Here is a 55,199-nt window from a genome sequence, read left to right on the forward strand (position 1 = left end):
AGACCACAATATTTCAGAAAAGAGTAAGATTTTTCCAACCTTGCCAGCTGCAACCAGTCATTATAACCTTTAATATTATCAATAAATTTGGCAGTTTTAACCCCATCTGTCCAAGTGGAATTTAGGTCAGCTTTCCAAAATCTACTAGTAAAAACCATCATTTCTCAAGTTACTTTTTAAACTGTGGACAAAATATCCAAACCTAAAAATTAGGCAGAAGCCACAACTGAATGAGAGTAAGAGGCCAGTGATTATGGTTAATTTCACCAGTTTCTATGACTGTTGATTAATTTGCCCTTAACTATGGCCTATGATAATGGTTCCCAAAATTTTGTAGGCTGGCACTCCCTTGGCTCCCCAATGAATTTCTAGCACCCCCATCACAAACACACATGGAAACAAAGCCTTTTGATATTTGTTATGCTGCTATTTGAAACTAGTAAAAGTAAAAAAAAGTCACAAGTAAAACCCTATTTAGTAAACCAATATATTTTTCAGCAGATTAAACTGTTTCAGCAACATAGAACAGTAAATAAATTATGAAAAATTACACTAGAATCCCAGGAGAGGTTCAGAACACCCTGATCTTGGTAGAAAAACCAATTACTGTGAGCCCTGTGCTGCACATGTTGTATATAAATCATCAAACAAATGTTCTAACTTCTGACTTAGACATTGGACTGCCACTCCCTACAACCCCCAGATCTTTCCCACCATCCCCAAGGGGGCAGTACTGCCCACTTGGGGGATCACTGGCCTATGGTTTTTAGAAATCACCTGTAAAACTATCTTGTTCAACTACTACTTTCAGAAATTTTTGTAATATATTTCAGATTGATAAATAGACTTTTTCATATTTCCCACTGAAAAGATTAGGCAAGGTCCATAAAAACAGATGAAATAATCTGTGACCACAAGCATTTTTGTCTGATATATCAGTAGCTTCTGCCTTATTTTCCAGTTGCTCATGTGGATTTAGCTCAAAAAGGAATATTTTATTATTTAATAGCTTTGGTTGTTTTCATTTACAGTAAATATGGTCATTATTTGTCTAATGCTATGCTAATAAATTAATTCTTTTTAGTTGATTTGGATTATTGTGTTCTTGTCTAATTTTAGGTATTGAATGACTCTTTATGTACTTTATTACATCATGTGTATTTGACTTGAGTTAACAGACCATCTTGTTTAAGAGATCTTTATTCATGGCTATTTGATTGTTCTCCTGTTTCAAGATGCAGAGCATAAATTTCAATTTTTCCCATTCTTTACACTATTTAGTGTGGTAAATTTAAAATATGTAGATACATGCAATTTTTGCTAACATGAATAGAAATATTGTGAAATTTAAATTTGTGAAGCTAGTACAAGAGAGTGTATTAGCCAGTAGATACGGCTTCTTTGTTCTTTTATGAAAAATGTAAAAAGGGCTAATTTTGGTGTCTGAAGAATAATCACATGATTTATGATTGAAAAACTGTGAGGTAATATAGCCTCACACGCAAACCTAGAGATGTGTCTAGGCATTTTGCTTGGAAATTTTGTGTTACAATGTATGGTAACTTTCCTGATTAGCATTGAAACACATTTAAATTTATCACCTATCTTGAAGGTATTACCCTTGCTGGCTTCTAAAAATATAACTGTTTACTTAAATTTCACAGATTTTGCTGTGTTAATATTTTTGTGTTAGATAAATTCAAAAACAGATTGTAATAACTGAATATTTTATGTTTAGTTAGTGTTGGTAATCTACCACCACATGCAATCATGTCCCGTAATATATTTGAGTGCCGGGTTTTGCTGCGCCAACTCCCTGCAGCTGCCGTGGGGAGGGGCTGGTGTGCCATGCCAAGCCTCGCTCAAGTGTGTGCTGATGCTGGCAGTGTGAAGTGTGAAGGTAAGCCTTGAATTTAGCTTGATCATGCACTTATAGTTCATTGGAAAGTGTAACCAGAAACACTACTATGAAGTTGAAATAGTTATTAGTGCATGCCAACTTCACAAGATTTTTGCTGTGAGAATAAGACGTAACACAAGGGCTAAAGAGTCGCATTTCTTTACATTTGAGTGAGGGGAAATAAACACAAGGGAAACTTTCCAGATGATCTATAAGTGGTGTACTAGATTCTTTATACAAGGTGCACAATTTATTCATTCAAGGTAGATACATATTATTCTTTCATCAACGTTCAAAATCCCCAGGTGACCAAATTACAACCTCGGAGGTGCAAGCGTCGACAAGTGGTGAAATTGCATGTGATGTTAAGTTGAAACCCAGAAAAGTCAGACAGTAAGAACAAAAATGCAAAAAGCCAGTCATAGCTACTGAGGGTAAAAGCTCCAATACACTGCTGAGAAAATCAAATGATATGGGTGCAAGCACACCAAGTAGCAGAAAAATTAGATGGCAAACGATATGGGTACAAGTCATGATCCAATTACTCTAGATCGCCGAAGGTATTACCCCAATGGCACAAGAGGCACAAACCATATGGGTACAAGTCGCACCAGGATGCTAACAAATATAATCAAGCGCAGAGGGTATTAGCCTCATAACACAAGAGGTGCGTTTGGTGCAGGTACGAGTTGCACCAGACTAACTCTGTCAGTTGGTTAGGCTTTTGAGATATTTCCAGAACCAGCACAAAATTTTAGTAGCCTAGATCTGGCTCTCTGAATAGGAGTCAAAGTGCCTGGACCCTAACCCCAGTCACACTGATCACTCAAAATTTGTCTACAAGGTATAACTAAACTAAAATAACCTTACAACAATAACTCATTTACAATTGACATGAAACAGGCTATTAACATCATCTATGTGCAAAAACTGATAATATAATATATTACAATAGAGTATAACCATATTTTAATCCTTTAACCGCATATATAGTTGATATATGATGGAATAACTCTCAAAGAAAACTAACTAGCAAGCACATGAGTCAAGAACTGTGTAGCACTTTGCCTGGATGAATGAAATATTGACTAAAATCATCATAAATTTGCAACAAGAAGTATTATCTCATTATAGAATCACTGTAATAAAAAGTTTAACCTTTTGGCAACATGATTACATGTTATAATTGACATTTCAAAGAATAATTAGAGATTTGGGGTAACACGTGCATGGAGAATGTAAATAAATTTGTGCCTTGTAAATGGCTTTTCATGGCTGAGATATGGAATTCGTGGCTTGGTGTAATGGATCAGACTAAGGATCACGGCTCAAAGAAATGGAATCACGACTGGCAAATCCATAAAACCATGGCTCAAAAAATTCAGTCGCGGCTTGCCAAGTAGATATATTCCATGTCTGCTGCTGACAGTTCAGGGCTGGAAAAGTCCTATTTTTGTCTGAAATATCATGGCTCTAACATCATATAATGTCAGTGGGTATGAAATCTTGTGGCTCGAATGTCATAAATTTTTGTTTGATTGAAAAATCGTGGTTTGCACTTTGCAAACGTGTCATTTCATAAAATTGTAACTTCTGCAATCTGCATTGCTTTACCATTCTTGCCAAAATATCTTGCAGAAAAAACATAAACATCATAATGTAAACAAATCAACTAAACATTTTGATGAAGATTGCACATTGTTGCGATTTAGGGTAACACGTGCATACACTTTGTAAATAAATTTGCGCCTCATAAATGGCTTTTCATGGCCAAGATATGGAATTCATGGCTCAAAAAAATTGAATCATGGCTGTCAAATCCATAAAACCATGGCTCGAAAAATTCAGTTGCGGCTTGCCAAGTAGATATATTCCATGCCTGCGCTGACTTAGAGCTTAAGCCATATTTTTTGTGCTTTGCAAATAAATAGTGCCTGAAATTGAAATTTTCTCTTTCAGGTTCAGAGGTGTCTTTTCAGTAGTGTCATTAGGCTTGTTTCAAGTTCCAAACTATTAATTTAATGGGAGGTTGAGAATTTCTAAAATATTCTTTAGCCCCCTGCAAATCTGCAAAAGTGGCAAACCACAGATTTTTCGGAATCTGTTCATTTTTAATTTTGTCATCTACTCAAAATGTACACCAATTACTAATAATATGTAGTATTTATTTTTGATTGAATAAATAACTGTTGTTGGGTTCATGAACCTGTCATTTTACAAATTTTTTAGCTTCTGCAGTTCATTATCATGCTCCTGCCCTGGATTAGAATTTTCCTACTTGTTTCTGACATCTTGCTGCTCCAACTTAACAAAATTTTAATACATTTGTAATCTTACAGCCCGAGCTTGTATTTTTGTTAAAAATTAGATAAGGGGTAATTCATCTGGGTGATCTGGCAGAAATCTCCTGGTTCCGGAGATGGCGGGAAAGCTCTAGTTGCGGCCCTAAAGGTAGATGTTTTTCACGCTTGCTCCTGCCAAAATATCATGCATAATAAGTGAAACCAAAAATTTTTGTTGATGATAGGCATTGATTGAATACAGGATTGGAATTTTCCTACTTGTTTCTGAAATCATGCAGCTCTAATGTGACATATTTTGAATAAATTTGTAATCTAGTGGCCCAATCTTGTATTTTTGTGAACAATTAGATGGGAGGTAATTCATCTGGTGAGTGGTGAAAATCTCATTTTCCCGGAAATGGCAGGAAAGCTCTATTGCCGCCCTAAACTATAGATAAATGTTTTCCATGCTTGATGGCATAGTTGTGGACTTGTGGTAACTTCAGACTGCATATATATAGCTGCTCTATTTCTTTAATGAAAGCATAACCAATATATTATCAAGTATTCAATCACCTATAAAGTGAAGAGTCCAGGATAGAATTCTAAAAATTATTGTTAATATATTTTTTTCTGTCCACCACTGACATTTTTTGAATCCAAAAATTTTAGTTGAGATTGAAAGGGTAAAAATAGAAGGGATTAAAGTTGCATTTACAAGAATCAAGAAAGAGGGTTGCAACTGTTTAAAACTTCAATTAGATTAAATATTATTTCATTAGCAATTTGTTTCCATGTCAAACACATCAAATAACCATTATTGAGTTAATAACAAATTATGCCACCGATAAAAGTTTAACATGATGCACACCATGTAGCTATAAGTGATTTGAAAGGGTAAAAATAGAAGGGATTAAAGTTGCATAAGGATTAATAAATTACTTACCAGCTAGAGGCAACCACTAGCTTGTTCGGTTGCCAAAAGCAACTGAATTAAATTATTAAGTATTTATATTTAAGTATATTTATTTTGATAATTTTAATTAAAATTTTGATAAATATTTACCTATATAAATTTAAAATTAATTAAAAATTGTAATTGAAAATTTAATTTCATTTGATTAAATTATTTAAAACACCTTATGGTACATGCCTAAGTGCTCCATGATTTACTTATTAATGCAATAATTGCTGCTTCTAAACAACAAACATTTTCTAAAAGACACAAGGCAGTAGAAAACTTGCAATTGGAGATAAACTCATTCAGAATCTGAAGTGAAGTTATATAGATAATATAAACAAAATAGGGCAAGAACATGAAAAAATTCATATCTGGACGTGTATCAATAGATGTTTAAATTTTGAAACAACTTTCCATCATTAAATCTCAGTGTGGAATGTGAATCAAATCTATTTATTGTGAAATCAAACTTGACATTACCAAAACAAGGTCTTGGCAATGGCGCCTTGTCATATGTTTACATGACTGCACAATGTGCCCTATGCTGTGAAAGATTTTCAGTCTATCCCATCATTTCTTGTGATAGCAAAAATTTTGTTGGTATTGGTGAAATCGTGAGAATTTTCTGCAAAAGTTGACATAATTCTTTCATCTTGGAACATATTCATTGCAAAATTTTGTCACTCACAGATAAACGACTTGTGAATGTAATTAGGCAAGATTTTGCCAACCCAGTATTGGATTCAGAACCAACTGCAATATTGGAACCATGGCAGTTTCCAATTAGCTCAGTGTATCAATTGTCACTGTGGTGAAGGGTGTAATGTGGTAGGCTTTCTGATCCATTTTCTTATATAAATGTGAGAATATATTACCCATCCAGAATTCCACACTGGTGAAGACTAAGGTTCATGTTGATGTTTGTAGATTAAATTTAGAGATTTGGGATAACATGTGCATTTTAATATGCATAAATGAGTTGGAGGCTCCTATATGAGTTTGGAGCTTTTCATGGCCTGCATAGTGCAAATGATATTTATGGCTCAAAAAATAAAAGCCCTGCTTGCAAATTTATAAAATTATGGCACAAATTATGCTGTCGTGCACCAGAATCTAGAGTTTGGGAACATGTGGTCACTGAGATTTGAAAAGGACAAAAATTTAATAGAGAATGTTCAAAGACGTGCAACAAGGATAATTCCAGGATTGAAGGACAAGTCCTATGAAGAAAGATAAAAAATTATGAATCTTCCAAGCCTCAGTTATTGATGTCTGCGTGGGGACATCATTGAAGTATACAAATATACTCATGGTTTACACAAGGTCTCTGAAGGATTACTAGAATTTGAAACAAGAACCAACACCAGGGGCCATGGCTATAAATTTAAAAAACTGCACTGCAACTTCTCCATGCGCCAACATTTCTTCTTGCTTCGAATCACCGACATGTGGAACAGCCTCCATGATGATATCGTTGACACTCCGAGTATGACCGCGTTCAAGAACAGACTAGATAAAGCAATGGAAATATATATGTTCAGATTTGAAATGCCTAGCACCATATTGAACCCGGTGTAAGTCAAGTAGCTATTTCAAACTTTTGACAGTTGTGAAAAGATCCGGGCAAATGACATGATTTTAGATCTTCTGTGATCAAGGCACGAAAAGGAAAAGAATTGGCGACAGGCCAAATCAGGCCTACAGTGCTATGCCGAGATCACAATGTTATGTTATGTTAAAAATCCAGTTGCTTCACAGTGAGTAGGCATTTTCCTCACTAGTGCATCCAAAAAGAATTCTATGCTCATTTATTAAAATTATTATATGAAAGAAATGCTGACATATTCATTATAATGTCACTCACTCAGCTGACTGAATGTAGTGGGAAACTAAACCATTCAGGGCACTAAAATAGGAAAAAAAGTACATGTCAGTTAATAATCTTTGAAAAGTACATGTAAAATGATTGTTTTTACCTATGATTTTTGAAAAATTATGCTCAATAACAATATTGCAGATTTCCCTGAATATAAGTATAAATAAGTATTTCATAAAACTGATCTACACTCAGTCTGGAAAATATCCACTCTGTGCCACAATTTGAAGTGAAGCCATGAATTCACAGATATTTATGCCAGGAGTCTCTTTTCCAGGCTGTGGGAAGCCATTTTTAAGTAGAAAACTCAAGTGCCAACTCCCAAATTAACGCAGTGTTGATCTATTTATGCGATGGTGGTGGTATCACTCTATTCATTCAATGGCAGTGGTATTGAATACTATTGATCCATTTATGCAGTGCTGGCAGTATTGATCATTTAATGTGGTGGTGGCAGCATTGATCCATTCACACAATGGTAGTGGTTGATGATTGTCAATTAAATGTTTTGGGTGCGGGATATTTTGTCTGGAGCATGATACCGAATCAGGGAAGTTCAATATGCTGTGAAATAACACTTTAGGAGACCACAATATTTCTGATCAAACCAAGATACCATCAAATGGGGTAATAAGGGATGGGCGGGGTAATAAGGGACAGTCCTCTGACATTTTGTAAAAATGTTGTAGCAGCTAAGCTAATCAAAATATTGCAAAACTAAAAATATTGGCATAAAGTTCAACGTTTTTACTATCTACGTAGCATAAAGCAAGTTGAGAAATTATACATTTATTACCTATAAAAAATCCCTGAAAAAAGTGTGAAAAGTGAGATTTTGGAAAAGTACCTCTGCTAAGGCCTGCAGCAGAAAAAAAAATTGGTCATATTGAAAAAATTTTACTTACATAGAAGTTGCACACTGTTGTTTGCTTTAAAACATGATTGATAGAATTTGTGTATCTCATCGAAAAAATGGTGGCCATTTCCGCAAAATGGGGTAATAAGCAACACCCCCAGGGGTAAAAATCGCATTTACAGTAGAACCTTTGTTAGCAAATGCTCCAGTTAATGAAAAAATCAATTAACAACAAAGAATATTGATTACATTTACCTCGCTCAGTGAAAAAAATTTATTTCAACCAAAATTAATGCATCAGTCCTCATAAAATTGTGCATAGGATGTCATAGATAAAATTGAGCACTGGGCAACAAAGATTGAAAAGTAATTAACATAAACTATGATTTATTTCTTCAAAAAATATGATGGTTGTCACTAAAATATTCCTTCCTGTTTCAAGTATGTTTTGTACAATCTTTTTTGTTATAGTGGAATCACTTGTCTCAATTAAAATTGTGCAAAATTACAAGCCATCCTGCAAGCTTACAGATCCAGAAGAAATGCTACATGGCTACTGGTATGAAGCTTGCAGTGGACAAGGTCGTTTTCAATGCTCAATGGCCTTTCTGTGGATACGGGAATATCACATCAATAATACGGTAATGTATCGATAAGGTAATATCATATCAATAAAGAAAAAACAAGTAAAAATCACAGAAAATGTCATTTATTCTACATGTACATCATCTACAAAGGAAGAGGAGGACTTCAGAGTACTGTTAGTAATGAATGAGTACACTCTGTATGCTTCAAATGTTTTAAAATTGAGTTTTATTTTAACACGTTGACTATGATTGCTTCATCTTGTACTATTATTTCATTTTTAGTACTTTTTTTAAGCAGGGTTGCCAGACGGTCATTTTTTCCAGACAAATTCCGTGATTTAGTTTTTCTCAATTGCGTTGGCCGGCTAAAATTTATGATAGGGGTACTTCCTAATTAAATTTTAAATACTGCAAAAAGAAAATAAATGGAATTTTATAGCGGAACCTACAAATAAACTAGTATACATTGAATTATTGGCCTTTTTTTGGCCTTTTTTGTTCTCGAATTTGGCCGATTTTAGGCAACCTGAATTATGTACCACTACCTCCTGGAGAAATACAATTCGTGGTACGCATATGTACCAATACGTGGTCAGCGTGTTAAGTGTCCCTTACTACCCCATTTCCAGGAAAATTCAGGAGGCTTTTATATTGCGTCCAGCACCTTACAAATAGCATATGGATTTTTTTGGAGATGCCATACAATAGCCCTTGCAAATACCTTAAAAATGAGCCCAAACTCGTTTATGAAATGTTTCATGGTAAGAAGTTACCATCAAACGTGGTAATAAGGGACGGTTTTGAGCGTTTTTCCTTGATAACTTCTTACAATGAAACATTTCACAAATGAGTTTGGGCTCATTTTAAAAGCATTTGCAAGGGCTATTGTATGGCATCTCTGAAAAATTCTAAATGCTATTTGTAAGGTGCCAGACACAAAATAAAAGCCTCCTGAACCAACCCTGGGAATGGGGTAATAAGGGACACTTGAAATAAAACTCAATTTCAAAATGTTTCAAGTATGCAGAGTGTACTCATCCATTACCAACAGTACTCTAAAGTCTTCCTCTTCCTTTGTAGATGATGTTGACAGTATATGTAGAATAGATGACATTTTCTGTGATTTTTACTTGTTTTTCCTCTATTGATATGATATTAACAGATCCATGGACATGCCATTGAGCATTGACAACAACCTTGTCCACTGCAAGCTTCATATCAGCAGCCATATAGCATTTATTCTGTAGGTAAGCTTACAGGATGGCTTGTAATTTGCATCATTTTATTGGGTTAAGTGAATTCACTTTACCAACAGAAGAATGTAAAACACACCTTAAACACAAAGGAATATTTTAGTGACAACCATCATATTTTCTGAGAAAAAATCATAGTTTAGGATAATTACTTCTCATTCTATGTTGCCCAGTGAATAATTCTATCTATGAAATTCTATGCACAGTTTGGTAATGACCGATGATGCAGTAATTTTTTGTCAAGTGAAATTTTTTCGCTGAGTGAGGTAAATCTAATCAAAATAATTTGTTGTTAATATATTTTTTTAATTGGAGCCTTTGCTAACCAAGGCTCTACTGTAAATGCATTTTTAGGGGTGTCCCTTATTACCTCGGGGAGGGGGGTGTCCCTTATTACCCCATCATGCGGAAATGGCCGCCATTTTTTTCTGGAATGAGATACGCTAATTCCGTCAATCACATTTTTAAGCCAACACCTGTGTGCAACTTTTATGTAGGTAAAATTTTTTAATACAGTGAATATTTTTTTGCTACACACCTTAGCAGAGGTACTATTCCAAAATATCATTTTTTACACTTTTTTTTCAAGGATTTTTTAGAGGTAGTAAGTGTATGATTTATTGATTTGCTTTATGCTGAACAGATAGAAAACATGTTGAACTTTAAGCCACTATTTTTTGTTTTGCAATATCTTAATTAGTTTAGCTGCCACAACATTTCTACAAAATGTCAGAGGGCTGTCCCTTATTACCCCGCCCATCCCTTATCAGCCCATTTGATGGTATTAAAAAAAATGCTCAAAATCATCCCTCATTACCCCGTAAGATGTACACAACTTTTGAGCTGCAAGATTTTATACTTATTGAAATTCTGTGATATTAAGACCACAATATTTCAGAAAAGAGTAAGATTTTTCCAACCTTGCCAGCTGCAACCAGTCATTATAACCTTTAATATTATCAATAAATTTGGCAGTCTTAACCCCATGTGTCCAAGCTGGAATTTAGGTCAGCTTTCCAAAATCTACTAGTAAAAACCATCATTTCTCATGTTACTTTTTAAACTGTGGACAAAATATCCAAACCTAAAAATTAGGCAGAAGCCACAACTGAATTAGAGTAAGAGACCAGTGATTATGGTTAATTTCACCAGTTTCTATGACTGTTGATTAATTTGCCCTTAACTATGGCCTATGAGAATGGTTCCCAAAATTTTGCAGGCTGGCACTCCCTTGGCTCCCCAATGAATTTCTAGCACCCCCGTCACAAACACACATGGAAACAACAAAGCCTTTTGATATTTGTTATGCTGCAATTTGAAACTAGTAAAAGTAAAAAAAAGTCACTAGTAAAACCCATCTTAGTAAACCAATATATTTTTCAGCAGATTAAACTGTTTCAGCAAAATAGAACAGTAAATAAATTATGAAAAATTACACTAGAATCCCAGGAATTGTGAAGCTAGTACAAGAGAGTGTATTAGCCAGTAGATATGGCTTCTTTGTTCCTTTATGAAAAATGTTAAAAGGGCTAATTTTGGTGTCTGAGGAATAATCACGTGATTTATGATTAAAAAATATAATCCAGTACTCACTGCAGTTGGTGACAGAGAACGCATTTTCTCGTCAACAGAAACCTGAAGTCATGGACGGACAGACAGACATACGGACAGACATGGCGGACACAATAGCTCCTTTTTTCCATAAATGAGAAAATGCGCTAAAAATTGCATGGTAATATAGCCTCACACAAACCTAGAGATGTGTCTAGGTATTTTGCTTGGAAATTTTGTGTTACAATGTATGGTAACTTTCCTGATTAGCGTTGAAACCTGCTAAAATTTATCTTGTATCTTTAAGGCTTTTCCCTTGATGGCTTCTAAAATTATAACTGTTTAATTAACTTTCACAGATCTTGTTGTGTTGTTATTTTTGTGACAGATAAATTCAAAAACAGATTGTAATAACTGAAGATTTTATGTTTAGTTAGTGTTGGCAATCTACCATCACATGCAATCATGTCCCATAATATATTTGAGTGCCGAGTTTTGCTGCACCAACTCCCTGCAGCTGCCGTGGGGAGGGGCTGGTGTGCCATGCCAAGCCTCGCTCAAGTGTGTGCTGATGCTGGCAGTGTGAAGTGTGAAGGTAAGCCTTGAATTTAGCTTGATCATGCACTTATAGTTCATTGGAAAGTGTAACCAGAAACACTACTACGAAGTTGAAATAGTTATGAGTGCATGCCAACTTCACAAGATTTTTGTTGTGAGAATAACACATAACGCAAGGGCTAGAGAGTTGCATTTCTTTGCATTCAAGTGGGGAGGAATAAAGACAAGGGAAACTTTCCTGATGATCTATAAGTGGTGTACTAGATTCTTTATACAAGGTGCACAATTTATTCATTCAATGTAGATACATATTATTCTGCATCAACAGTTCAAAACCCCCAGGTGACCAAATTACAACCTCAGAGGTGCAAGCGTTGACAAGTGGTGAAATTGCATGTGATGTTAAGTTGAAACCCAGAAAAGTCAGACAGTAAGTACACAAATGTAAAAAGCCAGTCATAGCTACTGAGGGCAAAAGCTCCAATACACTGCTGAGTAAAGCAAATGATATGGGTACAAGCACACCAAGTAGCAGAAGAATTAGATGGCAAATGATATGGGTACAAGTCACGATCCAATTACTCTAGATCGCCGAAAGTATTACCCCAACGGCACAAGAGGCACAAACCATACGGGTACAAGCCACACCAGGATACTGACAAATATAATCAAGCACAGAGGGTATTAGCCCCACAACATGAGAGGTGCGTTTGGTGCAGGTAGGAGTTGCACCAGACCAACTCTGTCAGTTGGGTTAGGCTTTTGAGATATGTCCACAACTAGTGCAGAATCTTAGTAGCCCAGATCTGGCTCTCTGAATAGGAGTCAAAGTGCTTGGACCCTAACCCCAGTCACACTGATCACTCAAAATTTGTCTACAAGGTATAACTCAAGTAAAATAACCATATCACTCAAAATTTGTCTACAAGGTATAACTCAAGTAAAATAACCATACAACAATAACTCATTTACAATTTACACAAAACAGACTATTAACATCACCTATGTGCAAAAACTGATAATATAATATATTATAATAGAGAAGAACCATATTTTAATCCTTCAGCCATATATTGAGAGGTGAAAGTTGATATATGAATGAATAACTCTCAAATAAAACTAACTAGCAAGCACATGAGTCAAGAACTGTGTAGCACTTTGCCTGGATGAATGAAATATTGACTAAAAGCATCATAAATGTGCAACAAGAAGTATTATCTCATTATAGAATCACTGTAATAAAAAGTTTAACCTTTTGGCAACATGATTACATGTTATAATTGACATTTCATAGAACATATAGCTCACAGATGTGCAGCTTAGTCACGCAAAGATGTCAATGTAGCTGTACTTGCCTAATGATGGTACTGTAAATAGACAGCTTTATTTACATACAAAGCAGTAAATCATTATGATTATCTCAATAAAAGCAAAGTCCACTGATGAAATAATTGAAGAAAGTTTGTCAAAAAATAATCAATAAATCAAAGATCAAGACATTGAGCAATGTAATCAATCACAATTTACAGATAATATATAATAGAAATGAATCTGCACATGGCCAGGGTTAGCAGACAATAATAACATAATGCTATCAATAATAATGTCACATTGAAATGAGATTCCATGTTCTAGTCTGTATATAATGAATATATTCAACAACCATTATTTATTTGTATCTAATACTCATCTAGGCAAAAGAACATCATATGTGTTTACTCAGAATGGTACTAGAAAAATATCACAGTATATGTATTCCATCACACATGGTTGCTTTCAAATTTGAGATATTATAATTTGTAGAGAGGTTCATAAAAATTTTGATTTTAATATTAATTTTAATATTAATTTAATATTGATTTTTTAATATTCACCAATTATTTATTTGGAAAGTGAATGCAAATTTTTTACATGAATAAAACATTTTATCCTGTGCAACATTTTACACTTTGTTTTCTATTTCCTTTGTGCAGTTTTGGATGCTGGGGCTGCCTCTTCAGCCCCTGCAGTTCCACCTGAGAACATCAAGGAGGAGTTAGTGGAAAGGATGGAGCTAGTTTGCGTGAAAGAAGAATCATTTCATTATGATGAAAAGGTATACTTGTCAACTGGCATGTTAAAACCAGAACTCATTATAATCATCTGCAAAATTTTACAAAAGATTGGATGAAAAATGTGTATATTTAAGATATATTTAAAGGATGTAGAGAAAATGTATTAACCAAAATGAATCTTGAAAAAGGTTTAAACATAATAATAATAGGTAATTAGCAATTAAATAATTAGTAGCTTTGAAATCAATCTACAACATTTTTTTTTGTATTTTGTGGTCAATATATCCAAGATAGCTGAATTTCCTATGAAGGTAGATATTATTTTCCCTTGTAGGGACAAACACATGAGCCTCCCAGCCCTGGGTGTGGGTACCTGCCAGTCCCTCCTCCCCCGCTGTGTGTGCCCTGCAAGAGGGAAGCGCCAAGTGAGGCTCATGAGGCTCCCCACGCCCCCCAACAACCCTCAGCCATGGCAGGGGTGACAGAAAAACAGGTGGGGAGGGTTTGCCAGGAGGAGAATGTTCATCTTGTGATGTGTTTTAAGTGTTATATTAATTATTGCATTGAGTGAACTCCACATGAAGGGGAAGAACATAATTAATTATTGAAAATTTATTATTAGATCTCTTTGTAGTTCAAAAATTGAATTATGTTTAAATTGCATCACTAAGTATAAGTCATGAAGATTCTATGTGTTGTACAAAAGCATTATAGAGCACAGCAACTTTGTGATGTGATGGTTTCACATAGTTTTTATGAAAAACTTCATAGTCAAATGGGGTAAGACGAGATTGCAACCTTCAGGGGGTAAGAAAGAACCAGCCCTTGATGTGCATACTAATTGCACTGAATTTAATGTGAGGGAAGAATCTGTTAAGCAACTATTTATTCTAGTCATTTCAGTGTTTGTTGCAACACTATGCTGCAAATAATGAATTTTTGACAAAAAAATATATATTTCAAGAAAGGTCAGAAAATATTTAATTTTTTATGGGAAATGAGCTTTGGCTAATACCAAAATATTTTTGGCCAGTTTTGTGGATGTAGGTAGGTAACTTTCAGTAAGAAACAACTTTTAAGTGGTACTAGGCATTCCTGTTTGTTAACATCATTGCCTGATTTACATTCTAAAATGGAGTAAAAAATGACTGGATATTGGGTAAGATTGGACTGCCAAATGATCCTATTTTACTCCACAAATGGCCCTATATTGCCCCATAGTTAATCAAAAAGTAGAAATCTTTGAATAATAAAAAATTTAAATGATAGTATTATTCAACTTGAATATGCATGAAAATTTTGGATGAAATTTTCATCTCTACCTTAAAATAACAATTTCACTCATTAGCTTGTTCTAATGTAAGAGAATATATTTGTGACTGTTCTGATGTAAATTGCCTGAAGGGCATGCTGCAATTGGATATTAGTATGCTGCACAGCTAAGTGCAAGATTTGCTTGTGGAAAATTAATATATATTTGTGACTGCTTTCAAAAATAACTGCTCTGGACAAGACTGGGTTTACAATTTCCTGAAAAGACATGAGAAATTTTTGAAGAAACTGACCATAAATGGAGTTAACAGGGAAAATCATGGCATCTGACTCGCAAATTATTAGTATTTTTTTTCATTTCATTGCTGAGTGGAAATATTATTTGAGGTTTTGTGGATTGCCATATGAAATGCATTCAAGTTTTAATGTCTCCACTTATTTTCTCTTGATTGGAATTAGATAGAAAAATGCGGTTTGTTTAAAACGAATTAGCACACTTTGCATATGTGAGCTTGAGATGGCAGCACAGTAGGGCAAAGAGAACCCCCAAGGAAGGCAGCATGGGTTTGGTGTTTTTGATACTTCAAAATTGTGATGCTTTTATTACATGACCAGGGTTTAAGTATTTATTTTCTGCATTTTCTTGGTGTGACACAAATTCAAATTCACCACCAGTCAAGGGAGACAAATGATGGTGTCAAGGACATACCAAATGTGCATTTGTGGATCGACTTGTCGAATAAAGGCAGAATATCATGTGAAAACAAACCAGGAAAACCTCGGCTTCACACAAGCTGGTCTGTTGACAGGATTGAGCAATTGGAGAAAGTTGTTATGCAATATTGTGGATTGACTGTTGAATAGATTGCCACCAGAGTTGAAGACAATCTCAATCGAAGTAATCTGTAAAGATTGCCTCCTGCTAAAAATGTTCTGCCTAGTACCTACAGGTGGGTGCCATGAATGCTGAGGAATGACCACAAAGCTGCTTGCATTGCACGATGCCAAGCAGTGTTGATGCAGTATGATGGCAAATGGCGCACTAACATGATGCAAGCAGCTTTGGATTAATTCCCCATGCACTGTATTCACCTAACATTGCTCCTAGAGACCTTTGGGCTGTTACCAACTTAAAAACATCTCTGGGGCTGCGTATTCATCAGCTGGGCAGCTTTTACATTAGCAATTTTGCAGTGGTCACAGCAGACTTTAAAAGAGGAGTTAGCAAGTCATAGAATGTGGATATCATCACTTTAATAAACATGTGAGTGGCTGCTGAGCTATTACATGGAGACATGACACAAGTTTCATAGGTTTTGGGTGAGTAGTGAGAGAAAAATTGAAGGCATTATAACTTGAATGCACTATGCAAAACCGGTTATCATATTCAAATAGGTGAAGCAAGATTTCTTCCAGACTCATTGAATACCAAAACAATAGGAAGAAAGAGAGTTAGAACTGAGAACGACACATGACTCAAACAGAGAAAATACAATGTGTCGACAGCAGTCTATGCAAATGGAATAGCACTTGATCCCCTTAATGCTTTAAAAGGTAATGGCAAGTTGCTAACTTTTTAAGGCACTATAAATGATATCAGACAGGTCAGTTATCACACCTGGGCATTATTTGTGATTATTTTCAAGTTGACTGGAGCCTCATTGGTTTTCTATGAGTTTAAGCGCAGTTCACTTGACCAGTGTTCAGGTAACGATGTCTCCAGTCGGCCAGTACATGTGAGGTAGACAATTAAGACCATGATCACAAGGTACTGCTCTTGTTTTGCTAGGCCACTCCACCAAAGCTTTGCATTCAATGGGAAACAAATGCTAGCCACTTGGATTATATATATCAAACACAGCTGCTCACTCAATGTTCTTCAACTGATTCAAGCTGGATGAGGAGCTGTTTCTTTAAAGATTTTTTGCTAAAATTTGTAGAAACCAACATTGGAATAATTATGCAACACTCTTCTCACTCTCGGGTGGCAGTTCTCCAGGTCCAGGAAAGATCTGCTGGTGTAGCACAAAAATGTAAGCTTGTATGTCTAAGTGGTTTCTGATAAAGTGTCAACAACATATGATAACAATACACGTAGCCAAAAATAGAGAGTAAAACGCATTGCTGCAAGAAAATAACAGACAAAAGGAAAGAGACATACAGAAAGACAACTATGACTCTGATACTTTGTCTTAATCATCAATTAAAATGAACATGATCAATAAATTAGACAACTGGAAGACCTCCAGCCTAATTAGATGTGGAGAAGTGGAAGGAATCATGAATAATGTTACTAATGATAAAATGGCTGATGATCAGATTATATGATTAATGTTGAAATAATTGAAATATTTATAGCAGTGCTCTACTATTAACCAAAACCAACTTACTTCTATGACAAGTTTACAAAAGTTCCCTCCAATGACAAATACTCCCTAGTGTTAAATATTCAAGTGGACTTCCAGCACTACAAAACTATAAAAGCTGGTTGTTTCAACAACTAATTTGTTTCTATATTGATAATATTGAATACCGGTACCATCGTTTGACTAGAATCCTTGGAACACTAAAATTACCAGCCAGACCTGTTTTACCCTAGCCTGGTCCTGTCTTTCCCCGGCCTGGTCCTGTCTTACCTCATCCTGGTCCTGTCTTTCCCCGGCCTAGTCCTGTCTTACCCCAGCCTAGTCCTATCTTACCCCGGCCTGGTCTTGTCTTACCCCAGCCTAGTCCTGTCTTACCCCGGCCTAGTCCTGTCTTACCCCAACCTGGTCCTGTCTTACCTCATCCCAGTCATGTTTTAACCCCAATTTTTTTTGCTCTGTACAGAAAATTATTTTAAAAATGTCTGAGTTTAGGTCAGCAAGCCCAGTGCCCTAACACACCTCACTGTTCAGGTCTTTTCAGTCATTCATGGTAGGCGCCACAGGTTCGTTAGTGATTTTGGTGTTGTCTTCCCCATGTGACTATACAGTATATATGTTAGCTTTAATACCCTAGTGATTTATAATCCCATATGAAATCTCATTATATTAAGAATGCATTCACCAGGTCTATATTGCAGGAAATAATACGTATAATTATGGCTCAATTTTGCTTTCAATTATTTTGATACCTGTTCATATGTATGGTGCTGTACAGATAGATCTCATGAATTTAAAATATATTTTTATAGGTTTATAGCCATTATTTATAGTCATGTACTTTAGTGAGTTTGGTCAGCTATGTGCTCCTCAGAAGGATGTTCCCAGTGAGGCTGTCTTGGGCATTGGTGCATCAGGAGTGTGGGATGCTGGTATGCATATTTTGTATGATTATTTGTTTTCATACACTTTATTCCTCTTGTTTCTACGTAATTCCATGTTACGTAATTATTTTTTATTGCTGTCTATTTTGTTGAGTTTGATTTATTTTAGCAATTGTGCATAGTTATCTTTATTCCTTATATTAATTGTATTTTGTAGGGGCTGTAGATGAAGATGGTCTCAAAAGAATTTTTCCATCTACATTATTTTTGATTTTGTTTTTCTTATTTCAAACTTTGGAAATTAATATTATATGAAAATTTTAATTCAAAGCATACTGGATAATTGCAGTAATTATCTGGCTTAAAGAGACTTTTCTTGGTGTGAGCAGCAAAGCAGTAGCAAGTCCTCCATGGCGGAGGGAGCTGCATTGGCGGCTGGTGGCGGTGGCCACGTCTCTGCATCATCCAGCTCCAAGCAGCTCACCCAGAAGCTGCATATTCCTGATAAGCATGACCGCAAGAGAACATTTCACTGTGCTGATTGCGATTATGTTTGCATTAAAAAATGTAACATTAAGTATCATGTTCTTGCTCATCATTCAGAAAGACCTGTCAAGTGCTCAGAGTGTCAATTTACATGTGTTGATGGCTGGCGACTGAAATCACACAGACTTTCGGTGCATTCAATGGTGAAACCTTTGCACTGTTCTCACTGTAGATATGAATGCGTAACAAAATATTCCTTAGATATGCACATTCTAGCAAAGCACACTGCTGAGAAACCTTTTAAGTGCTCTCAGTGTAATTACTCATGCATCAGGCTAATTGACTTGAACCGTCATGTTCTTTCAAAACATGCATTGGAGAAACCTTTTAAATGTTCCCAGTGCAAATATTCTGCTGCCGATCAAACTTACCTGAAGCTACATATTCGTTTAAAGCATTCTGATGAGAGGCCTTTCAACTGCTCTGAGTGTGGAAGTGCTTTCATTAGACAATCTCATTTGCTTAGACATATGCGTACTAAGCATGCTACTGAAAAACCCTTCCGCTGTCCTGAGTGTCAATACACTTGTGCTGAAAAATCTATCCTGAATTCTCATATTCGTTTCCAGCATTCAACAGAAAAAAATTTTTGCTGTACTGAGTGTAACTATGCTTGCACTACAAGTTCACGTTTAAGGTTGCATAGACTTTACAAACACTCGACTAAGAAACCCTACAACTGCTCCCAGTGTGATTACGCTTGCGTCACAAGAGGAGCTATGAATGACCACGTTCTTGGCAAACACAGCAAAGAGAAATCTTTCCGCTGTTCAGAGTGTGATCATGCCTACGCCACAAAGAAGCGTTTGAAGAGGCATATTCTCAGCAAACATTCATCAGGCAAAAATTTTCACTGCTCTGAATGTAGCTTTTCATGCATCTCGCAAGAAAATTTAAATTTGCATATTTGTTGCAAACATTCAGAGAAAAATTTCCAATGTCCCAAATGTGAGTATGCTTGCGCTAAGCAATATGATTTAAATGGACACATTTGTGCTAGGCATTCAACAGTGAAACCTTTTCACTGCTCTGAATGTGAATATTCTAGCACCATCCAACTTCAGCTGAATAAGCATAAAATATCTGTCCATGGAGCTAAGAAGCCTTATCAGTGCTCCGAGTGTGAATATGCTTGCATTACAAAACGTATGCTATACTTACACTCTCTCCGTAAACATTCTTCGGAGAAACGTTTCCACTGTACCAAGTGTAAATATTCTTGTGTCATCAAGCAGACCCTCGACAGCCATGTTCTCCGCAAACATTCAACTGATAGACCATATCACTGCTCACAGTGTGAATATACTTGCCTTACAAACCATGAGCTACAGCGACATATTCTTTCTAGGCACACAGCAGAGAAGCCACTCAAGTGCAATGAATGTGACTTTGCCTGCGTTACAAAACAAGGTTTAAAGACGCATCAACTTGCTAAGCATTCAACCGAAAGGCCTTACAAATGCTCCAAGTGTGGATATGCTTTCCTCACAAAATATAGTCTGAATTATCATATGATTGCCAAGCATTCTACAGAGAAACCTTTCTGCTGCCCTCACTGTGATTTTTCCTTCGTCACAAAACGATATTTGGATCGACATATTTCGACGAAGCATTCAGCTTTGAACCCATCTCTGGGCAAAGTGTCACATTCTCTTCCATCTCCTGGCTTAGATTTGAATTTGCCTCCTTCCTCTGGCATTGAGTCTACATTGCCTCCTTCCCCTGACTTGGAGTCAAATTTGCTTTGTTCTTCAGGCGCAGAGTATAATATGCCTTCTTCTGACTTGGAGTCAAATTTGCTTTGTTCTTCAGGCATAGAGACTAAATTACCTTCTTCTCCTGACTTGGAGTCAAATTTGCTTTGTTCTTCTGGCGCAGAGTATAATATGCCTTCTTTTGACTTGGAGTCAAATTTGCTTTGTTCTTCAGGCATAGAGTCTAATTTGCCTTCTTTTCCTGATTTGGAGTCAAATTTGCTTCACCCGTTAGATACAGAGTCTAAATTCTTTTCTTCTCCTGGCTTGAAGTCAAATTTGCTTCGTTCTTCAGATGCAGAGTTCAATTTGCCTGATTCTCCTGACTTGAAGTCAAATTTACTTCATTCTTCAGACGCAGAGTCTAATTTGCCTCTTTCCCCGGACTTGGAGTCAAATTTGCTTCATTTTCAAGGCGCAGAGTCTAATTTGCCTTCTTCTCCTGACTTGGAGTCAAGTTTGCTTTCAACCTGGCTAAGAGTTAAATTTTCATCGTTTACCTGACTTGCAGTCAAGTTTCTCCCCTCCTCCTCGCTTAGAATGAAATTTTTAAATGGTTTTTCTGTTGGTTGCATCTGGTACCTGCAGACGTTGCTCGTTTTCTGCGGCTCAACGATAACCAGCCGATATCCTGAGACGTGTTCTCCAGCAGCCATGACTCAAATTAACAGCCATTGATGAAAGTTACAGGAAATTTTGCAATAGGATGACAGGTCGTTGATATTGCAATTACAATTGGGATATTTTCCCTTACAATAAAACTGATTTCCAAGTTGTTGTCTCTTGAATTTGGAGGTTACATTCGTGAAGCGTTTTTATAAACATGCGTCATTTTCCTGCACGCTTTATCGTTCCAACTCATTTTCTCAAGAGAACATTGGCACAACTCATGCAAATTGGACCTTTTTAGCGCATTTTCTAATTTATGGAAAAAAGGGTCTATTGTGCTCATCATGTCCGTCCATCTGTCCATCCGTGACTTCACGTTTTCGACGACGAGAAAATGTGCTCTGTCACTCACTGCAGTGAGTACTTAGTTATATTTTTCCAACATGCCAAGTGTGCGCGTCCAGAAATTTAACTCCAGAATTTTACCCTGTCTGGGCCTTTAACAAACTTTCTTTGCTGGGGACAACGGAGACAAACTTTTGCGGGGTCTTCCCCGAGTGAAAACTCAAGATTTCTATTTGCATCAAACCAGAAATTACCAGTTATTATCTCGATGTTATAATAACTTTCTTTCAGTGTCAATTATTTTGCTTATTTTATTGATGATACTTATTGGACAAACTTTTTCATACATACAATTGTGTACAAAGCAAATGCTGTGTTTCTTAGATGAATGTTGATAAGAAGTTGTTTCCTGTTGTCTTATCTTTTTCTGATGTATTGATCTTAATATGGCATTTATTATGGGCATTATCAGTTATTTTGCCTTTTTATTGATTATACCTATTAAACAAACTTTCTCCTACAAACAATTGTGTACAAAACAAATGCTGTGTTTGTTAGATGAACATTGATAAGAAGTTATTTCCTGTTGTCTTTTATCTTTTTTTGATATATTGATCTTAATACAGCATTTATTAAGGGCACCTATCAAGCAATACAAAAATGTCTGACAAAATACAGTCTGCCATGATGGAAAAATAGTCTGTTTTATGCTGTATTTGCAAATGTTATGGATTAACCTTCAGCTACTTGCATCGTTGCCGGTTGTTATCTCTCACTGTTGCGTATAATACGACACCAAGGTTTGGCTGCATGCGGTGCTGCTTGATATGCTGGAGCCACAAAACGATGCAGGCTTTGTGTTCTATGCAGTTCTTGGTGCATTGGTACTAAAATATTGTGCTATTATTTATGGACGTGAGAGGTCGGAGATGGTGCAGTTTATACATGTCCAATCGTCTATTGCAACAACAAATTAATGTATTATTTTCTGGGGACAGAGTTCTTTGATGTGGTCTTAGACAGTCTATGTGGACTGAAAGACACTGTAGCACTAGTGAATTCTTATTGTATTACAGACTTATAACAAAGCTGGGTGACTGTAAGCAAAGCTTTAGCTCCAGCCAGCAACGTGTTGCTTGAGAGGCTGGGTGGTGACTGACCATCAGTGCTGAAGGCATTGCAAAGAACCGCAAATGTGATGTCACTGAAGTTGACATGCAATCAATGTAGCAGCTGAGAGAGATGACGCAATTATGTTTGTCGGTATCATACATACTAATAGATCTGTTATGGACTTGATTGTTGAGCTTCTTGTTTCTATCTTTCTGCCAAAGTTTAGCTGAGACTCCTCATAAGAGACTGAAATGTTATTTGCTTGTGTTAAAGATGCTGAACCATAAGGCCTGCAAGCCTGATCTTGCTCCGCAAAGGCCATTGTATTTTAGCCAATAATTATATTTCATTGACAATCTTTCTGCCGAAGTTTAGCGGAGACTCCTCATAAGAGGCTGAAATGTTATCTGCTTGTGTTAAAGATGCTGAACCATAAGGCCTGCGGGCCTGATCTTGCTCCGCAAAGGCCATTGTATTTTAGCCAATAATTATATTTCATTGATACAGGATGGCTCTTATCCTCCTTACAACGTTGATATTTTTTGTCATTGTTTTCAGTTTTTTGTCCATATTTTCAGTTTCCTAGTATGAATAGACACAAAGCAGGAAAATTTAACTAATTTTAGGTGAAGAAAATTGTTTTCTGATGTTATTTGCGTTTGAATTTTTGTTTTCAAACTGTGAAGCAATGACTGCAAATAGACCACACAATGTCAAAATAGTGTACATATTATGATATAATATGATATATTGGTACTGGCCTTGAAGGTTACACCATATCCAACCTGTTGCCGATTATAGGCATAGTAAAATTTTCACAGCTAACTGAGGCTCGAACCTTCAACTTGGTGCTAAATTTAGGTGTTCTTAATCAATCAGCCATGCCGCTGCGAACGATCAGTTTTGAATCTTGTAAATTCTATTAAAAGCTGCTATTCTTCTACTCTAGGGACTAGTATGCTCATTGCAGGCATAGTATACAAGTTAGAACTCTGCATTAGTAATGTAGTTTTGTTCAGAACTCTACCTTTAAGTTGGTTTCCAGAGCTAGTAAGTAAGTGATAGCTCATATATTTCATGATTGGGTTTCATATCGTATCATTTTTTAGCTTTAATATTGCAAAAGCTTCCATTGATGAGTTTTTTCTGCATTATTATGTCTGGTGGACCTGCCATTATTGTACAACTTCACAATTATTATTCTATTTTTGTACTACTCAAAATTACTACATCTAAAATTCAGGTTTCTTGCATGCCATTAAAATCCTACTAGCTTATTGATGTAAGACTACTACCAGCCAATATCATTTTCTTCAAATTATTATATTATTCGTAGATTATCAATCCTCGTGTTTGGCAAAAATATGTTGCAATTTCAAGCATAGCCAAGACACCATGTTCAATGAGTTGCTTCAATGCATGCTCATTTTAGTAATGTTTGACTTCATTTGTAGCTATTATAATTGTCAATTTAATTGTTTATATTAATTAAATTGTATCATTGTATGGAAACCCTTAATTTGCTTATGGTATTCAAAATGGTTGAAAAAGATTGGTAAATTTGACAGTATTGGCACATATTTATCTATATTTACCATGCATATTGGTATACTTGGTAGTATTGTTACATATTTACCTATATTTACCACGCATATTGGTAAATTTGGTAGTATTGAAGCGCCGTTTAGAGCACAGGCCCTGCAGGGACCGAAGTGAAGATTTTTTTCATATTGAATTAATTGACAAGTTAATAATAAAGTACTTATTATAAAATTGTGTGTTTTATTCTCCACGTGTACTTGTTCCAGGCAGTGACTTATTTACTAAAATGCAATAAGGTTGATGCTTGAAGGTAACTGAACACTGTACATAAATTAATAAATTACCGGTTCCGAATCGGGGAACTAATTTCCAAGGGGGCATCCAAATTGCACCCCACTTGTGCGCTGTAAGTCGGACCAAGAAACGCTGAGAGACGTGCTGTAAGTCGGACTAAGAGACATGCTGTAAGTCGGACTAAGAGACGTGCTGTAAGTCGGACTAAGAGACATGCTGTAAGTCGGACTAAGAGACATGCTGTAAGTCGGACTAAGACACGTGCTGTAAGTATGACCAAATGACGTGCTGTAAGACGGACTAAGAGACATGCTGTAAGTCGGACTAAGACACGTGTTGTAAGTCGAACTAAAAGATATGCTGTAAGTCGGACTAAGACACGTGCTGTAAGATGGACTAAGAGACGTGCTGTAAGTCGGGCTAAGACGTGCGGTAAGTTGGACTAAGAGACGTGCTGTAAGTCGCACTAAGAGACGTGCTGTAAGTCGGACTGAGAGACGTGCTTTAAGTCGGACTAAGAGACGTGCTGTAAATCGAATTAAGAGACTTGATGTAAGTCGGATGAAGAGTCGTGCTGTAAGTCGCACTAAGAGACGTGCTGTAAGTCGGACTGAGAGACGTGCTGTAAATCGGATTAAGAGACGTGCTGTGAATCGGATTAAGAGACGTGCTGTAAGTCGGATGAAGAGTTGTGCTGTAAGTCGCTTTAAGAGACGTGCTGTAAGTCGGATTAAGAGATGTGCTGTAAGTCGGATTAAGAGACGTGCTGTAAGTCGGATTAAGAGATGTGCTGTAAGTCGGATTAAGAGATGTGCTGTAAGTCAGATTATGAGTCGTGCTGTAAGTCGGATTAGGAGACGTACTGTAAGTCGGATTAAGAGATGTGCTGTAAGTCGGATGAAGAGTTGTGCTGTAAGTCGCTTTAAGAGACGTGTTGTAAGTCGGATTAAGAGATGTGAGTCGGATTTAAGAGACGTGCTGTAAGTCGGATTAAGAGATGTACTGTAAGTCGGATTAGGAGACGTGCTGTGAATCGGATTAAGAGACGTGCTGTAAGTCGGATATGAGTCGTGCTGTAAGTCGGATTAAGAGATGTGCTGTAAATCGGGTTAAGAGTCGAGCTGTAAGTCGGATTAAGAGACATACTGTAAGTCGGATTAAGAGATGTGCTGTAAATCGGGTTAAGAGTCGAGCTGTAAGTCGGATTAAGAGACATACTGCAAGTCGGATTAAGAGACGTGCTGTAAGTTAGACTAAGAGACGGGCTGTGTGTCGGACTGAGAGACATGCTGTAAGTCGCACTAAGAGACGTGCTGTAGGTCGGACTAAGAGACGTGCTGTAAGTCGGACTGAGAGACGTGCAGTAAGTCGGGTCGGACTAAGTGACGTGCAGTAAGTCGGACTAAGAGACGTGCACTAAGTCGGACTTAGAGACGTGCAGTAAGTCGGACTAAGCGATGTGCTGTAAGTCGGACTAAGTGAAGTGCGGTAAGTCGGACTAAGCGAAGTGCTGTAAGTCGGACTAAGTGAAGTGCAGTAAGTCGGACTAAGAGACGTGTGAATAATTATGATTGACTCACACAATCGGACAAATAAATAAAGAATAGTCAGCTGATATATATATTCAGATTGATTTAACGTGCAACTGGCGTTGATCGGGCCAGTGGTATGAGAAGCCGAATTTGATAATTCATATCCTGTAGTATAGAAATCTTTGAGGAACGGGCGGTTCAATGAAGCGATATTGAATGTAGAATTTCAAGTTCCTTAATGGTGTTGCCCCGACGGGTCCCAGATACTGAAATGAAAATTAAACTACTTACTAAATAATTAATAGATCAGAAACTAGCTATGTAGCAAACAATTCCAAATTATGAATCAATAATCAACAAATAACTAAATTGACAAACCTAAGATTTTGGTGCATCTCAGTGCTTAATGCATTTAGTAAGAGGCAAATCAGAAATATAGACTAAATCAGTTAAAGGAAGGTACTCCAGACGGAAAAATAGAAAAGGACAGTTTGAGATTTTGACGTTGGAAAATTGAAGATAAAGATGATGAATCGTGGGTCACAGCAAAGGAAACTAGTCACTCTGCCAATATCAGAGACCACGACCACGCAGACGTCGATAACTGAGGCTTGGAAGCTTCATAATCTTTAATCTTTACTCATAGGACTTGCCTTTCAAGCCAGGAACTATTCTTGTTGCGCGTCTGTCCTTTTCAAATTTCGGTGACCATACGACGTTTCCAAACTCTAGGTGCGGGCGCACGACAGCAACAAACAACTGCTTCATCGTTTCTGCATCTAGGAACTCGAAAGAGCGTCTGATCAGACGGACTAAGCGAAAGTGCTGTAAGACGGACTAAGAGACGTGCAGTAAGTCGGACTAAGAGACGTGCTGCAAGTCGGACTAAGCGACGTGCTGTAAGTCGGACAGAGACGTGCAGCAAGTCGGACTTAGCGACGTTCTATAAGTCAGTGCAAGAGACGAGCCGTAAGTCGGACTAAGAGATGTGCTTAAAGTCGGACTAAGAGACGGGCTGAAAGTCGGATTAAGAGAGGTGCTGTAAGTCGGAGCAAGAGACGTGCTGTAAGTCAGACTAAGAGACGTGCTGTAAGTCGGACTAAGAGACGTGCTGTAAGTTAGACTTAGAGACGTGCTGTAAGTTAGACTAAGAGACGTGCTGTTAGTCGGAATAAAAGCCATGCTGTAAGTCGTACTAAGAGCCGAGCTGTACATGGGGAGAAGAGACGTGCTGTAGGTCGTACTAGGAGCCGAGCTGTAAGCAGGACGAAGAGACGTGCTGTAGGTCGGACTGTGAGACGTGCTGTAAGTTAGACTAAAAGACGTGCTGGAAGTCGGATTAAGAGACGTCCTGCAGGGCTTAGTCGGGCTAAGAGGCTCCCTGTAGGACTTAGTCGGACTAAGAGACGTGCTGTACGTCGGACTAAGAGACGTGCTGTACGTCGAACTAAGAGACGTGCAGCGAGTCGGGCTAGGAAACGTGCTGTAAGTTGGCTTAAGATACGTGCTCCAGGTTGGATTAAAAGATATAGACTATTTATCACTAATTTAAACTGCCTTGAGGTTAATTTTGACTTCATTATTAGTAAAATGTCTTTTTTCCATTAGTCAAGACCTTTAGAAGGCACACAACAAACGCTATCACATGCGTTCATCTTTCACGCCAAAGTGACGGATTTTTACGAGACTTTTTGTAAATTCTATGTGGCACGTTTAAATTTTGTAAATTCTATGTAAATATATGACTAATAGTTGTTATTCACAATACCTGCACGTCAGATAGATGTGGCAGAATCGGTGAATTTTTTGCACTATATTTTAATCCATATATAAATTATTCACATTCAAAAATACAAACTGATATAAGTAATACGAATCGCTGTACTTCTTTTAGAATTCCGGATTCACAGGATGATTCTCCGCAGAATTCGATTGATCCATAGTTCGCCACATTTGACGTCTTGCTTTGTGTATACTATTGCTACCTGCTTGCTGTTGATGGTGCACACTAACTATTGTACTTGTAGGTAAATGGACATGTAGAAGTTCCTTCAATAACTGTTTAATTGCCATTTATCTTACACGTATTTATCATTCTTGTAGATAGGTAAATGTGAAGACTGAGGAACAATAGTTCGACACTTCCGAATTTCAAATAAACAGAAATCCCAATTAAGTATCAGACTCTCATTTTTCTCAACTCTAATTAAGTCTCTGACTCTCATTCTTATTTCTTACAGTTACAGATGTCACAGTCACTACACCTGTGACCTAGTTTATACTTTATACTTCCAACAGTCCAACGTGACAAATGTTTAGTACAATTGGAATCTTGCAGCCCAATCATAATTGTGCCCTTTTGTAAACAATTAGATAGGGGTAATTATTGTTGCGGAAATCTCGCGGTTCTAAAAATAGCGGGAAACTGGGAAAGTGCTAGTCATGGCCATAAAGAAAGATATTTTCCACCCTTGAATAGTCTCATACCAGTAATTAATAGTTATCATTTAAAAAACATAGGTAATCTAGGAATTTTTGTTTATATTTTTATCCTGACCTCCTTAACTTCAGTTACTTCACTAGAAAAAAAGCAGAAACTATCCAAAAATGAGATGGAAGTGCATGTGTTCAGGATTGGAATTTTTCTATTTGTTTCTGAAATCTCGCGGCTTCAACATGACGAATTTTCAATACATTTGGAATCTCGCGGCTCGATATCGCACTTTTGTTAACATGTGGATAGGAGGTAATTCATCTGACGGAAATCTCGCGGTTTCAGAAATGGCGGGAAACCTCTAGTTGCGGCCCTAAAGGCAGATGTTTTCAATGCTTGCATGATGTGTTAGCAGTCAATTTCATCCATTTGTAAAGCCCTTGCCAATTTCATCCATTTCAATTTAATCCATTTGTAAAGCCCTTGCCAAACAACTGCCAGGCAGTTGTTTTATCATTTTTCATGACACTTTCTTTATTGTTATTTTTTGTGGCAGTTGTTTTATTGTTATTTTTCATGCCAGTTGTTTTATTTTTTGCAGAAGTCTTTTCATTGTTATTTTTGTGGCAGTTGTTTTATTGTTACTTTGTCATTACATTCATAGTTGGTATATATGGGTTCTCTATTTTTTATCTGTATAAAGTTTGAAAATTTCCTGCTGTTACATTTTTCAACTTTATTTCCTGCTTTAACATTTCATGTGGCAGCAATCCTACTATGAGATCCCAATTGAAAATTCTGCTTCCCTGACAAACATACTAAATTTTCATACATGCCCAGAATTGAGCTTCAGTACAAATACAGATTATTAAGAAATGTCTATATCTGCTGTAGAGGGTCTTAAGTCTCCTGAAATTGACTTTAATCCTTCCACAAAGTGAAAAATCTGAAGCATGCAGGGGCCAGCAGGACCCTTATGACCTAGTTCGGAAAAGTCATGATTTTTTTCTGCAATATTGTGATTGTACTATAATATAATTTCAGTACGGTAGGTATGAAAGTTTGTGGCTGTAATTTATGGTACTTAATACTTTAGATTAAGTGCATACAAAAAAAGGGTGTTTATTTTTAATTATATGTTTTTTGGGGGCGTAGATAAAGAATCTGAAATCCGTTTTTGGCGGTTGGCATTGGAAAACCAATTTTTTTCCCCAAGGCTCTAATTCGTTGAAAAAAATCAGTCAAAAATTGGCAAAATCGGCGAAAATACCTAACCTAACCTAACCTAACCTAACCGTGGTTGCAACTTGCAATGTCGTGGTTGCCGGCAATGTCATGGTTGCAAGAGTATATGGGTCACCGAGGCTAAGTTAAAAATGCTATAAATCCATGAATATTGGGGCCCATGGTGGCAAACCAGTGATTTTTTAGAATCAGTTCATTTTTAATTTTCTCATTTACCCAAGATTTTAACAGATTTCTTATGTATGACAATTCTGGTATCCAAGATACTTTACTGGTCTACTTATAGGACTCAAAAATGAACTTTGGGAAGAGTCTAAAAAACTCTCTGCTTTGCCACTATGTTGGGGCCAAGATTTAACTTGCATTTTTTCTTAGAAAATATCTACAAATCAGCATATATAAAAATTGGTTTTCCGATGCCAACTGCCAAAAACGGATTTCAGATTCTTCATATACACCCCAAAAAACATATAATTAAACAAAAAACACCCTTTTTTGGATGCACTTAATCTAAAGTAATACCTAATTTATAAATGTACTTTTGTTTGGTTAAATAAATTGCAGTTCACAAACGTGTCATTTCACAAAATTTTCAACTTTCCCTTCTCAGTACCATGCCCCTGCCAAAATATCCTGCATAATGAGTTAACCGAAAACATTTTGTCAGTGATCGCATATTTGCAGTCACATCAAACTACATTATAACTGCATTTATTATTAAACAAAAATTTTAATAATACATTATCACATGCAGAGCTGGGCAGCACTACTTTGAAATGTAGTGGCCGCTACCTCTGCCGCTACATGCTCTAAATGTAACAGGCGCTTCCGTCATCGCTACACCCATTAGATTGTAGCGCCGCCACCGCTACTGCTATTAAAAATGTAGCATGCTACTGCCCATCTCTGGTAACAACTAACATGTTGACACTAGTAACAGGCTGAGGTTGACAACATTATACTGAAATCTTTTGTACAGTTTTATTCTGTAATTTGCCGTCAACCAGGGCTACTCGGGATGATTTCGAAAGTTTTTCATTCATAACTTCTTACCATGAAACATTTCATAAACAAGTTTAGGCTCATTTCAAAGCTCTTTGCAAGGGCTATCACATGGCTTCTCCAATATCTGCTGTAGAGGGTCTTAAGTCTCCTGAAATTGACTTTAATCCTTCCACAAAGTGAAAAATCTGAAGCATGCAGGGGCCAGCAGGACCCTTATGACCTAGTTTGAAAAAGTCATGATTTTTTTCTGAAATATTTTTATTCTACTATAATATAATTTCAGTACGGTAGGTATGAAAGTTTGTGGCTGTAATTTATGGTAATACTTTAGATTAAGTGCATCCAAAAAAGGGTGTTTATTTAATTATATGTTTTTTGGGGTGTAGATAAAGAATCTGAAATCCGTTTTTGGGGGTCGGCATCGGAAAACCAATTTTTTCCCCAAGGCTCTAATTCGTTGAAAAAAATCAGGCAAAAACTGGCAAAATCGGCAAAAACACCTAACCTAACCTAACCGTGGTTGCAAGGTCGTGGTTGCCTGCAATGTCATGGTTGCAAGAGTATATGGGTCACCAAGGCTAAGTTAAAAACGCTATAAATCCATGAATATTGGGGCCAAGATTTAACTTGCATTTTTTCTTAGAAAATATATAAAAATCAGCATATATAAAAATTGGTTTTCCGATGCCGACTGCCAAAAACGGATTTCAGATTCTTCATCTACACCACAAAAAACGTATAATTAAACAAAAAACGCCCTTTTTTAGATGCACTCAATCTAAAGTAATACCTACCTAATTTATAAATGTACTTTTGTTTGGTTAAATAAATTGCAGTTCACAAACATGTCATTTCACAAAATTTTCAACTTTCCCTTTTCAGTACCATGCCCCTGCCAAAATATCCTGCATAATGAGTTAACCCAAAACATTTTGTCAGTGATCGCATATTTGCAGTCACATCAAACTACATTATAACTGCATTTATTATTGAACAAAAATTTGAATACTACATTATCACGTGCAGAGCTGGGCAGCACTACTTTGAAATGTAGTGGCCGCTACCTCTACCGCTACATGCTCTAAATGTAGCAGGCGCTTCTGCCATCGCTACACCCATTAGATTGTAGTGCCGCTACCGCTACTGCTACTGAAAATGTAGCATGCTACTGCCCATCTCTGGTAACAACTAACATGTTGACACTAGTAACAGGCTGAGGTTGACAACATTATACTGAAATCTTTCGTACAGTTTTATTCTGTAATTTATATTATGTATGTATCATGCTGGTTTTTAAATAATATTTAATACTATTAAGTAAAATCTAAAGGCTTTATCTATAAATGTAGCGGTAGCGCTGTAGCGGCAAAACCTCGTATCGCTACTTAACTATGTAGCAGGCACTATCGCTACTGCTACAATTGCTTAAATGTAGCGTTGCTACTGCTACTGCTACTAAAATGCAGTGCGCTATTGCCCACCTCTGATCACATGTTCAGTTGCCTCTAAAGTGAAGACAAATGTTCTTATTGCTGTTCCTAAGGTAATATTAGAGATTTGCGATAACATATGCACAGGACTTTGCAAATGAATTTGAGGCTCATTAATGGCTTTTTATGGCCAGAAAATGGTATTCATGGCTCAAATAAATAGAACCACGGCTTGCAAATCTATAAAATCAAAGCTCAAAAAATACAGTCATAGTTTAGAGAGTAGATGTTTTCCTCACTAGCATATGACACAATGTGGTCACTTCTCAGCAACCTTAGTTCTGTGCTGTGGTAATACAGCATTAATTGAGTCTATCATCACAAATACTTTTTGTAGTAGTAATATTGACACTATTTTTATAACAAGTTTTACTAGTAAGCAGATGTATTGACCTACAAAAACAGGGCAAATATTACATAATTTATTACAATTTAGTACCTTTAGTATATATTGCCATTACTGTATAATAATACATGCATGTCAATGCATAGTTATACTAATACACTATTACACTTGGTCTGACTACATTGCCATTTGGGGAATAGAAGTGTCGGCGTTGAAGAAATAGGCCCATGAAATTATGGAAAGTAGAAGTTCAAGTGTTAAGTTGACAAATCATCTTAAATATGGTGAACCAGAGCCCTGTCATGTCAGTCACATGCTGGTTGAATTTTCTTGTATCCATTTCTCAAGCAATACAATGCACATTAACATAGCTTCCTGTACAGTAGCTACTGCTGTTTTGCATGTATGGCATTCTGCTTTTGCCATTTCCTTGCTTCACCCTTCAAACTTTATATGGATTTAATCACCTGTGTAGTTTGTTGACAGACATACTAGTTTCTGATATTGCATTTATTCCAACTATTGTCAAATGAGGTAATAAGGGAGGGTTTTGCATGTTTTTGTTAATAACTTCTTACCATGAAACATTTTGTAAACAAGTTTGGGCTCATTTTATAGCTCTTTGCCAGGGCTAATGTACAGCATATCAAAAAAATATAACTCAGTACTCACTGCAGTGAGTGGCAGAAAGTGCATTTTCTTGTCGACGAAAACTTGAGGTCACGGACGGACGGATGGACAGACAGACAGACGGACATGGCAAGCACAATAGTGCATTTATTCCATAAATGAGTAAATGCGCTAAAAATTTGAGAAATCATAGATTTACTAGCTCTGAAAAATCCCTAGAAATGTAAGAAGGGATATTTTGATAAATTGATTTTGTTAAGGTCTGTAAAAAATATATTGTGTATTAAAAAATATTGCTTAAAAAAATCTTACAGACAGGTGTTGGCTTTGAAACTTTATCAACAGAATTTGCATACCTTAATCCAAAACGAAATGGCAGCCATTTCGGCAAGACTGAGTATTAAGGGACACCCCCCAGGGGTAATATGGGACAACCCTAAAAATGCATTTACAGAAGAACCTTGATTAGCAAAGGCTCTGGTTAACCAAAAAAATTGGATAACAGCAAGGAATTTTGACTAAATTTATCTTTGTCAGTGAAAAATTTCACTTGATAAAAAATTAATGTAACATTAGTCATCACAAAATTGTGCATAGAATGCCATAGATAGAATTGTGCACTGCGCAACATAGACTGAAAAGTAATTAACCTAGACTATGATATATTTCTTCAAGAAATATATATGTCACTAAAAAATATCCCTTTCTTTCTTCAGGTATGTTTTTACAATTTTTTATCATGAATTAATTCACTTGAACCATATAAAATGGTGTGAAATTACAAGCCCATTCCTGTATGCTTACTGGAGAAATGCTACATGACATTACTGGAACCAATTAAAATGGTGTAAAATTACCAGCCCTGTTCAATAAGTTTACAGACGAAATGTTATATGTCTGCTGATATGAAACTTACAGTGGACAAGGTTGTTGTCAATGGCATGAAAGTTTTCTCTAGGCTTCTTAAAAACTGTTAGGTATAGAAGAAAAACTAATTTTTGTTGAAATGAAAAATAACATCAATAGAGCAAAAGCAAGGACAAATCACAGAAAACTTAATTTATTCTATATCTGCATCATCTACTTAAAGAGAGGAGGACTTTGGAGTTCTGTTATTAATGAATGAGTACAGTCTGCATGCTTCAAACGTTTAAAATTATGTTTTATTCCATGTGTCCCAAATTACCCTTCTCCCAGGGGTAATTTGGTATGTATTTTTTGCTTCAGTCGCCTTACAAATGGCATCAAGAGTTTTTTTGGAGGTCTTTGGAGATGCTGTACAGCAGCCCTTGCAAAGACTTTTAAAATGAGCCCAAAGTCTTTATGAAATGTTTCTGGGTGAGAAGTTGTCAACAAAAAATAGCATCCTTTATTACCCCCATTTGACGGCATGACATTGCTCTTAATCACGATACCTTACTTGTCTACTCATCGTGCTTGGAAAAGAAGTCTAAAAATATCTTTGCTTTGTCTTACCTGCCTAAAGCTGTGCATCAACTAAATTGCACAATTCCATCTTGGGACAACATCGGAAGAGTCTTCAGGGCTTCCCTGAATCTTTGACTGAAAAAAAAGTTTCTACACACCATGAGGTTTCATTAGACACTGTGTTTCTAAATTGATGAGAGGAAGTCTATTTTTTAAATTTTACAGTTAAATGAGCAATTTTGCAAAAAATTTCCCCTGTATAAAAAATTAGTTGTTGGCTTTAAAATCTTCTCCATCGCTAAAAATATTTTAGTACGGATTTCACCCACAGCAATATATCAAAGGTGCAAATTTTCATCCACACTTCATTATGTTCATTTGTCAGATGTAGTTTTACTAATTTGGGCTCCTATTCAGGAAGATTTATGTTCACAGTTAATTCCCCCACACAGGTTAGTCCATTATGTACATACATATTCATTTCTCAAATACCCTCCTCACTCTTGCTCCAACTTCCTAAATACTGCTGATGGCATTGTGAGGCATGCTTCAATATTTCTCTTGGTAATTGTGCAATAAATCTATTATCATTTATCTGTTTAAAATGTATGCATACATAAAATAAAATTGCTTTCAACAAGGAACAGCTTACTTTCCATATAGTTTAGTTGTATGTATATTTTTCTGAATTACAATTACTTCTATCATTTCTGATGTGAACAGGTGTACTGCTACCTAATTTAGCAGACTAGTCTTCTAAGGAGACAGAGTTCTGGTCTTATCTGAAAATAGGGCAAGGTTCTCAGATGCAAAAATGGGGAGAAAAATGCCACTATGAGATTTACAGGCCATGTAATGTATATGTACTCAATTATTAGACATCCAATGGCAAATGGAACTTCCCATTTGCTGTACTTCCTAACATAAACATCTTAGTTTATCCCATCCTCATCCTTGTTGGTACATTGTTGCCCTGGGCACAAAAGCATTTCAAAAAACGTCCCTGGTCGTTCCAGCAGGACTCTGCACCATCTCATGGGGTCAAATCAATTCAGGAGTGGCTGTCCGAGAATGTTCCCCACTTCATTACCTACCAAAGATGAATGGCCCCCATCGTCACCCAATCAGAATCCTCTGGATTTTGGGATCTGGTCATACCTTGAGAGCAAGGTCTCGACTGTTCACCATCACAGTTTGGATGCCCTAAAGGTCAAACTGCTGAAGGAGCGGGCCAAAATCCCGTAGAGTGTCATTCGTGACTTGTGTAAGGCTTTCTCTAAGCGTCTACATCTCGTTATTGATGCAGATGGTGGACATATTGAATGAAATTGTGGGAATTGTATCTCTGAACCTCTGCCTACATAAATACATTTTCAAACATTCACAATTGTGTTTCATTTCATAGTTCTAACCACTCAAATTTGTAACACTAAATATTGATGACCCTGTATAGTGAACTGGCATGGTTTTTTTATGGTTGTGCTGTGTATGAAGTTAAAACAATTATTTTATATGTTCAAATTCGCAGGCAAATAGGTAGATGAAAATGAGAAACCTCAATAATAAATTGATCTGTAATTTTGCACACGTGTTTCAAGTTGGAGACAATGCACGAGTTAATTGACGGAATAAATAATTTGAAATTTTTTTCAAATATACAAAAATAGAATTAGAAATTTATTGTACATGTGTAACATCAGAGACACTGGATTCATTAGAAGTGTTTTCTTTATGAAGTAATTTTTAAACACATATTATTTATTTTGCAGCTGCAGGTACTGGTGATGCCTCTTCAGCCCCTGGAGCTCCAACTGTGTACGTCAAGGAGGAGTTAGTGGAAGCCATGGAGCCAGTTCATGTGAAGCAGGAACAATTAAAGTATGATGACAAGGTATATGTGTTAGCTGGCTTCTGATGAATTTTATTCCTGTGTTATATTCTAATATTTTGTTTTAGCTATGAAGTTTTGAGTGAAATAGTGTGTATATTCAACTATTCAAAATTGAAAAATATATATGCCTCAAAATTAATCTATGATTAGATTTTAACAAGTCATAATGGTTTATGATAAACATCGATAAAATGAGGAATTTTAATTCATCAAAAATATCACGACTGATTCCAATCTAGATTTTCAAGTTTATTTACGAGCTCATTCTTATGAATGAAATTAATACCAGTATATATATATAATATAATAATATCTATTCATGCAGCCAAGTGACTCCAGCCCTAGAGGTGGTGGCCAGCTAATTGAACTGCCCCCTACATCTGCACCTTGCAAGAGGGAGGCCCCTTGTGCGGGGCATGATGCCCACGACGCCCCTCAACGCCCCTTGCTTGTTGCTGAGGTAACATGTCCAAAAAGCTGTCTATGATTTTGAGCATTAGGATTAATTAGCTAATATATTTTATAATATTTATCGTGGCAGTTGTTTTATTGTTATTTTTTTCATTACATTTATTAGTGGTATAAGGGTTCTCTAATTTTTAACTGTAGAAAGTTAGAAAAATTTGTTTTGCCTCTATTTTTTGCATAGTTATTTCTTATTATTCATTTATATAATTTATTTTTGAATGGTCTGATGGTGAAGGTAGTCTCTGAAAAATTTATTTTGCTTTCTTTTTTTTTTCTTCTGATTTCTTCTCATAAAATATAATTTATTTATTTTTAATTCTGAAATTAAGATGAAATGAAAGTGACACGTCTTGGTGTGAGCAGCGTAACAGCAACGCGTCATCCACTGCTGGTGGCGGTGGCCACGTCTCTGCAGCAGCGGCTGGTGGTGGTGGCCACGTCTCTGCAGCAGCGGCTGGTGGCGGTGGCCACGTCTCTGCATCATCCCTTATTACTGATAAACTCGCACGCAAGAAAACATATCACTGTGATGATTGTGATTATGTTAGCGATAAAAGATGCAACTTTAAGTATCATGTTCTTGCCAATCATTCAGAGAAACCTCTTAAGTGCTCAGATTGTAAATTTGCATGTGTTGAACGCGGGCAACTGAAATTACACAGTCTTGCCATGCATTCATCCGTGAAGCCTTTTCACTGCTCGCACTGTAGTTATGAATGCGTCACAAAACATTATCTAGATATGCACATTCTATCAAAGCATACTCCCGAGAAACCTTTTAACTGCTCTCTTTGTTCTTACACATCCGTCCGGCTACTTGACTTGAAGCGTCATATTCTTTCAAGACATGCATCGGAGAAACCTTTTAATTGTTCCCAGTGCAAATATTCGTGTGTCCGACAAAATGACTTGAAGCAACATATTCTTTCAAAGCATTCCGTTGAGAAGCCTTTCAACTGCTCCGAGTGTGGAAGTGCTTTCAGTAGACGATCTCAGTTACTTAGACATATGCGTACCAAGCATGGTACTGATAAACCCTTCCGCTGTCCTGAGTGTGAATACACTTGCGCGGAAAAAAGCATCCTGGCTTGTCATATTCGTTACAAGCATTCTTGGCTTAGAGTCAAATTCTCTTCCTTCGCATGGCTTAGAGTCAAATTCTCTTCTTTCTCCTGGCTTAGAGTCAAATTCTCTTCCTTCCCTTGGCTTAGAGTCGAATTCTCTTATTTCCTCTGGCTTAAAGTCAAAGTCGCCTACTTCTGTTGACTTGGAATCAAAATTACCTCTATACTCCGGATTATAGTCAAGTTATTCTTACTAAGAATTAAACTTCGAATACTTACTAAGCTAGACTTGGTGACTTCGAAAGTGATTTTTATTTTAGGTAGCTAATCCGTTGTATTGTTAATCATGCTGTGATCCTCAGTGCACGGTAAATGAAGCGCTTTAACTCAGCTGACTCGCTTTTTATGCACGTGGTGCTGGTGTATCCACTGAAGGGCATTGAATTGGAGGCTTCTTCTGTCCCGGACACTTCTTTGTGTATCGCTGCTTGAATTATACTTGTTAGGACGCTAGTGCACTGAGCGGAGAAAGCTCAGTTTCAAATGATCAAACTCATAAGCCGCTGGCTTGAGTACTCACTCGGCAGAAAGTTCAATCGATTGCTACTTGTGCCGACCTGAACGTTACGTTTTACTCGGTTTCTAATTTTTTTTAATTATACTAATGACTGAAATTAAAGCGGCTACACAAACTTCAGGTTCTCGAGCGGCTATGGTGAGGGATAGGTTGAAGGTTGGGCCATGTTTGGCTAGTCGCCGATTCTAGGCATTTTAGATATTTCACATCTTAGCTGGGTCTCAAACCGGCAACTCGTACTCCAATCCTACTGATCCTAAAACCGTATGGCACCCCGCCACCTGCGCTTAGTATTAAATCAGTAACAGGTTCTTCTTTTTCCAATCTATATGAGATTGGTACGAGTGCCATGGAAATAAAATAAAAGGAAATATTAAGTAATATAATGTTATTTTGCTCTAATTAACTCGTAAGATGCTTTCTTAATACAGTATGTAACGCTATGTTCCTTAATATAGTTCATGATTTATTTTGTTTGTACTGGATTTTAGGTGCAATGTTTCATCACCCATTTATATATCTCGATCTGGCCACGATTTATAGTGAGGATTATTAATTATGATGTTTTGTTGAACTTGGCGTGGATGTCGCCGTGTTGGTGAAGTTTATAACATTGTTTTTTTTTACAGATTAAAGTTATCGAACTGTTAATTTTTCTTTGATTCCGCGCAATGGTAACTAGTTGACTAGGCTAGTATCAGTAGTTAGTTTAATGACTAGGCTATATACAGTGGTCAGTTGAATGACTAGGCTATGATCAGTAGTTAGTTTAATTACTAGGCTAGTATCATAAGTTAGTTTAATGACAAGGCCATTTACAGTGGTTAGTTGAATGACTAGGCTATTCACAGTGGTTAGTTGAATGACTAGGTTAGTATCATTAGTTAGTTTAATTACTAGGCTAGCATCATTAGTTAGTTTAATGACTAGGCTAGTACCATTTGTTAGTTTAATGACTAGGCTAGTATCATTTGTTAGTTTAATGACTAGGTTAGTATCAGTAGTTAGTTTAATGATTAGGTCAGTATCAGTAGTTAGTTTAATGACTAGGCTAGTATCAGTAGTTAGTTTAATGACTAGGTTGTTAGTATCAGTAGTTAGTTTAATGAGTAGGCTAATAAAATTATTTAGTTTCATGACTAGGTTAGTATCAGTAGTTATTTTAATGACCTTCAGTTGTTAGTTTACACGCCATTTTTTAGGTCTTCCTCTTAACCGCGAGTTTGAATCTGTTTTTGGTGAAGAAACCAGTTTAAAAGGTTACAAATTTCAGTAAAACAAAGAAAAAATCTGTTGTTCTTATTACCCTATGACTAACTTAGAGAAAACCTAATAAATTTGAGGGAAGGTCGCAAATTATACCTTGTCGAATTTCTTCGCAATTGCGAATATAAAAAAATAGTCTCGTAATTAACCTCGTATAATATACAATGGCTTTGTTTACATGGAGTTTCTGGCAACTGATGGCTTGGAAAATTTGTAATTGATGCTTAATTTTCTTCATCATTGTAATCATTTTGATCATTTAGTTGTTCAAAATTAGAACTATTTCCATAATTAAACCAATTATTTGGTTATATTTACTGAAAAGACTATTGTATTCGTTCTAATTAGAACAATTATTAGGTTAGATATAATTGGAATGATTGTTTGGTTATATCTATTTAGAGTAATTATTAGGTTCCGTCTCGTGATAACAATTATTAGATTCTTTGTACTCTATAAAATTATAATGGATGAGTGTCCTGACGAGATAGGTCGTGTGGAAGAAGGGGTGGCGCAGCTCGATTTTGCCCCTTCCGTGGACGGCTCCAGCGATTTGGTTTATTCAATAAATCGTATAAAGATTTATTATCATGCCCGATCGTTGTTTCCCTGTCCTCGCCACGACATTATTTTCGTCACCATATACATTAATTACCGCATTATTGATGCAATATTACCATATCCATGAACATGCCATTGAGCATTTACAACAACCTTGTCCACTGCAAGCTTAATATCAGCAGCCTTATAGCATTTTTTCTGTATCTGTAAGCTTACAGGACGGCTTGTAATTTCACACCATTTTAATTGGGTTAAGCAAATTTACTATAAAAAAAGACCGTGAAAAACATACCTGAAACAGAAAGGAATGTTTTAAATGACTAGGCTAGTATCATTAGTTAATTTAATGACAAGGCCATTTACAGTGGTTAGTTGAATGACTAGGCTAGTATCATTAGTTAGTTTAATTACTAGGCTAGCATCATTAGTTAGTTTAATGATTAGGCTAGTATCATTTGTTAGTTTAATGACTAGGCTAGTATCATTTGTTAGTTTAATGACTAGGTTAGTATCAGTAGTTAGTTTAATAACTAGGCTAGTATCATTAGTTAGTTTCATGACTAGGTTAGTATCAGTAGTTAGTTTAATGACTAGGCTAGTATCAGTAGTTAGTTTAATGACTAGGCTAGTATCAGTTGTTAGTTTACACGCCGCCATTTTTTAGGTCTTCCTCTTAACCGCGAGTTTGAATCTGTTTTTGGTGAAGAAACCAGTTTAAAAGGTTACAAATTTCAGTAAAGCAAAGAAAAAATATTTTGTTCTTATTACCCTATGACTAACTTAGAGAAAACCTAATAAATTTGAGGGAAGGTTGCATATTATACCTTGTTGAATTTCTTCGCAATTGCGAATATAAAAAAATATTCTCGTAATTAACCTCGTATAACTTACAATGGGTTTGTTTACATTGAGTTTCTGGCAACTGATGGCTTGGAAAATTTGTAATTGATACCTAATTTTCTTTATCATTGTTTGTAATCATATTGATCATTTAGTTGTTCAAAATTAGAACTATTTTCATAATTAGACCAATTATTTGGTTATATTTACTGAAAAGACTATTGTATTCGTTCTAATTAGAACAATTATTAGGTTAGATATAATTGGAATAATTGTTTGGTTATATCTATTTAGAATAATTATTAGGTTCCGTCTCGTGATAACAATTATTAGATTCTTTGTACTCTATAAAATTATAAGGTTATTTCCTATCGGAACAATTGCCTCTGCCCCCATGAAGCTTCCAAAGTTTTCTGATAACGAAGTCAGTCTATCAGAATAAAGTTAAAAAAATTGTGCTGTTTTCTCTCATTTCATGTTTCTGCCCAGCTATCAGAGAGCAAGCGACATTTTAAAATGCGGCAATTGATATAATTATCAAGAATTGATGTAAGAATCAGTAATAAATGCATTATAATTGACCTAAGAATCAATGCTTGATATAAGTTAAGCGATGCATATATCGAGAATTGATGAAATATCGAACTTACTATCGTCAGTCATGACAGAACTTACTATCGAACTATCGTCAGTCATAGAATAGAATAGAAGTGTCGGCGCTGAAGAAATAGGCCCATGAAAAGATCTGGTCAAATGAAACGATATTAGATCTTCTGTGAACAAGGCACGAAAAGGAAAAGAATCGGCGACAGGCCACATCAGGCCTACACTTCAGCGCCGAGATCAATATGTTATGTAAACACCGCAACTTGATAGCTCAGCGGACGCGAGGTGTCGCGTTACGGGACGTATTTTCAGGGGAAACTCAAGTAGACTCTGCGGCCGAAGCTCCGCCCCCCACCGGCATGAGAACCGTATTACTTTGTACATCAATTACGTCGATTATGTGGTTTTTGCTCGATATTTCCCCAATAATACGATGGTTAGTGTCAAAATTAGCTAATGGATAACTAATTTGATGTATATTGCCACCTTATAATGTTAATAGAGATGAGTAGCCCGATATTAGTTTCCAATGCAGTCATCCATCAAAAAGTTATATAACTTCCCATTCCGTTGGTGATATTCATATTATATTTCACATCATTGACTTTCAAATGTCATCATACTTCCATAATTTGAACTATATTTGCGTCACGCATATAGCAGAAAAGTATATTACCTATCCAAAAAATGGCATAATGTTTCCTTTACACATATGTAAGAACTTCTCTCAGTTGGCTATGTAACGAAATTGCACTCTCCCATATTTACATTCAGAGCAGTGGATTGGTTTTTCTGATAAAAGTTTTTGAGACTCGCGTCGCAAGGCCCGAGTTTAAACAGATGTATACTATGCTCAGCCTGCTCTTGCACTCGCACTGAATTGCGTGTCCTTCACTCGGTGTACCGCGGATGGACTGATAATAAATAAATAAGTTTGAAATTCCTGTTAAGAATTTTCTTAGCAAAGTAACGCTATTTAATGCGCGGTCCGTCACATCCGTAACGCATCGCTCTACATGAGTCGTCCTTCGCCACTCGACAGCTTAAACTTTTAGGCCTTCTTTATATTCTCCGTACGAAAATTTTGCTCATTCGTCAAGTCAATGAATAAAAAGAATAAAATAACAGAAAAAACAACATTGTCGTACAAGGAATGCACAACGGCTCCAAGCAGTGCCCTCATTAGCCTGGGGCGCGCATGCCAGAGCCGAACTTCACTCTTCAGTTTATATTTCTTTTCGCGAGTAAGCACGATAGAGGCATAACAGCCTATGAAGACAAGTGCTTAAAGCCAAAACGCCGTATGTTTACCGCTTGAACAAGCTCTAGATAAGAATGTTTATAACTGAATTTGGCCTAAGATACTCAGGCTTAACCTCGGTATATAAGACTTACTGTTGGTCGAGCTATGAGTCGTGAACACACTATCTTGGTTTCTTCAGCGGAATTCAAAAAGGGAAATTTCATTGAAGCACACAGTGTTTTTCTCTGTAAGGTAGTCATAAGTATAAATATAGTAAACCTCTGTTAAATTAATCATTCATTGACCTTATTTATCGAAATCCAGAATTACTACTTGATCCGCGACATTCGGTGGATGCTTTGTTTGTCACATGTTGACGTTGCGGGGACCCCACATCCTCAATAAACAAATAAACAACAACAGATGTTTCGGGAATGCATCTTTGTAGCCGGCATTACCCAATATACCATCACCAGATGTCTAGAACATTCCTTCCCCTGCGCAGCAGCTCAAGCATGCTACAGCTCAGAGTTGCAAATAAGGTCTGTTTTGAAAGTATAGGCCCGGTAGTGTTTAACCCATAGCGCCCTACGTGTGTCCACATCCACTGCTGAAGCTGAAGTCCGTAGAGCATTTGCAACCCGAGCATGGCCGAGCCGGACGCGTCAAGCCGAGGTCCTTCTGTAGCTGACACTGTCATGCATGAAATGACTTTCTTGACATACACTCTGCTGTACACTATCCAATAAATTTTATATACATTAAATATATCAATTTCATACAAGGAGACTACTAGGTACTGTACACTGACCATATTTAGATTAATCTGTCAAAACAATAGATTCATATGATGGGAACAGATGGGACTAATTCTTGCTTGAAAGCTTCTCTTGATTTATTCTTAATCTTGATTCTAAAAGAAAAAATGTTCTAGCTTGCCATCATAGGCAGAGTTAGTGTTAGGCTATAATATGCACCTCACTGTTCCAGAAGTTATGGGAACTTGTTGGATGAGCTCCAGTTTATTGCCTTCAAGTTTTTTTTTCCTTAAATTGAACTACATCAAGAGTCAAGACAGCTCAAATAAATTGCTTATCCAAATGAGGTTTCTTTTGCTTGTTGAAATTTCGTCCAAATAATTGGCAAAATTTTGCTTGTTGTGAGCATTTTGGCAGTAATCATTTGATGTATCTACAAAAAATTCATTCATCAGTTTATCCCTACACTAAAGTGGGAACTGGGAAATAATGTATATTCAGACTTAATAAACAGAAATTGAGATCTCCAATAGCACTTATAGAGCTAAAATGAGTGAAATTTAGTTTGGCTGAATGAAATCACATCACATTTCTATCTTTTTAAACAGGCTTTAAGCCTGGTATCTGTGACACATTTTTATTCATATCATGTCCTTGCTACTAATTACTGTCAAATATTTATCTTCTGAAGGTTGAAAGTATCTGAGCAAAACTCATATGGCAGTAATCCTAGGTAATAGTTCAAAATTTGTGATAATTTATTTTATTGCTATTTGTGTCTCTTCTGGTTTTTCCAACTTTACATGATTAATGAAAAAGAATATTGACCTTATAACAATTACCTATTTCCGCATGACTAACCCAATTTTTATTTTTTCAAGGGCTCCACAATGTAACTGCTCAGTGTAACTTCCAATACTTTGTGTTACATTTATCAAAATTTTTATATGTGTTAGGTATTACTAATCTTGTACAATCAACACATGCAATCATGATAAGCAAATCATTCAAGTGCCAAGTCTTGCTGCACCAACTCCATGCAGCTGCCGTGGGGAGGGGCTGGTGTGCCATGCCAAGCCTCGCTCAAGTGTGTGCTGATGCTGGCAGTGTGAAGGTGAGCAAAACTTTTTGTTGAAGATCAACCCATATATAAGTTTATTGTCATGGCTGTAAGTGGCATCTATTACTGCAAAAAAGAAATGTTCCTTTTAAAATATGCGGATATTGAAGTAAATAAAAACTTATGTTTTTAATGTATTGAGTTTAATTCATGAGAACTAGAAAATTATTATTTGTCTAGAAAAATAATTTTTTGCTCCTGATTTGCCTACATTGCAAAATTCAGTGCTGGGATAATACCATAGTCAAAAACGTGCATTGAACAGCTAAAAATGCTAATGCTCATTCTTCAGTTTTGAAGTTACAACTTTGAACATAAAGGAGAGTTGGTGAAGGAAATGAAAAGTCATAGACATAAATAAGGAATCCTTCCACTGTGACGGTAAGGTGCACATGATAGCTTGGATCTGATGACATGAATAAATTTATTCCATTTCTTCAAGTGTTACAAAAAGATTTAGCTGAAAAAATGCATGGATTTATCTAGTATTTTGTTTGTAGGAACTTTAAAGAGATTTTTCATCATAATCTTATCAAGTTTAATTAAGTTATTGTGGTAGTAGGGGGTTTCTGGGTTTAAAAACCCACAAAATAAGTAATTGATTCACCTTGTAAATATGCTGTTAGGTGTCATTGATGTATCAGTTAAAAGCCTAAGGTTAACTATACTATTCTGTCTGAATAGCTAAAAAAAATTATAAATATAAATTTGAGTTTCATTCAAATTGATTGTTTCCTTCTAAATCTCACCAAGCTTTCCAATTGTTATGGAAGGCTTGTGCCAGCAGTCTCCCCAGCCCTGGTCGTGGTGGCCAGCAAGATCCACCTTCCTCATCTAGTGTGCCTTGCAAGAGGGCAGCACCAAGTGAGGGTGATGATGGTAACGGAAAAAGTGGTAAAGAGTGTTTGCCGCAAAGGAAATCTGTGCTAATGCTTGCTAATATGATACTTTTCTAGATTTATACTCCAAATCACTAGGCAGGGTTCTTTTTTTGTTGAGGATGAATTTTTTTAGTAATAAATTCACAGTGTAGCTTAAAGACAAAAGTAAAATGCACCTCTACAATTAAAAGTTTTCAACAATTATTTGAGAGCATTTTGTGTCATTTCTCTGCTGTGAGTCTGCAAAAACTGAGTTGAAATATTATTTGAAGAGAAGCAGGAAATTTGGCATTAATATAACTACATTATACATAATATCAAGGGGTAATAAACATGAACGCCTACCTGCCTATGTTGTGTTAAGTCCCTTTTAATGATACTGCCAGGAAGTAGGATTGCCCTATTAGGGATCCTAAAACTCCCTCCTTTCCTGAGATGGAAAGATATGTAAAGTAAAAGTAAAAAATTAAATTAGGAGTGCAATTCAGCGTAAAAAATGTAAGTAGATGACATAACAATGATTGACTGACTTAACCATGTTTAATTTCTTGTTATTCTGTCATATTAATGGATGGACTTAGTACCTTCAATAGGTTCATCATGTTAATTCTCTTCTGCTTTTTGCCACTCTACATGATACTTGTATTTTCTAGTTGTGTTTGCTTCTTGATAAATTATTAAATAAATGCAAATTATGTGTTATATGAGAAGGTGGATTGGATGGTTTTAGGGGAGATGGGTACCATCACTAAATCCTTGTTTTCCTGAAACTTTCCAACATACACTCTAAAAGAAACACAACGTGGCTGATAACACCTTGTAATTAGCGTCTTGTAACACCAAGATTAATAAATTTTAATATGCTGTATAATTAAGTATCATTAATTAAGGCTAGCAGCCTAGCTTCCTCAGGCCAGCTACTTCCTATCCCACCCAAACATCTCAAAATGTCCTTATATGACATCTTTTGTAGCCGAATTACAAGATAACCAAGAATTTCAAATTTAATAAACCATCAAGGGTATTTACCATGTCTTTGTTGAAAACAGTACAGAGACCAGCTTCATCTTCAGCTCAAAGATTCGAAAAGTCAAATAATTCAAAGGATTGGTCGAGATAGTGTAATACAGCTGCGCTTGCAATATTGTAATCAACGGTTCTAAAAATTCATCTGCAATATCAGGTAAAAAAGTTGTGTAGTAAATGAGTGACAAATTTCAGGGCAAGAAGTAAGCTAGAATAAGCATGGAAATCAATGATGATGAAGCTTATTTTTAAATTTGTATAATTTCAATTGTTTACTTCATTGGGTTCGTATATGGGTGATAATGAAAGGATTGAGTTTATTATTTTTAATTAACTTGGCAGCCTTGAAATGATGTGTCTTTGTGTGAGCAACGCAGCAGCGGCTGGTGGCGGTGGCAACGTCTCTGCATCATCCAGCTCCAAGCAGCTCACCCAAAGGCTTCTGCAACATATTCATGATAAACATGCACGCAAAAAATCATACAGTTTTAATTGAAAAATACTTGCCCGCAAAAGGCAGGCATGAGAATAAATATTTCCCAAGAACAATCTTCAACAAAAACTATCTACTGCTCTGAGTGTCAGTATTCAAGCGTTTCACAATTCTATCAAAATTGCCAAATTCCTCACAGGCATTCAACATTGAAGCCTTGCCACTGCTCAGAGTGTGCGCGGGCCTGCGTCACACAATACCGTCTAATTCGCCGCATTCTCGGCAAACATTTAAAGGAGAAACATTTACACTGTTCAGCATGCGATTCTATGTCGCTCGCTGCAATCTTAATAAGAATATTCTTCTGAGACTTTACTGAGCAGAACGTTCTTACCGTTAAAAGTGAAATGCCTGAATGAGTATTGGTGTTAGTCAGTGCTACCTTACTTAATGGATTCACCGATGCTGTTAGGTCAATCTTTATCCGTTATTCGCCATGTTTACTTTTTTGGTAACTTTCTTAGTATGGCTCATAGTTATTAAACTTAAACGTTTAATGACTTAAAACGAACGAACGTCCAACCTAAGATGGCAGAGAGCTTCATTGTTTTAGTTTTGCTTTCTCGTTAGTCATACGTATTGGCTTTGAAGGGTTTAAAAGAGACGTGGAGAAATCCGACGAGATGCAGAAACAAGCAAATGATCCGGGTGCTAGTCGCACCAAAATGTTGGGATATAAGAACATGACCTAAGCAGTTTATTTAGTCCGCTAGAGCATCTCTTGCTCAGTCCTTTATTAGTCAAGCGCTCGGAGTCGATTTAAGCTTTAGAAATATCTGCTCAATTAAGGCAGCGTCTTCCATGCACGATGGCGAGTTCGAGACCGCAACAAGCTGTGAATGTTCTGCGATGTTAAGAGTCGGCGACAGGCCTACGGCCTAATAAACGCTGGAACCATTATTCATATTCATGATCGACCTCTCTTAACCATCTACCGCCGTATGTCCCTTCCGTGAACATAACTTTCGACTTAAATTATACGTTAACTATTGAGTGTAGCAACCTGAGGACGTTTGTTCGCAACAGAGAACATTTTAAAGTAACTTTCAACTTAAATTATACGTAAACTATTGAGTGTAGCAACCTGAGGACGTTTGTACGCAACAGAGAACATTTTAAAGTAACTAGTCATGTCCGTCTGTCTGTCCGTGACTTCACGTTTTCGTCGACGAGAAAATGCGCTCTCTGTCACTCACTGCAGTGAGTACCGAGTTATATTTTTGGGCAGTGTGCTTGTTACAATATTGCTCCGATTACTCATGTTAATGCGTCTCAAATCTGCCTCACTATCGATCACCAAGACTTTATATAAGCAATTTTCTATGGTAGCTCAATTACTAGAACATCATGAACAATATCACGGATATAATGCTGATAATACGGTCTCTCGGTGCTATATAGGCACAAAAACATGATAAAATACGATTGTTACTGATATCCGGTATTAGTCTTTCAGCCACATAAGAATTGTCTAAGTTATTATCTACAAAGAATTAAAGTAAAAACATTAATAATTCCTCGACTCTTCTTCTCCCCTCCATGTTGGTCAAGGCAGAAAACCATTGGAAACATGTTAGCATTTCATTTGAGATGTTTGCATTGAAGAAAAATTTACAAATTTTATTTCATCGATCCGACGAGGAATTTTTATTTTTAATCTTCTTATTATGACTAACACGAATTGATTTGGATCGTTATTTATTTTTTTTTATTTGAAAATTTTGCTTCACATTAGACATTTTATGAAGCATCATTTGTTTGCATTCTTCTTTGTTTAACTGCCAATAAGCTTTCAGTTATATTTATACGCTTCTGATAATTTGTGGAGGATTAGTACGTAATTCGTTAAATCCGTTGGAGTTAAATTGTTACCAATTTTGTAGCCTCTAGCTGGAGGTCAATAATGTAAGGTAGTAATGAAAGCAATCATAGGTGATGAAAGAGTTTATGACCAGGGCCAATACTTTCAAAAAAAGTTAAGAGATCGTAAGTTCATCAGCCAATCATTGACGGCCTTTCTAGCAAAATCCACCAATCATAGACAAGAAAATAAAGCGTAAGTACTTCGTTCACTAAGCGAATTTTGAAAGTATGGCCCCTGACAATCAATATTTAACCGAATTAAATACCGTTAGCATTTCTCATTTTTCTAAAGCATTTATATAGTATCAATAATTTATATAGTATCAATTTAGCGTACAAACAAACAATGGAAAAATCAATGAATGAATTGAGCTGGAAACATGGCAGCTTAAATCTAGCACGAGAATAGTGATGCGTCGAAGTGAACTGGATATTTAAACTTCACGTATGAAAACAATTAGTAAACAAAAAATAAAATCAAAACATGAATGTAATAGATAGTGAGCCAGCTTGTCTTTGGTACAAAAATTCATTTACCGTTGTTCAGCTCGCCAATTTAGACAAAAAATCTACAATTTTCCCTCGTTTCGAACCTCCAACTCGCTTATGCAATCTTAGCGATTTAATCACTTGGCCACTTTGAGCTTAATCCCACACGACCTGTTAAAGGTGTAGACGTTCATTCTATGAACAGCGAGATTAGAGCAGTGAGTTGCTGGTTCAAAGCCCCAGCTAGCTGCAATAATTTCACGACGTCTAGTTTCTTCTACGTACCAAATTTGGCCGAACTGATGGCCCGAAGGCTCATAACTATCGTGGACCCTGAAATATGTGTACAGTATTTACACAAAATATTTTATGTACTTATGTAATGATAATTAAAATCATACACTTAAAATAAGAACAAATGTGAAAAAATATCATGTAAACACGAACAGAGTGCAATTGAAACTCAAGAAGCAACAATTTTATTTGCGTCGTACAATTTTCGTTTACCAAAATGCACCTTTGAACAGAAAATTTATCAAATTTTGGCCTTTTTTTTATGAGATTTTGGTCCATTTTACAAGATTTTTGGCCATTTTTATGAGATTTTAGTATCAATTGAATTTTAAATTATTTAGTATCAACTGAAAGCTCTTTCTCTAGACTATAATTCTGGACTACATCATTGTTTTGACTGCTGGTGGGAGTGGGAGATGGGTGCGACTGATACATGTATAATATATGAATGGTATAACATTGTCTAGATAATTTTGACTCTGAAGATGAGTCTCCAACATCCGAAATTTGTCCCATTAATAAAAGAAAAAATTAAATATGGAGCTGGGGGGATATTCAATCCCAGGGGGCAGTAACCACGCACATGGGGGCACTAACCCATCACATGGTGGTGCTATCCACACACCTTTGGGCACTAAACACATCTGGGGGCATTTTAAAATCTTAGTTAAGTAAGAATCCCTATGAAAATTTACTAACATTTCCTTAGTTAAACAGGGTTTTACACTTAGTAAAGCCAATCACGAGTCAGCGATGTTCAGAAATCGTGGTTTTTGATGTCGATTACCCTCAGCATTTTGGGTTGGTAGGCCGGGAGTGTTGATCTGTGTTCAGGATTTGATCTCAAGCTAGTACCTCCGCCGGCTAAACGCCTAGGATTGGGACAGAACGGTAACAACCATTGGCATTTTTTAAATCTTCAAAAGATTACGTGGCAGATGGCCGGTGCAGGCTGCTTTCAAGGTTTGTTTCTTGATTTCTCCTGCTTTCTTGATTTATTGATAAATTTAAATAAAGGTTATAATATTTATAGTTGGTGTTCCTTCCCTACGGACAGACACGTTCCGTTCCGTTCCGCGCCGCTTAGAAAATTGTTTGTCATTCATTCCGCCTGTCTCTACGGTGATTGCATACGGCAAATTTGTTTCCTGAAAAGCTTCAAATAAGTTCACAGACATGGTAATTCGAGTCATCTATTGGTTATTCTATATTATTAGCAAGTAATGAATCAAAATTTCACTTTGACTGTTTTTTTTATCTCCAAATATACTTAGGTATTTTAGTTTTACGCTTTTACCGAGTCACGTTTGGGTTTGATATTGTTTTGATTCCAGAATGTCAAACTAGGTACTAACTTCTGAGGCCTGTGCCACAGTGCCAGTGAATGGTGGCCACATGGCTTCAATTAATCATATTCATAGCCTGAAAAATTGACAAATAAACAATTTCATTTGTAATAAATGCAAACTTTGCCCAAAAATTCTAGGTATTTCTATCTTCAACATTGTAATTTGCTTATGTTATGTATTGATTGATTGATATTCTATGAAACAAGACAAGGAAATTCCTACTTTTCACTGAAATCCTAAGCTTCTAAGTATAATATTTTAGATGAAATTAGAGCTTGATTGTAAAATTCTGTTTACTAGAATGCAGGATTGGAATTTTCCTATATATTTTCTGAAATCTTGCAGTTCCGGTCAGGACTCAGGGCTGGAAAAGTCCTATTTTTTTTTCTTAAATTCACTGCTCTAATATCATATAATTTCAGTAGGCATGAAATCTTGCGGCTCTAATGTCATGTATTTTTGTTTGATTGAAAAAATTGCGGTTTGCACCCTAATGACAACAAGTCAGATGACACTTGAGTGAAGTCTGTGAAGACAAATGTTAGTGTTGAGTGACCATGGTGGCAAAGCAGAGAGTTTTTTAGAATCTCCCTCAAGTTCATTTTTGAGTCCTATAAGTAGACCAGCAAAGTATCATGGATACCAGCATTATCATACAAAAGAATTAGGCTTAAATCTTGAGTAAATGAGGAAATTAAAAATGAACTGATTCTAAAAAATCTCTGGTTTGTCACCATGGTGTTGACTGTTTTCCACTGTGCAGAGAGTGAACGAAGATTTAAAGACCTACGGCGACGCATTATCGGCAAAATTTTCGCCTTCAGAAGATCTTGCCGACACATTTAGATTGAAATTCTTGCATTTAATATATTTCTAGACGCATCTTTAAAATGGCCGGCGACGCTTTGGGTTTAAAAATCCATATATTGCCGACGCTGCATCCACCCTCTGCATAGTGGACCGTTTTTAGGGTAAAATTAGAGATTAGGGGTAATATGTGCATGGGACTTTTTAAAAAGTTCAATTCTGCTGGCTCGTAAATGGCTTTTCATGGCCAAGATCTGGAATTCACAGCTCAAAGAAAAGAAATCACGGCTCAAAGAAATAGAATTATGGATGGCAAATCCATAAAACCACAGCTTGAAAAATTTAGACGTGGCTTGCCAAGTAGATAAGTTCCATGCCTGGTTCAGGTGTGACAAATATTTAATACATTTTGAAATTTGTGGCCCAATCGTGCACTTATGTTAACAATTAGATAATAGGTAATTCTTCTGGCGGTAATCTCGTGGTTCCGGAAGTGACAAGAAAGCTCAAGTTGTGGCCCTAAAGAGAGATGTTTTTCATGCTTGAGCATGTGGGACATTCAATTTCAAGTTCAATTTCTAGTTCTATAAGTAGACCATTAAGGGGAGCGTCTGGGGTAAAATTTTGAATTTTGGCTTTTCCAGTTTTTAGTCTCATCTTAAAGCTGACATTCTGCTCTATCCAACCAGGGTGGAATTCTAGAAATGGAGGTTCACTTATAAAAAAGCTTTCCACCCAAGGTGGAATGCTTTCCTTAGATACAGTGCTCTGCCAGGTGACTGACTAATGACTATAAATGAAAAGGAGGATCAAAAGTTGACAAACTGTTTCAATTGTATAGTACCTCAGATTCGTTATAAAATTGTTTGAATGTCTCTTGTTTGACAGGTATTCTCCATTTTTCTTTTATTTAATGGATTTTTTGAAAATTTTCCTGGCTTTTTGTTTGTAATGATCAAGTTTAAGCTAAGTATTTAGTTAACTGGTACAGTAGTACATATACTATATTTGGGGGCGGGGCATATGGGCACAACCAATCACAGCTGGAAAGCATCCCCATCAACCAATCACAGCTTGAAAGCAGCCCCAGCATAAAATCACAATCCCATAAACCAATCACAGTTGAAAAGTGATAGTATATGTATAATGTACACAATAAAATGGACTGGAAGTGGAATGTTCCTGGGCTTTCCAACTCAGGTCCTGCTTTCCAATATGCTATGTGTACTGGTTAATTTAATATCCCCCTAGAATTCCACACTGTATCCAACGGTACCAAAATCATCTCTGTACGTTGATTTATGCGTTCACGACAGCTTGCAAAAGGGGAGGGGGTCGGGGGAGTTCTTTCACATTTTAGGTGGGCGATAATTCCTGGTAGCATGCATAAATAGCTAGTCCACATACGATGTGCTTCAGTAACCCGCCTGCAGTTGTACGGGAGGGGTTGCGTGTCATCGCTCCCACCATCCTTGACTGGAATCAAGCTGCAGTAACGTTTAGTTTTGTATCCTTGCTACATTACCTTTTTTGGCCGTTTTCTAATAATTTCACGTTTTCTTTCATTTTTTTCGAAAAATTCACACGAACAAAAATGTCTTAGAATTCTGTTTTACATATGTGTACCAAGTTTCAGAGTGATCCGTCTGTGAATAGCCGAGATAAATTTTACCCCAGACGCTCCCCTTAACTGATCAAATGCTCAAAGTATTATGGATACCATCATACTAGCATTATCATACATAAGATATTGATTTAAAATCTTAAGTAAATGAGGTAATTAAAAATCAACCAATTCTAAAAAATCTCCGCCTTGCCACTATGTAATAATGGCAGTACTAAATTGTGAATCTAAAATATGATATCTGGCAGAATATTTGAGAAAAGTGCAAGCAAAGATGAATGATTCACAACCCAACTAAAAAATTGGGCTGTAGATGTGGTGAATGAGATTATGAGACTAGAATGTCAATGATTGCAGTTGATTTTGCCAGTTTCTAATTTCTGTGGCCATTCCCCAAAGTGGAAAATTGAGCGGAAGCCAACTGTGAATCAGAAAAAAATACAATCTGGGCAATTTCACCCATACCTATTGACTTTTTCCAATTCTGTAAAAAATAAAGAAATACAGCCTATATTTATCCACAACTTTTGAAATTCATTCATGAAAAAAATTGTTTTCATCTTTGATTTTAAGGAACTATTCTAATGGCTTGCCAGATGTTCCTAGTTGGGGCCTTTCTTTAATTTTTTCAGTGAAAAATGAGGAAAACAAATTATATTGACTAATGCATGCAATTATTATGAGTAGGTATTGTAGAAAACTACATTTACCTACAATTTGAGAAAATTTTTTCACATATTCCAGATTTGCTGTACATGTGATCTGTGAATTTATAGTAAAAATGTACTGTTATTAAATTTTTCACTGAAAAAATTAAGAAAGGAATATTTGTATGAAAATATACAATACCAAGTAAAATTTTAAAGATATGGCTGGTAAAAAATGGATTGTTTCACAAGAAACTTTTTGCAAAAATGTGTCATTTTTCCTAAATTTTACTAAAGAAATTAGGCAAAAGCCATAGGAACCAATGAAGTTTTCCTCAAGCACTAATGTTTTTCCTCATTTATATACAAGTTGTATCTGCATAATCTAGATTCTTATCTCTAAATTACTGTTTGGAAACCACTAATTGTAAATTAGTATTTGTATATTACTGTTTGTAAATTACTGTTTGTAAATTACTATATGTAAAATTTGGCAAGAATTTTTAGTTTGAAGATTATTAAGAGTTTTATTCTGTTCCAGGCTCGTCGGTACGACTCAAAAACCACCACTTTTTCACCCGAGGGTCGCCTCTACCAGGCATGTTTTTTATATAAATACATA

General features: G+C 36.3%; 3 protein-coding genes across 3 annotated transcripts; 2 read left to right on the plus strand and 1 right to left on the minus strand.

Annotated features, from left to right (window-relative positions):
• Positions 1-11,630: 11,630 nt before the first annotated feature.
• On the plus strand, positions 11,631-21,649 carry LOC108670209 (zinc finger protein 425-like). Its single transcript, XM_047885187.1, has 4 exons — positions 11,631-11,861; positions 13,798-13,919; positions 14,213-14,371; positions 18,787-21,649. The coding sequence occupies exons 1-4, from the start codon at positions 11,732-11,734 to the stop codon at positions 21,199-21,201; spliced, it is 2,826 nt and encodes a 941-aa protein (XP_047741143.1). The 5' UTR covers positions 11,631-11,731; the 3' UTR covers positions 21,202-21,649.
• Positions 21,650-27,017: 5,368 nt separating this feature from the next.
• LOC108670210 (mucin-2-like) lies at positions 27,018-33,142 on the minus strand. Its single transcript, XM_018157669.1, has 2 exons — positions 33,120-33,142; positions 27,018-27,615 (listed from the first exon to the last, which is right to left on the minus strand). The coding sequence occupies exons 1-2, from the start codon at positions 33,140-33,142 to the stop codon at positions 27,018-27,020; spliced, it is 621 nt and encodes a 206-aa protein (XP_018013158.1).
• An 18,054-nt stretch (positions 33,143-51,196) lies between these two features.
• Positions 51,197-55,176, plus strand: LOC108670211 (proteasome subunit alpha type-4; the record flags this gene model as incomplete). The annotated part of the gene is given in 2 exon segments (XM_018157670.2): positions 51,197-51,329; positions 55,119-55,176. Coding segments are annotated over 2 exon segments (61 nt in total), but the record flags the coding sequence as incomplete, so codon positions are not given.
• Positions 55,177-55,199: the final 23 nt, after the last annotated feature.

This window comes from Hyalella azteca, unplaced genomic scaffold, assembly GCF_000764305.2.
Source record: "Hyalella azteca isolate HAZT.00-mixed unplaced genomic scaffold, Hazt_2.0.2 contig17272, whole genome shotgun sequence".
NCBI classification, from domain to species: domain Eukaryota; kingdom Metazoa; phylum Arthropoda; class Malacostraca; order Amphipoda; family Hyalellidae; genus Hyalella; species Hyalella azteca.

Excerpts from the sequence above, each read along its gene's own strand:
- LOC108670209 (XM_047885187.1), top strand. The coding sequence starts at position 11,732 with ATGTCCCATAATATATTTGAGTGCCGAGTTTTGCTGCACCAACTCCCT. Across the intron at positions 11,862-13,797 it reads TGGCAGTGTGAAGTGTGAAG|TTTTGGATGCTGGGGCTGCC; the intron begins GTAAGCCTTGAA and ends TCCTTTGTGCAG. Across the intron at positions 14,372-18,786 it reads CAGGGGTGACAGAAAAACAG|CAAAGCAGTAGCAAGTCCTC; the intron begins GTGGGGAGGGTT and ends TGGTGTGAGCAG.
- LOC108670210 (XM_018157669.1), bottom strand. The coding sequence starts at position 33,142 with ATGTCTGTCAACAAACTACACAG. Across the intron at positions 27,616-33,119 it reads TCTGTCAACAAACTACACAG|CACGTTTCCTAGCCCGACTC; the intron begins GTGATTAAATCC and ends GCCAACTTACAG.